Source organism: Vulpes vulpes, chromosome 1 (assembly GCF_048418805.1).
Source record: "Vulpes vulpes isolate BD-2025 chromosome 1, VulVul3, whole genome shotgun sequence".
Lineage (NCBI taxonomy): Eukaryota > Metazoa > Chordata > Mammalia > Carnivora > Canidae > Vulpes > Vulpes vulpes.
Genome location: NC_132780.1, coordinates 98,564,223 through 98,636,311, shown reverse-complemented (window position 1 = coordinate 98,636,311; position 72,089 = coordinate 98,564,223).

The window sequence follows — 72,089 nt, the reverse complement described above, 5'->3', positions numbered from 1 at the left end:
ATGCAATCCCCATGAGCATCATAACAAAGTTTTCTAAAATGAATTCCAAAATTCATATGGAAAGGCACAGGAACTAGAATAGTCAAATAATACTGAAAAGAAAAATAAACCTGGAAGATTCACATTTACCTGATTTCTACACTTAAAGCTATAATATCAAGGCCTTGTCATGTTGGCTACCAGATGAATATACAGATCAATGGTGAAGAAACCTCCCCCCTTGTAAGTAGGGCCAGCCCTAATCCAGAGGCAGCCCATCCAGGCGTCTTCCTGAAATTTTAGCAACTAAAAGCATTCTGTTTACAATAAGAAAACCATTTGAAGAAACCCCCCCTGTAAGTAGGGCCAGCCCTAATCCAGAGGCAGCCCATCCAGGTGCCTTCCTGAAGTTTTAGCAACAAAAAGCATTCTGTTTGTGATAAGAAAACCATTTCCCCCCACACCCTGATTGGAATGTCCCTGAATAGGTTCATGTTGACCTTCTGAGAAATCAACCTGGATGCTATGCGACTCCTGCGGTTCTTTTGTCTTTAAGCGAGTTTTTTTCTTTTGCCTTTAAAAGATACCTGTAATTGCTAATCGGGGCTCTCTTCCTCTTCGGAGGCGGAGAGCCCGTTTGCGCAAACGTCCAATAAACCCTCTTGCTAATTGCATCTGCCTGTCTGGGGTCTGAGTCTCTGGGGCGTCCGCCGGGACACGTTGGCACCCGTGAGCCAGGGTCCAACATTTGGGGGCTCGTCCGGGATCCGAGACGCCCCAGGCTCAATCCTAAGACCGGTAGGAGGTAAGACCGAGCTCGCTAAATGTCATATCTGTCTCGTCTGTTTGTCTGACTGGCCGGGTCTGTATTGTGCCGGGTCTGTATTGTGCCTGCAGGACGCTGTACTCTGTATTCTGTATTTGGACCAGCGGGGGAGGCAGACGTGCCCGAGACCCCTGGTCCCCCTCCAGAGTCGGACTCTGGAGTGGTCTGGAAGAGGAACGGAGCCCCGGCACTCCCTCCTCTTCGGGGAGGGTCGTTGTTCGCGACCGCTCCCATCTGAATCTGCCGCGCCAGTCCTGTCATCTGTGTACGTCTGTCTGTTCTGTGTCTTTCTTCCTGTCCTCCTCCTCCCCGCTCACCTCTTTTCTACACCCGCGGGGCAAACTGTAACCACCCCTTTAAGCCTCACTCTAGATCACTGGAAAGAAGTCGCAAGCCGAGAACACAACCTTTCGGTCGAAGTCAGAAGACGAAAATGGGTCACCTTCTGCTCCTCAGAGTGGCCGACTCTCAACGTCGGGTGGCCCAGGAATGGAACTTTTAATATTGATATTATCTTGCAGGTGAAGGCCCCGGTCTCTCAGCCAGGACCCCATGGGCACCCTGATCAGCTCCTGCAGACTCTCCTCACCACAAAGGAGAGACAGTGCGTCTACAGAAAAACGTCCCCGGGGCGGATGGGAGGCCACCCCAGCTGCCTAATGAAATCGAGGATGTTTTCCCCTTGGTTGGCCCGACCTGGGACTACGACACTGCTGCTGGTAGGGAGCGGCTCCGTCTCTATCGCCAGGTACTCCTAGCGGGTCTCAAAGGGGCAGGGCGATGCCCCACCAATTTGGCAAAGGTACGTGCTATAGTGCAGGGAAAAGATGAGACGCCGGCAGGTTTTCTGGAAAGATTAATGGAGGGCTACCATATGTATACTTAGAGAGAGAGAGAGGAAACGCAGTAAAGAACTGACTGGGATACTGGCCACCGTAGTACAGGGCTCAGGGCAAAGTAAGTCAGGATAGAGTAAGGACCTGGGAGACAAAAGAAAACCACGGGTTGAACGAGACCAGTGTGCCTACTGCAAGGAAAAAGGACATTGGGTTAAAGATTGTCCAAAGAAGGGCCTAACGCAGGGACCTAAGAAGAAGCCCATTCCCGTACTGTCCCTAGAGGATGAAGATTAGGGATGTCAGGGCCAGGAGCCCCCCCCCCCCCCGAGCCTCGGATAACCCTTAAAGTGGGGGGCCAACCAGTGACCTTCCTGGTTGCTACGGGAGCTCAACATTCAGTTTTAACTGAGGCAGAAGGACCCTTGAGCTCTATCTAGAAGATGCATTCTTTTGCCTAAAGTTAAGCTCTCAAAGCCAGCCTATTTTTGCCTTTGAATGGAAAGATCCTGAGACGGGATTCTCAGGACAACTCACTTGGACAAGGCTACCACAGGGATTCAAAAACTCCCCCACCTTGTTCAACGAAGCCTTGCATCAGGACTTGGCAGAATTCGGAGTTGGCCATCCGGACCTCGTTCTCCTGCAGTATGTGGATGATTTTGCTCATAGCGGCTAAGACGGAACAGGATTGTGTAAAAGGTACGGGGGCCCTGCTCGAGAGACTGGGAGGACTGGGGTATAGGGCCTCCGCCAAAAAGGCCCAAATAGGCCAGAGACGAGTGACCTATCTGGGATATCTCCTGGAAGGAGGCCAGAGGTGGCTGACGGAGGGCCGTAAAAAGGCTGTAGCCCTGATCCCAGCACCCACTAATGCCAGAGGGCTACGAGAGTTCCTCGGCAGTGCCGGGTTCTGCCGCCTCTGGGTACCCGGGTTTGCAAAGCTGGCGGCTCCCCTATATCCTCTCACGAAATCCAACACCCCCTACCACTGGGGAAAGGAGCAACAATTGGCTTTTGACAAAATAAAAAGGGCCTTATTGACTGCCCCTGCCCTGAGCCTCCCAGATGTAACCAAGCCATTTGCGCTATATGCTGATGAACACCAAGGAATAGCCAAAGGGGTCCTAACTCAGAAACTGGGACCCTGGAAAAGGCCCGTGGCATACTTTTCAAAAGAAAATTAGACAGAGTGGCTGCAGGATGGCCGATGAAACAGCACGAGCCGCTGCACTAGGCCCACAGGAGGATGGACAGAAGCCTTCCCCACCAAACGAGAAATTGCCCAGGTGGTTGTCAAGAAAATCCTAGAAGAAATTTTCCCCTGGTTTGGACTGCCCAAGGTAATAGGGTTGGACAACGGCCCTGCCTTCGTCTCCCAGGTAAGTCAGTTGGTGGCCAGATTACTGGGGATAAATTAAAAATTACATTGTGCATACAGACCCCAGAGCTCAGGGCAGGTAGAAAGAATAAATAGAACAATTAAAGAGACCCTAACCAAATTGACATTGGAGACTGGCACTAGAGACTGGGTCCAACCCCTCCCTATGGTTCTGTTCCGAGTCCGGAACACTCCCGCGCGCCATGGGCTAACTCCTTACGAGATTCTCTATGGAGGTCCCCCACCAGTAACGGACTTACTAGATTCTGCTATTGACCCTCTTGCTAACACTCCCGGTTTACAGGACAGGCTAAAGGCGCTCCAGATTATCCAGCGCCAGATCTGGAAACCCCTTGCGGCTGTCTACCGCCCCGGAGACACAACCGGCCCACACCCGTTCCAGATCGGTGACTCCGTCTACATCAGGAGACATCAGTCCAGGACGCTTGAGCCCCGCTGGAAGGGCCCATACACTGTACTACTGACCACCCCAACCGCCTTAAAGGTAGACGGCATTGCTGCTTGGGTCCACGCCTCACACGTCAAGCGTGCCCCATCAACAAGCACCGCTGACGCCAGCCAGGACGGACCGGAGGAGCCACCTCAGTGGAAGCTCCACCGCACCCAAAACCCGCTCAAGATAAGACTTTCAAAAATTGTTCAATGACAGTTGTTATATTCCTACCTCTCCTAGCGCTCTTCACCTCCGCCAAAGGTGACCCTCATGCCCTCAAAAGGTTAACCTGGCAGGTACTAACGTCTGGGGGTGACGAGGTCTGGTCTATAACTAAGACCGCCCCCGTGGGAACCTGGTGGCCTAACCTATATCCTGACCTATGCAAGCTAACCATAGGGGCCCCTAGCCCATGGGACCTAGAGGGATACTTGGACACCTCTAGAGCCCCTAACCGAGAAAGCCCTCCAGGGCAACTGGGATTAGACCCATGGGGAGGATGTGGCACGCCTGACAGAAGGGCCATGCTAAGCACTCTTCCCTTTTATGTCTGTCCCGGGTACCACAGAGATCGCAGGCTAAATCCCACCTGTGGAGGAGGGGAATACTTCTATTGTAAAAATTGGGGGTGCGAGACTAGGGAGACACAGGATGAGAGGCCCTCCTCCTCCTGGGATTACATCACTGTCAAGGCTAACTATACTCACCCGGGGTTACCAGGAACTCTGCAATACTACCGCCCCGATTTTAGGGACTGACTCTTACCTGGAGCCCCAGCCGGGAACTTGGTGGGCATGCAACAAAGGCCTCACCCCCTGTGTGTCAGCTAAGGTTCTAAATAGCTCAAACGACTTCTGTGTCATGGTGCAGATCATACCCAGGGTGTTCTATCACCCTGCTGAAACTCTAGAAAATCAGTATGATGAACATCCCACCCGTTTTTGGCGCGAACCTGTCTCCCTAACCCTAGTCGTTATGTTGGGACTAGGGGTCGCTACTGGGGTGGGTACTGGCGCAGCTGCTCTGATCCAGGGCTCACGACGTTATATAGAACTCCAGGCAGCTGTAAATGAGGATCTATGGGCACTAGAGCAGTCCGTTTCTAAGTTAGAACAGTCCCTCACCTCACTTTCAGAAGTAGGACTTCAAAACAGGAGAGGCTTGGATTTACTACTCCTGAAAGAGGGAGGACTGTGTGCGGCCCTGGGAGAGGAATGCTGTTTCTATGCAGACCATTCTGGAGTCATCAGAGACTCCATGGCCAAACTCAGGGATAGGCTAAATAAAAGACAAAGGGACCGGGAGGCCCAGCAGGGCTGGTTTAAAAGCTGGTTTAATCAGCCTCCCTGGTTGACCACCCTAATCTCTACCATTATGGGCCCTCTAGTTATCCTGCTCCTGCTCCTGCTGCTAACTTTCAGCCCCTGCATCCTTAACCGGCTGCTCCAGTTCATCCGAGAAAAATTGTCCATTACCCAAGCTCTGGTATTAACAATGTCGGGCCCTCCAAACTGAAAAAAAATAAATGTTCCCTAAGATTTTAAGGTTAAAATCAGCCCAAACAAAGAGGAGGGAATGAAGAAACCCCCCCTGTAAGTAGGGCCAGCCCTAATCCAGAGGCAGCCCATCCAGGTGCCTTCCTGAAGTTTTAGCAACAAAAAGCATTCTGTTTGTGATAAGAAAACCATTTCCCCCCACACCCTGATTGGAATGTCCCTGAATAGGTTCATGTTGACCTTCTGAGAAATCAACCTGGATGCTATGCGACTCCTGCGGTTCTTTTGTCTTTAAGCGAGTTTTTTTCTTTTGCCTTTAAAAGATACCTGTAATTGCTAATCGGGGCTCTCTTCCTCTTCGGAGGCGGAGAGCCCGTTTGCGCAAACGTCCAATAAACCCTCTTGCTAATTGCATCTGCCTGTCTGGGGTCTGAGTCTCTGGGGCGTCCGCCGGGACACGTTGGCACCCGTGAGCCAGGGTCCAACACATTTCCCCCCACACCCTGATTGGAATGTCCCTGAATAGGTTCATGTTGACCCTCTGTGAAATCAATAACCTGAATGCTATGCAACTCTCGAGGTTCTTTTGTCTTTAAGCGGTTTTTTTTTCCTTTTGCCTTTAAAAGATACCTGTAATTGCTAATCGGGGCTCTCTTCCTCTTCGGAGGCGGAGAGCCCGTTTGCGCAAACGTCCAATAAACCCTCTTGCTAATTGCATCTGCCTGTCTGGGGTCTGAGTGTCTGGGGCGTCCGCCGGGACACGTTGGCACCCGTGAGCCAGGGTCCAACAATGGGAGAGAATAAAGAGTTCAAAAATAGACTCATAGAAATGTAGCCAGTTGATTTCAATTCAATGGATAAAGAATCAATAGTCTTTTTCAATATATGGTGCTGACATTTATATGCAAAAAAAAAATAAAAAGAAGAAGATTCAATCTGTATCTCACACCCTATACAGAAATGAACTCAAAATCAATCATAGATTTAAGTGTAAGACCTAGAACTAAAACAATTTTGGCAGAGAATATAGGAGAAAATCTTTGAGATTTTTGGACTAGCCAAAGATTTCTTAGATACAGTACTGGGAAGTACAATACTGGGAAGTATAATACTGACACAAAATTGACACAGGAGAGTGAGTAAAGGGATAGAAGTTTATTAAGTAAAGATAAGGGGAAAGCTCTCAGAAGTCCCCACAGGGCTGCCACTGGGGCCTTGTAGGGTGGGTCTTTTATTGAAAGCCAACCAAGGAATCTAAAGCTTTTAACATTTCTATTGATAGCACCATTGAGTAAGGAGTAGTGATAACATCTTTAATGGCTTACTTCCTTTTTAGTGTTATAGATAATTCTTTGTTGGTCACAAGCAGCTGTTATAATAAGACCCACCTCTGGCACCTGGGACAGGATGGTCTGATTTGTTTATCTCTGGTTTACTTTCACCTCTACATTTTTGGGATTTTTGTGAGCCTGATTCTGTGGCCCCCTACCTAGCCCTGCCTAACCCTCCTTTGTCCCTGACTTAATGATACCTTTGCCATATCCTCACCCCATTCATGGTTTTGTAGTTGTATTAGGTATCAAAACTCATCAAAGCATACACTTCAAATATTTGTAGTTTATTGTATGTTAGTTATACCTCCAAAAACATTAACTCAGCCGGGTAATAATGTAATGTTTTTTAAGAATTTTTTTCTGTCAGGGAATATATCACGTAAATGTTAAAAAATGAGATTTTCTTTTTCATTCATAGTCAAAACAGACATTTTATGGAAAAGAGACTTTAGGTCTTATCAACATCTGTAAACAAAAGATGTTCTCTCCTCTTTATTAAATCATGCACTTTCCTTCCTTGGGCAGCATCTATGAATCTTATGTTTTTGTCGTTGTTGTTTTCTGTTTGTTTTTAAATCTTCCACAATCAATGTTGACTCAAAATACAACTGATTGTCTAGTTTTCTATCCCTTAAAACAATAGAAGCTGAAAGATCTATTAGAGGCCCACACAGTCATTTAAATGCTAATTGACATGAGACAGCCTGACCATGAAGAATTGGAAAGTTAACAAAATGTTCTAAATATGAACTATAATGAATGTTTATAATATTGGGTCTGAATTAACAATAAATTATTTAAAAGTCTGTCAGTCTGCATTTATCAACAATGGTTACAAATAGATTGCTTGGCCATGTAAAAAAATAAGCATCAAGATATCTGCAAGACTCATTTCCAGCAAAGATTGTCAGATAAATAAGGAATTACTCTAATATCACTGCACAATTTTTGGAAAGTTAAGTGTTGGCTATGGCTTTCAAATATATTTTAAATGATGTTCATTCTAAAGCCAAGCATGTTCTTTCTGTAGTAGAAAAAATAAACACTATTTAAGGAAACGATAGCTAAGATACAATTTACTTTGCATTTGTGCTTATTTAAAGAAAATTTATTAGTTTAGTGAGATGAAAAGTTTTGTTCTTTTTTAAATGATATTATCATCAAAGTATTTAATGATCTTGTGGAGTTTTATTTCCAAAGAACCTGTTGAGTATCAAAGAAAAAATATAAAGGTAACTAAATTAAAAGAACATAAGTCAGAATTAATGAAAATTAATAGAAGAGTAAATAGAATATATACATGGCCACATAATCTATAGAGGTTCCTCAAGATAGGGACAATTCTTATGCATCAACGTATTTGCATAATCATGGGGCCTAGTCCATGGTGAATTCACTAAATACGGTGCTAAATAAGTGAATTATAAAAATAATGTTTTAGAAGCCCTTGGGTGGCTCAGTTGGTTAGGTGACTGACTCTTGATTTTGGCTCAGATCATGATTTTGGGATCATGAGATCTAGTCCTGCATCAGGCTCCCAGCTCTCTCTGTCTCTCTTTCTCTTTTCCTTTCCCTCTGCCCCCACCTCTGCTCATGCTTTCTCTCTCTAAAAATAAATAAATGAATCTTTAAAAAGTACATTGTCTTGATTTTAATTTCAATATTTTTCAGTGATACAGTGTTTTTAGCTGAGCCAATCATAGCTCTTAAGGCATGAAACCATCCAAATAAACTTAAAGAGAAAAAAAAATTCTTTTGGTAGAATTACAGAACAAAAAGTAAATGATTGGGCTAGTGAGCGCAATGTGTGGGTCAGAAGACCTTCAGAGGCAAAAACCTCAGCAGGAATTCAAAAATCCATACTGTATATGATTCTGTTGGCTTTGCTAACCCAAGGTCCAACATTCATCTTCTTAAAGGGATGCAGTAACTTATTCTGAGAACACACGAAATGCATAATTTTACATGATTGGTTAAAAACTGTCTGCACTTTCTCCTTTCCAAATATGTAACTCAAAGAAATGAAAGCTTCATGTCCTATTTTATCTCAAGACTCAAAAGACCTTTCCTTCTTGGAATGAAGCTCCCCTGTAAAGTCTATGTAAGGCAGACAGTGAGGTCATGACTTGAGTCATGTGCAAAATTTCAAGGAAAAGACTTATTGAAACTACCAGAAAAAAAAAAAGCCAAAAAAAGTAACACCTTCAGAAAATCACAAAATGTATGCTTTCTCAAACTCTTCTGAATATAAATCGTCTATTATTTAAAACAAAAAAAGTGGAAACATTAGCTTTTTCTCTTATGTCACACTATTTATTTATTTATTTATTTTAAAGTGATCTTTCCACTAAAACAATCCTTTTCAAAAATAATTCATAACCGGGATGTCTGGGTGGCTCAGTGGTTGAGTGTCTGCCTTCGGGAGACACCAGAGAGTGATCCTAGAGTCCCTGGATCTAGTCCCATATCAGGCTCCCTGCAGCAAGCCTGCTGCTCCCTCTGCCTATGTCTCTGCCTCTCTCTGTGTCTTTCATGAATGAGTAAATAAAATCTTTAAAAAAGTAATAATAATTTACAATCATGCTACTACATCCAGAGGAATTCAAAAAATGTATTATTCAGTAAGAAATATGGGGTGGAAAATTCTATGTCACTGTCAAAATGAGAACTTTGTTTTTCAAAAACTTTGTCTTTTCTAAGGTTTGAATTTTTGTCTTTTAGATAGATAGTAAGTGTATGTTCCTGAAAATTTAAAAAATAAGTTCCCTAAGGTTTTGAATTCACATAGAAATTGAGGTACATTATATGAATGGTATATCATATGCGTGTGTTTTGTCTAGATAAACGTCAAGGTCTAGGCAACCTGGTTGGAGTTTTGTGCATCTGTGCCAATGGCTGACTGAGTCTGCAGGCCAATTTTACCAGAAGATCTTAAACTTATTTTATTTGCCTATATTGCACTTCAACTTAATATTAAAATGAATTATCTGTAGGCTCTGCTTTAGGCAATGGCCTAAAGGCTCATATTTGACTGCCTCTCCCCAGATGACAAGTATATGCGGTTTAGAAATTACAAAAAACAGTGGAGAGCAACCCCTAACCTGACAGCAAGTGAGGTGGATAATTTGGAATAGGGAGCGCAGTCAGTGACATTATTCTGTGTGTGTGTGTGTGTGTTTATTTTACAATTTTTGCTAAGGAGAGGCCTCGTCTGTGCCATCCAAATTCCCTACAACTCTGAGGGGAAACTTTAGCCTTTATGATTTGAAAACTAAAATATTTTAGTTTGAGGCAGTCCCACACACTGGAAAATGAGGCAGGAATCTTAGACACAAGAGAACCAAAATAGAGAATCTCAATTTTCCTGTAAGCTCTGCCCACGTTTCTGGCCTGTTCACTGAATTACATATTCACAGAATAGACTCTGAACAGCTCAGCCACAGCTAAAAGGATTGAGCTGATATTTTAGTGAGTGCCATGAAATTGGCACTGTAGCTGTATTCCAACAAATGTAAATGTCTCATAGCACAAGCAACCCACTAAGGAAGAGTATAACAGGATGGGGGCACCTGGTGGCTCAGTCGGTTAAGCAGTTAACTCTTCATTTTGGCTCAGGTTATGAGATCAGGATGGTGAGACTAAACCCTGAGTTGGGCTCTGCACTCAGCAGGGAGTCTGATTGAGATTCTCACTCTGCCCCTCCATCACTCTCCCTCTTAAAAAAAAAAAAAAAAAAAAAAGCCTTGAGACTGACTCCGTTATTGAGAAAATAACAAAAGGCCTGTCCCATAAGAAGAGGAAAAAGATAATCAGGAATAGAATGTAGATATTTAAAGAAGTGATGGCTGACAGGTTTTTAAATATAGTAAAGTACATGCATTTATACATGTAAGAAGTTCACTGAGACATAAGTGAGATAACAACAATCAAAATAAGGAATGTTGTCAATAAATCTGGCCCATAACTTTGCATTAACGTAACACTTTTATTTTACATTTTTAATTCCTGACTGTTCCTATGCAGATAGATAAATAGATAGATGACAGATAGGTCGGTAGGTAGACCGACAGATAGATGGAGATAGAAACTTTCTTTTTTTTTTTTTCCATTTTATTTTTAAGTTAACTCTACATCCAGTAAGGGGCTCAAACTCACAACCATGAGATCAGGAATTGCATGCTCTACCAACTGAGCCAGCCAGGAGCCCTGAGATAGAAATTTTCAAAGAAAAAAATTTCTGGCATTAGTTCAATAATTATATATGTCTCTACTGTATTTTCATATTAATAGCAATTTCTTTTGAACAGATTTCTCATTTGGGAGTTATTCTAATAATGCTCAATTATCTTCTGTTAAAAAGGAAGTCTTTATGTACTTTTTGAAATAATAATTAATCTTCGTCCATATAATTAACTATAGCTCTCATGTAAAAGGGAGAAATAAATTTACCATTGAAATATTGTTTACTTTTTCTATAAGAAAAGCCATAAATATATTTCATTTTTTCCAAAAAGAGTACAGGTCATTAGAACCACCTACTCATTATGTGATGTAGAACAAAGTGATACAAAACATAAATTTTGCCTTTTTTTTTTTTTTTTTTTTTTGGTTTCTATCCTTTGAGAATTTAAACCGTTTTGAATCATTGTTCCTGATTCTCATCACTTTAGAAAATGCTTTGGACAAATAATTTTGCCACTTTCATTTATCGTTTTTTCCCTCACTTAGTTGCCCATTGTGGCACTCATTATTTTTTAAACTCTTTTTTTTTTTTTTAAATCTTTAAACTTGGAGATAATTAGAGAGGCACATGTAGTTGCAAGAAATGACACAACCAAATCTTGTGCACATTTTACACAATTTCTCAATGATAACATCTTGGGGGCTGAAGTACCATCTCACCTAGAATTTTGAGAGGGATAAAGGCAAAATCCAGAACATCTGTATCCCCAGGAGGTCCCTCATGGGGCCCTTTTACAGCCACACCCAATTTCCTCTTACCCACAACTTCTCCCTCCCTTTAACTCCTGGCCATGGTCTTCCATCTTCCTAATTTTAGCATTTGGAAAATTTTCTATAAATTGAATAATATCATTTTTAACTTTTTGGAATTTGCTATTCCCACTCGGTATAAGTCCAGGTTGTTGTATGCATCAGTGGTTTGTACCTTTCTCTTGCTAAGTCATATTTCATGGTAAACTGTAACACAATTCATGTAATTATTCACTTGTTGAAGGATATCTGGGTTGTTCCCAGTGTTTGGCTCTTTTCACTAAAGTCCACAATAAAGTTCCACTCCATTTCCATTCTTTTTCTGATAGTTTTTATCATGAATGGGACTGAGTTTTGTAAACATCAATCGATCATGTGACTTGTTTTGACATTTTGTATTATATTGATTAAGCTTCAAATAATGAAACAATTTTTCATTCCTGAAATAAATACCACTGGTTGTGGTGTATGATGCTTTCTATTTACTGCTGAGTCCTATTTGCTTGTATTTTGGTAAGAATTTTTGCATCTATATTTGGATGGGTATGGCCTCTAGTATTAATCATTTTAGTTCTGTCTCAAGACAAAATTAATAGGTTTCTCTAATGATTATTCTGATTTCATTTCTAAGATTGATAATTTATGTCTTCTCTCTTTTTTGTCAGTTTCACTAGAGGTTTGTTTACTTTATGGATCTTTTGAAAAACTAGCTTTTTGTTTCACTGATTTTTCTCTATTGTCTTCTGTCTTCACTGCCATTGATTTCTCTCCTTTATTTCCTTTCTTCTCCCAGATTTGGGTTTATTTTATTCTTTCTCTAGTTTTTTGATGTGGAAGCTTCTACTATTGATTTGAGACTTTTACTCATTTCTAATGAATGCATTTAATGGTATAATTTGTCCTCTCAGCACTATTTTATCTGTGTCCTGAAAATTCACTCAGTTCAATGCATTTTAGAAAATTTCTCTTGAGACTTCCTCTTTGAACCACATATTATGTGTAAGTGCCTAGTATCATCTTCCAAATATTTGAATTTATCTTAATTTTTTTAAAAGATTTTATTTATTTATTCATGAGAATACACAGAGAGGAGAGAGAGAGAGAGAGGCAGAGACACAGGCAGAGGGAGAAGCAGGCTCCATGCAGGGAGCCTGACGTGGGACTCGATCCCAGGTCTCCAGGATCACTCCCTGAGCTGCAGGCGATGCTAAACCGCTGAGCCACCGGGGCTGCCCAATTTATCTTAATTTTTGCATAGACTTTTGTTTTCTTTTTTCTTTCTTTCTTTCTGATAGTCACAGAGAGAGAGAGAGAGAGAGAGAGGCAGAGACACAGGCACAGGGAGAAGCAGGCTCCATGCACCGGGAGCCTGATGTGGGATTCGATTCCCGGTCTCCAGGATCGCGCCCTGGTCTAAAGGCAGGCGCTAAACCGCTGTGCCACCCAGGGATCCCTGCATAGACTTTTGTATGATACTATTGCAACAAAAAAAACTGTGTGATTTCAAAATACACTGCGTCACCTCAAGTCTTTTAAAACTTTCAAGGTTTGTTTCATGTTCCAGATAGGGCTTGCCCTAGGATATGTCTCATGGGCACTTGAAAAAGGTGTGTATTCTGGTGTCCTTGGGTGGAGCGTTCTATAAATGTCAATTACATCCTGCTGGTTGGTGGTGTTACTGAGGTTTTCCTATATCTTATGATATTCTGATCCATTTTTTCTATCACTTGTTGAAAGTCATGGTTGAAAGCCTTGAGGGTGTTAAATCAGCATATTCACTGGTCTTACATTTCATCAACATCACTTTGAATAAAGTTTAGAAAGCTTACTTCCTTTTTATGTCCCTACTCCATTTGTGATACAGTTTCCTGAGCTATTACCACTACTGAAATTTAGAACCAAAGGATGGTGCCATAATTTCTGCATCCACCATCCAATATCAATTAGACAACTCAAGACAGAGAGCAAAATTTATTATATTTACCTATATTTTTGATTCTTGTGTTCTTTCTCCCTCCTGGTAGTCAGGATTCCTTCTTATATCACTCCTGTTTTGAGAAATTCATTTAGCCCTTCTTTTAGGTAGTTCTGCTGATGACAAATTCTTTTGGTTTTCTTTCTACCTAACAATGTCTTAGTTTCCCCTTCATTCTTGAAGGATATTCTTACTGGATATAGGATCCTGTATTTACACATATTTTCTTTCAACACTTGAAAAACACTTCCTTTTGGACTCCATGGTTTTGGATAAGAAACTCCCTGTCATTTAAGTTAGATTTCCCCTATACAGTGTTTCTCTCTTCCTGCTATTAAGATACATTCTTTGTCTTTAGTTTTGGAAGTTTGATTCGGTTGTATTTTGGTGTGGGTTTCTAAGCATTTATACTCAATGAGATTTGTTTATTTTCTTGAATCTCCTAGTTGATGTGTTTTGCCAGAGTTGATAGGTTTTCAGCCATTATTTCTTCAAGTGCTTTTTCAGTGTCACCCTTTTACATCTCCTTGTAGAACTCCAATGACAGGGATATTAGATTTCTGTTACACTCACACAGGTCCCTGAAGCTTTATTCATTTTGTTTTCATAGTCTGTTTTCTCTCTGTTGTTAAAACTGGATAATTTCTAATGTTCTTTTTTTTTTTAATTCACTGATTCTTTCCTATGCTCCCCATAATCTACTGCTGAATCTATCCATTGAATTTTTTTATGTCTTATTTTTCAGTTCTGAAAGTCCTCTGATTCTTCTGTATATCTTGTGTTTCTATGCTGAAACTATTTTTTCATTTGTTTCAAGTGTGTTAACAAATGCTCACTGAAGCATTTTATGATGGATGCTTTAAAATATTTGTCATATTTCTAACATCTCTGTCTTTTTGCTGTTGACATCTTTTATTTGTCTTTTTGTTTTTCATTCAGTCTGATCTTCTTGGTTCCTGGTATACTGAATGATTTTTTTATTAAAACTTGGACATTTTGCATATTATGTCATGGAGTTCTGAATTTTATTTAAGCCTTTTTTTTAGCTGGCTATTTCTGACTCTGTTCCAACAAGAATCAGAGTGTGGTCTCATTACTCTCAGGCAGGAGTAGAAGCCCAACTTACTCCATTGATCCTTGGAGAAAGGGGGTGCTCTTCTTTACTGATGGGTGAGGATGGGAACTTTCACTCCCCAGCAAGTATTTACAGATTTGCCACTGGCTGAGAAGAGTAGGTATGATGTGTTACTGTTCCTCATATCGCTTCCACTGATGCCACAGAAGACAATGGTAAAAGTCCTGACTTCATACTATTCTCACTGGATATGGGGACTCCCCCCCCTAAAATACTCCAGTGGGAAAGGGGAAAGTTGCCTTATAACTTCTGGGTGAAAGTGAGAGTGCAGGCACCTGTTCTCTGCCATGGTTTCTGCTGATACTGGCGGTAAATGGGGAGGGGTTTGTTATCATCTAATCAATTGGTGCTCAGTTTCCTACTCAGGGTACATGGTTCCCTACAAGCCTTTTCTGACACCACCCCTTGGTGGTTTGGGTGCCTCATTACAGTCTGGTGAGTGTTGATATCTAGGCTGTTCATACAGCCTTTACTGGTGTGAGTGGGATTGTGGCTACATTTTTTTGTTCCTATAATGTTTGGTGGGAGTACAGCCATTATCCAAAAACTTCTGTCTCCTTATGCTGTTCCTTCCATGGTCTTTTGGCTAGAGAAATTAGTCTTTTGTTCCTTTTTAAAATGCCTACTTCTTTTGAAATTTCCAGTTTGCTAGCTCCTCCAGCTCCAATGCTGATATAAGAGGCACAAAGAAATTCAGGAAACCCACCACTGTGTCTCAAGTTTCCAAGGTTCCTAGCTGATATATATATATTTTTTCCAGCCTTTTTGTTCTATGTAGCGGTATAAATAGAAAAAAAGTGCATCTATTCCTTGTTCCCAGATTTAGAAATCCCTCATAATATTTTAAGATAGACGAGATATATTCCACTCTCAATATTTGCTAACTTAATAAAAAATAAAACTTAAAAAAGTCTGTCTGAGGCAGTCATATGGGTGTGTTTGCTCTCATTTCATATTTAAGCCTATGGACATATCATTAGCAAGTTAATATCAGAGCTAGAAGAAGGTGCTGAGTATCTTCTCTCCTTGGGTTGTGTCTTATAGCAACAGCTTATAAAATGCTAATTCTTTAAAAAAGCATGTATAAAAATATAAGCTCTATTAGGTCAGATACCTAAATTGCCTGTCCGCTTCTAAATATCTACTACCAAAAACAGTTCTGGAAACATGTTAGAAATTCAACAAATAGTTGTTGAATGAGTGAAGAAAGTGTGCTAGGTACTGCATTAAGCATTTTATATGTATTATCTCATTTATTGATTGACTGAGTTTTAAAGATTTTATTTATTTGAGAGAGAGAGCATGAGCGCTTGGGGAAGGAAAGGGGCAGAGGGAAAGGGAGAAGCAGACTCCTGGTTGAGGGGGCCTGACTCAAGGCTTGATTCCAGGACCCTGAGGTCATGACCTGAGCTGAAGGCAGGTGCTTAAGCAACTGAGCCACCCAGGTACCCTATGTAATCTTATTTAACCCCCCCTAAAGTGGTATCAGATGTCTCCATTTTAAAATTCAGGAAACAAAGGTTTAGATAGGTACAAATAACTTGAAACGAGTCACACCCATAAGTGGTGGAACAAGGTTCAAATCTTTGTCTACTACAAAATCTGTGCTCCTTCTATTAGTCCCAAACTGCTTCTCACAGAGAGAAAGAGATGAAAGAAAGGTCCTTGATTTTGTACAATGTTCCCCTTTAAAATTTCCCTGCTCCTCACATCTGGGAGAGATGGGCCCACCACCAAATCACAGGAGCAGGCACCATGGAAAGATCTCCGCTATTTTCAGAAAACAAAGATAACAAACAAAACCCTAATAAACAAACAATATCCCAGAAACAGGTTGAGGCAAAGTAACTGCTGCAGCAGGTACAGTGGAAAGGCTGAAAGAAGACAAGGAGAGATCAAGAAAGGAAGCATAGGGCATGGATAATTTACTATCTGCGTCACAAAGTAAGGGTCAGGGCCCCTGAGCCTGAGGAACTCACATGGTTTTATGACTTACCTAGGGTCTCTATGGAATGGTCATCATTAAGTCACTTATCCTAGAAACAATTTTTCAGGGTTTAACGTTCTCTTAATTGTATTCAACTCTGTCATCCCCTCCCCTCTTTTTATGACAGCTACGTGGATCAGTGAGATGTCACTAATATGGTCTTGCATGGATGTGTGCATGATGAAGGTGGGAACCAGAGAGCTAAGTGAAGTTTATCTAGGTCACCTGTCATTTCTTACATCCAAAACCTCACCAAAGTGTCCAGCCGCCCATGTAGCAGCTGGATCTGACTCCAGAGTCAATCAGTGTTTGGCATCAACTAACGCAATTCTTTAAGTGCAGCTTACGTGAGTTCATATTGTTCCACTAGTGACAGACAAAAACATATTTTCTGCCAATGGTAAAACATTTGAGGTGACCTGGGTCACAGATAAAAGATACTTTCTTGTTCAGTGGTTACATTCTCAAGATAGCATTAATCTCGCAAACAAAATCACAAATTGGATTAATCATTTATTCTGGAAGAGGCAGCAAAATTTAGGGCATCCCCCTAAAACATTAGATCTAAAAGATGAATGTTTGCAATATGTGCTTTAAGAAGTTGTCTTTTATGATTTATTTGCCTTCCAGTGCTTATGAATAACACAGGACAAATTGTTTTCCATGTGATTTAAAAATCATTGGTATGCAAATAGGCTATGATCTGAATTTAGCCAAGCAAAATGAGGTTATGCTCATTAATCAAAGTAGATTGTTTAAATTTGGCAAAGAGATTGAAACTGGAGTTAGTCTTGACACTGTGAGGATTTTTAGTGCCATATTTCGTATTTATCCTTTCCCTTAATTATAGGCAATGCAAACAATTATGCCTTTATATTTCCTTGACCCAATTATACTCAAAGACCTAATTTCCCACCATTCTCACCCTCATTTTTTGGCTTTAGTCACCCCGTCTCCTTATTGTTGGCAAATACACCATGCATACTTTCACCCCCGTGCCTTTGCACTGCTGTTCTTTCTGACGGTATATTTTCTCCCAGATACCCATAGGGTCAGCTCCCTTCAGGTCTCTGCTCAAATGTCCACATATGAGCCAAGACTTTCCTGAGCACCATTTATAAAATAATGAGCCCCACTTTCACTGCCTGATCTCCGTAACCTCTCTTACATTGCTTTATCTTGTTCTGCGGCCTTTGTGACACGCTCTGTATTCATTGGCATATTTATTTATACTCCCTTCCCATATGCTACTTACCTATTGCCTAGCATATTACTCCAAAATGACGTCTTAAGAAAACAATAAGCATCATTGTTTTGTTCCTGAATCTGAAGGTTGACTGGGGTTACTGCTGAGTTTTCTGTCAGAATCTGACACGGGTACATGGTGGCTGGGGCTCAGAATCATGCATGCCCTGCACCTGAAGACTGAAACACCCTGGGGCTGGAGCAAGCCGTGTCCAGCTACCTTCTGTGACCGTGTGTGCTCTCCCCTGCAGGACCGTGTTAGCACGGCCAAGGGGCCTACGTGGAGGCTCAGGACTCCAAAGCAAGTGAGGAGAGAAGTTGCTTTGCCTCTTACAATTTTGTCTTCAATGTCACAGAGTGTGTAAGTCCTGCAGATTTGTAGTTACAAATCCCTGGCCAGTTTCCGATGGAAGGGAAATCCATAAGCTCCTGATGCAGGTGTGGCAAGGATCTGTGAGAGAAGCAGGAATCAGAAATACTGCTATAGTCAATTCTGGAGAAGATAAGCAACCAACCGTGTCCCTTTAGAAAGTAATATTTACATGGTTAGGTCCCTGCTATATCCACAGTCATTATTTTCTGAATGACTAAAGAAATAAAGGAATGAAAGGAAAACCATGGGCAAAAATCCATTGTACGTGACCAGTGTATCCAGTGTTTAATAACAACTAGAGGATGTCGTTATTGTTATGTAAATGTCCATTGTTATGTGCTTAAAAGGTGCTGGAATTTTTTTTTAATTCCTTTTAAGTAGAATTCTCTATTAAACATATTTTTTTACTGTATTATCACAGCATAGATTAATCAAATTCAGGATGAGCCAGACTTTTCTAGTTGGAAGTGGATATTTCCACTTCAACTTGATTTTATGAATGATTTTAGGACCTGAATAGACTGCACAGGGAATATGCTACAACTTTTTGTAGCCGGTTCCTTTAATTTGTTACTCCTTCTTATAGAAGGCCCAAGAACATTTCATAATCACATACTAGGAGATAAGATCCATTATATGAGAATCTCAACTGTTATGCCTCAGAATTATGTATTTAAGTGTTTAGTACAACCCAAAGCACATAAAAAGTGAATAGGTGAAAATTATTACCAAGTTTACAGGTATAAATTGAAGAAATTTTAAAAGTCTTGAATTTCAAAATGAATCATTACATTAATAAATAAATTCATTATATACTATCTCAGTTTGCAGTAGTCTTATTAATCTTTTAAACTGTACTAGATATAACAGTTTTAGTGCTTGTCAATCTTTTGGGTAAGATAAAGTACAGATATAAAAATTTAGTAATAGGACTCATTATTATTATCTATTGGTGAAATGCTAAAAACCAATTAAGCCACAAGAAAGCATAGAATAGAAAGGTCAGTTTAAACATAGATAATCTGCTATTTGAGAAAAAAAAATTCAGGTACAGACTATTCTTTTCAGAATGTATTGCTATAATCCTTTGTGTTTTTTTAAATTTTATTTTGTATTTTGCTCCACAATATTATCTCTATCTTGTAACTGCTTAATTAAATTCTTTTTAAAATGCTTTTTAATATAGAATGCATTTTCTTTTGAAGTACTTACTGTTTCTTATTATTGATATGTTTTAATCAAGTTGGTTTCTTTCAGTCAATAAGTCAGTAAGTGGTATAATCCATCTGAGGTGTAAATGTGATCACTAATCAGGATCTGGATGTGTAATGCTTTCCTCGGTCTGATTGTGTTTAGTGTATGAGAACATCTGGTGAATTAAGAACCTGTCAAATGAGACTTACTGGTACACATACCTGCCTTTTACATAGACAAGAGATTTTGATTTCTCTGACACTCCCTTCAAATACCAAAGACTAAACTTGGAAGAGATGATTATGCAAACAAAGAAGTGTCACCCATGAAGTACTCTAACATAGGTGTTATATCATACTGTACTTTACCTTTTAAGGAAAAGTCCATTAATTGGCCTAGGAAAATTGAGGGGGAAAATTGCCAAAAAGATCAGAAAATGGGAAACATGAGCTTTTGCTTCCAGCACTTTTTTTTTAAGTAAAAAATTGAGTATAATGAGAACAATCTACAGAAAAGCATGGCAACTGACAAATGAAAATAGTAACTTCAGTTTATTGAAAATGAAAGAGATACAGGATATTTTGTGGGAACTTTAGTCCCCTTTTCAAAAATTCTGATTTTTTTCTTATACTTACTTTTAAATTTATTTTTTAAATGTAACATACCTAAATGTGTGTAGCCTGTGAGCACATATATACATGTGTGTCTAACTGTAGCATACAGGGAATATAAAGTCATAAAAAAAAAGGTACATGAAGAATAAAGAATTTACTCTTGGTTATATGAAATTAACTGGCTATGTGGTCGTAGGTGAGTCCTCTGAACTTTTGAGATTGATTTTAGAAGAGAGTATTACCTGTCATGATTTCCTCATAAGGTAAATTAGTTTCAAATAAAAAAAAAAGAAGGAAAGGAATCCTTTCAGAAGCACAAGAAATCAATTAACTATCCATTTCAAAATAGAGTAACAACATCTTAAAAAGGTTTAGGTTACAAATTCTCATAGAGCCAAAATTGCTCTTGAAAATGGCTCTAGTTAATTTTGGCTTGTTCATGGTCAACATTTTAGTTCTGGAAAAATAATTTGAAAAGTTAAAAGCTACAGAATTAAATACAGAGATGTTTCTCTCTTTCCAATCTCTCTTTTTCATCCCTTTCTCTATTTCCCCCTTCTTCTCTCCATCTCTCTGTCCCTGTTTACAATTATTTTTACAGAGCTGTTACTACATCCGTGTGAACTAAATGGATGTGTGCTAAGACTCTATTCCCTCACAAATAAACATAACAGCATCATTACACCGGACAGAACATGATTTCAACTGATGATGATGTAGGTGGTTGGGTCTGCCTGCTGCAGTGCATGAGAGTTCATCACTAGGAGAATCAATTTTCCAGTATTTGGTGCTGTTTAAAGGGGGGGGGGGGAATCCCCATATTTCATGCTTTTCTGTTATATGAATTTTGGCCAAAGAGAGTCTGAACATACTGTACAGACATTACTTATGCCTGATTGATTTTCAACATATCTGTCTTTGTTTTAAAAACTATTTTGTCTAACTTGCTCCCCCTACCCCTTCATCTTGTTATTTCTTTTAACAACTGGCAGCTCAATTTTCTCATGGCCCCTGTTAGTAGTTTCAGCAAACAGTGCAATCAATTAAAATGTCTTTGGCAAGCCAACTAAGGTTAAAATCCTTTTATGGCTAATGGCTTATTTAAGAACCTTTCCTTGACACTTAAGGTATATAATTCAACATAATGTACAAAGTTCAATAATGAGATTAGCTGGTTATCCTGCACAATCGGATAACAACTTGATTGTTGGGTTTAAGTATAATTGGCATGTGATGAACTTGACTACAAGAAAGATATGAGCAACCAAAAGCTTGTCAGGATGTAAATGAGGGTGTCTGTTAGGGGAAATTACACCTAAAATATTTATGGTGATTTATGGATTACAAATATGTTCTATATCATTAATTCCTATTATAGAACTACCTAATAAGGTATTATTTTTGCCATTTATAGATGAGGAAAATGGGATTCAGGAAAGCTAATTATTGAGCCCAAGGTCATACTTTAAAGTGCCAAAACCATCAAGTAATTCTTCTAGTGGGAAGCCTGTATACTGATAATTTCTTAGGAAATATATTGAATATGTATACAATATAGATCAAATAAAATATTGAATATATAGTGCATAAAAAATACTAAGCATATACATACAGAGAGAGAAAATGAGAGGCAGAGAAAAAGCAATATTCTGTACTATGGTGGTAAAATTCAAGTGTGTTAGGTTCATATGGCCAGTGACAAAATCCTAGTTCCATTACTTCCTACTTATATAAACTACCATGAGCCTGAGTTACTCCAGATGTAAACAGGAAGACTAGGAATAATTATTGTGATAATTGAGAGACACTTAGAGAAAAGCATTTAACATTGTGTTTGGCGCATAGTAAACAATAAATAGTAACAGTGACAGAAAGGAGAAGGAGGAGAAAATATCAGAATTTAGCCTCTGTTGAAAAGTTTGAAAATTAGTATTTTGTCAGATCGATACTTCTGATACAGTGTCTAGAAAATAAAAGAATATCTACAAATAACATGTTTTGAAAGATATCAGAAGGTGTTATATCAACAAGACGAGAGGAGTGGAAAATACACAGAGGGAAAGTCCTTCCCGAATGATCTGACAGTCATTGCTATCTCCTAGGATTATGCTACACCACAGAAAATTGGGTTAACCTAGGGACATGGACCCTCCTGAGATTAAAAAAAAAAAAAGAATCTAAGGCAGCTTTTGACGGTTCCAAACACTGGTGTGCTGGAGCAGAATCTAGTAGAACTCAAGCCCATGGCCATCTTTCCTGATATAACATTATTGAGAGTTGTTTCTACGTGGGAGGGTAGGGGTGTTGTGGTGATGATGGTGGTGGTTAGAAGTTTGGTTTGTGAGCTTCTAAAACCCTGAATGAACCCTTCTGCCATCTCTGAACACTTGGGAAACAAATCGCACTAGAGTCGGGGAACTTCCCTCAACTACATGGACAGTCTCCAGGTCAAGGCATTTACCAGATATTGAAGTTACAGGGTCAAGAAGCAAAGGTACTAAAACAAAACAGAACAGAACACCCTCCAATAAGCAACCTATCCATCAGTCAAATGCCTAGGAGGGCTGTGTAGGCAGAAGGGGGAGGCACCAGAATCAATGAGGGCTTACCATGTTGCAGTCCATACTGGCCTGCAGATCATACTTTGATTGGCTTGAGGCGATCAGTTGATCACCTAATCTGCTGAACAGAAGAAAAATTGAATTGTTTCTAGTGGGGGAAGTAGGGGAATAACATCCATAATCTCTAGAATTTTTTTAGACATTATGTGACTTAGGATAAAAAAAAAAATCAAAAGACATGAAAAAAGAAGAAATATGCCAGACAAGGGAAAAAAATGATAAAAAAGAAACTCAAATAATCTGATATTGAAATTAGCTGTTAAAGACTTTAATGTAACTATTAAACATAGATTTTAAAAATACAAGAAAAAAGATAAAACAAATAAATAATGGACAATTTCTATAACATTACAGTGTACATAGTTAAAATGGTATTGTAGAGATTTTTAAAAAAATATATAATATTTGAAATTAGAAATTCATTGGATTTAACAGCAGAATGGACATGGAAAAATAAGATTAATAAACTTGAATATAGAGCAATAGAAAATATTCAAACTCAAGCAAAAATAGAAAAAAAAAAGGAAAATGAACAAAGGTAATTATTAGAGTTCCAGGTACTCTAATCATAAGTCAAATAATAAGGAATATGTGTAATTGGAGCCCCAGTTGGAGAAAGCAGAGAGATAACCAGATAAATGCAATATTGCAAGATACAATATTTGTGATTATAAAAAGTTAATGAAAGATAACCCCAGCAATCAAGAAATTTATTGAACTTCTTTTTTTTTTTTTTTAATTTTTTTTTTTAATTTTTATTTATTTATGATAGTCACAGAGAGATAGAGAGAGGCAGAGACACAGGCAGAGGGAGAAGCAGGCTCCATGCACCGGGAGCCCGACGTGGGATTCGATCCGGGGTCTCCAGGATTGCGCCCTGGGCCAAAGGCAGGCGCCAAACCGCTGCGCCACCCAGGGATCCCTTTATTGAACTTCTGTACAATAAAGTACAGAAAACTGTACATTATAGATGCAGACACACACCATAGATAATTTGCTCAAATCAGAGAGAAAAAAAAAAATAGACAAATTAGATGTTGAAAGTAGCCCGGAAGGAATATATATTATATTCCTCAAAGGAGTAATAAAAACATTGATTATTGTCTTTTAAATGGAAACCACGAAATTCAGAAGGATACAGAATAGCATTTTCAATGTTCTGTGGGGAAAAATCCTGCCAAACTAGAATTCAAAATTGTGAGACACACGGGATGCTGGGGTGGCTCAGTTGTCTGGATGACTGACTCTTGATCTCAGCTCAGGTCTCCATCTCGGGGTCAGACCCTGCTTTGGGCTCCATGCTGGGTATGGAGCTTACTTAAAAAAAAAAAAAAAAAATTGAGAGACATAAAAAATGATACCAAATGGAAGCATAAAACTGTAAAAAGTGAAAACTGCAGGAAATGATAAGCATATACAAAATTTTTTAAATAAATTAACCTGCAATAATAATAATAATGCTGTCTTCTAATATTTATAACATAGTTACAGCTAGAATACATAATACCAATAAAAAAGCAATAAGAAGAAGCTTAAACTTCTTAGTTCAAAAAAGAAATACTTTGACATATGTGGTAAGAAGTGAAGAATGCATAATGTAACCCCAATATTGACACTAAAAAAAATAATAAAAAAAAAGGTTTACCCAAAAAGCTAAAGAGAACATAAAGAAGGTAGGGAAAAAGGAATAAAGGATCAAAGAATAGATGAGACAAATGACAGAAGTGTAAACAAATTTAAATATATTTGTAATTACATTAAATGTACATGAGTTGAACCCTCCATTCAAAAGATGGAGATTGGGATCCCTGGGTGGCACAGCAGTTTAGTGCCTGCCTTTGGCCCAGGGCGCCATCCTGGAGACCCGGGATCGAATCCCACATCGGGCTCCCAGTGCATGGAGCCTGGTTCTCCCTCTGCCTGTGTCTCTGCCTCTCTCCCTCTCACTGTGTGCCAATCATAAATAAATAAAAATTAAAAAAAAAAAAAGATGGAGATTATCCGTCCAGATTAAAAAAAGAGAAGATATGAATATTTTCTGTTCAAATTGGATATACTTTATATAAAAGGAAATAAGTAGAATGAATTAGAGCAGTAATCAAAAGAGAGAAGTTATATCTATATTAATATTAGGCAAATTAGATTTTAAGGCTAGATGTTTTATGAGAGATATAGAGAAATATTTCATAATTACAACAGATCAGTCCAAATGAAGGACACAACAGTTCAAAGTTGTGAGCACCTAAAGAAAAAACTGATTGAACTCAAAAAACATTCACATTTATAAATCTCGTTGAAAGCACTAATACATGTCTTTCAATGTCTGTTTCTTGCACAGATATTGCACAGTCAGAATATTTGAGTTTTTAAAGTCATTGTATACAAATCATGATTCAATATATCCACAAGTTAATTAAACCTGAATGTCCTTCACCTCAGTATCAAAGTATCAAATATTTAGAAATAAAATTAAATAAACAAAAGTGCAAGACTTTTACAATGAAAGTTATGAAACATTAAGAAATGTTAAGACAATTAAATGTGCAAATATACTGTATTTATGAATTAGAAGACTCCATCTTTTAAAGGTGTCAATTTTCTCCGACATGATCTATACATTCAAATATAATGCCTTTCATGATTCCAGTAGCTTCTATTTTGTAAGCTTTGATTTGGTGTGAAACTTGATAAACTGTCTTAAAAGTTTAAATGAACATTAACTGTGAATATCTAATTCAATACCATATAAAACAATATAGGAGAATATCTTCTCCACTTTGAGGTAGGCAGGCGTGTGAAACTAGCCATGAAAATGTGCTCACTGTAGAAACCGGAGAAATGTATTAGACTACATTAAAATTTTTGTTTCTTAGAAAACACCATTAAAATAGTGAATAACCAAGTCAGAGAATGGAAATAACATAATTATATAATTTAGTATTTATATGCATATATAAATATCTAAGGCATATACTTTATGCATTTTTTAGTAGATACAATTTATATAGAGTGAATAAATATTTTAGAGCATATGCTGTATATATTTAATATATACATTTTAGTATTTATAAACATAATATATAATTAAATTATATATAGAATTCTCACTTTATATGAATTGTATATTGATATCATATATGTACATATATAATTTCCAGCAACAAGTGCATATACAATTTAACATTGATGACAAAAATAAAGAATCTGATAGAAAAATAAATTACAGATACTTTAGAAAGAAAAATATTTACATAGGCAAAATATTTGACAAAGCACTCAGCATTATTAATCATCAGAGAAATAAAAATTAAAACTTCAATGAGATTCCACCACAACTCCCATAATGGTTAAATTTAAAAATACAGGTTCTCGGACGCCTGGGTGGCTCAGTGCTTGAGCGTCTGCCTTGGGCTCAGGTCATGATCCTGGGGTCCTGGGATCCTGGCATCAAGTCCTGCATCCTGCTTCTCCCTCTGCCTATGTCTCTGCCTCTCTCTGTGTGTTTCTCATGAGTAAATAAAATCTTAAAAAAAAAAAAAAAGTGCAGATACTAATATTGTCTTTTTTAAGTGAGCCAGTTGGAACTCTTAACACGACCACTTTGTATTTCTCTTGGTTGGATACTAAATGTTACAGCATTCCTGTCCTGTGTCCCAGCAGTTCCACATTTAGGCCTATATCCAGTGGGAACACATGCAGATGCTCATTAAAAACAACGTATAAGAGTGCTCATATCATTATTTTGTTATAGCTCCAAACTGAAAGCAATTGAAATATACATTAAGTAGAGAAAGGGTAGGGGCACCTGAGTGGCTCAGGTGCTGGGCGTCTGCCTGCCACTTGGGTCATGAATCCAAGGTCCTGGCGTTGAGGCCCATATCGGGCTCCTCACTGGACAGGGAACCTACTTCTCCCTCTCCCTTGCCTGCTGGGTGCTCTCTCTTTCTCTGTCAAATAAATAAATAAAATCTTAAAAAAAATAAAAAGGTTAGAAAGGGTAAATAAGTTATGCTATATCCACAGAAAGCAATGCTACCTAGTAATGGGATTGAGCAACTGCACCTGTGATGCCCATGGCTCTCATAAGCCTAAGGTCAAGCCAGACCTGAAAGGGTAGATGCTCTATGATCTCATTTAAAGAAAGTTCAAAAACAAGCCAAACTCATTGTGTTGTGAGTCATAACAGTTTTAGCCCTTTCGTAGGGAAAGTAGTGATGAAACGGATGAGGTGACTCTGCAATGCTGTTCAAGATTCGATTTCTTGAAACTACTACTAGTATTTTTGTGTGTTCAACAAAGATGTGAAAATTTATCAAGTTATATATACTTGTCATTTGTCTGTTTTTCTCTGTAGTTTGCAAATGATGGGATAAATTTTGGAATAAAGTAAAGAAAGGGAGGCATAGGCAGATGTGAAGAATATTTAGGGGCAAATGTCCTAGACTTTATCACTGTCAGCAAGTGGATGAGTTTGAAAGCAGTATTCTCGGTATATCCCATGTGTTCTGACACCCATTGAGCCAGTGAATCTCACTGAGTTATAGGGCATAGGAAAGAAAATAGATTGTGGTGGACTCTGGAAAAATTGGCCATTGCCTTCAAGTCTTCTAGAAGGAAATGTCAGGTTTTACTGGGTATAATGGTATTTGGGTATGCTATTGAAAGAAGTTATTGTAGGTGATCAAAATAAATGAAAGATTATCTACTAGTGGGGGTTTTCTGCATAATATGGGAAGACATCTTATTGGAAGATAGCATAAAAATTATGGTTTCTCTATTTACAAACTAAGTTTGATAAAGCCATATGACATGTCTATTTTAATTTTAGTTTTATTCAACATGTCTATTTTTAGATAAGTAACCTCTCTATGTAGAACGGGTGGGTCTGCTCAGACTGTGTGTATGATCCTTTCTAACTTTGAAGCTTATAATTCTCACACATTTCAGCCTGTCTTACTACTAACAGTCCAGCCATAGCCAATTCCTTCATTAATTCAGCAAGCCATACCTCCCAACAGATTTTCACTTTCCTGTATGATTTGGCATTTTGTCCTCCTCCAAAAATGCTAATTTAAAATAATTTTCCTTCTAACCAACCTTAATTGATATCAATGTTATTTGTTTTCCTCGAATACGTACACGTCTATTTCCATTCCATGAACCAACAAACTGTTGCTTTAAAGGTCTGCTCTATCTACCAGAAAATTCCCATTTATGTAGTTCTGAAAGGGGAAGTGATTGAGAGGAAATTAATTTTTTCTTAGCTGCAGGCATTTTCCAGTAGCATAATGGTTATTAATATTCCTATTGGCAAATATTTCATTATATTCTGATGGTGTTAAAAACCATTTTGCCTGAAGTAAAAAAAGAAAAATCCTTAAATAAAATCTAGAATTTCTATTATGCTTTACATTTCATAATGTGTTGTCATGTATTTTGTTATATCATTCTCATAGGGATGCTATGCCATAGGGAGAGACTATATGAAGAATACTTGTGCCCTAGGCCAGTGACTAACTAATAATTTGATCTTCTTCCTTACTCATATTCTTTATATTTCAAATTAAATTTTAATTATGGAAGTAATGCATGAATATCTCCATCATAAAACATTAAAATATTATTAATAAGACTAAAATTTCTTTTGATAATTAACATTAATTTTGCCCTTTTAATGAGAAATGGGCATATTTATGAGTACAATGTACACTTTTAGGCTTTTCAGAGCAAATAGGTAAACATTTGTATCCATAAAATATATATTTGGGGCTGCATTTCTCTATATATGCATATACACACAGTATCTACAGGTACTTTTTAGCAATTTTTTTTTGCTTTTTGTTAGGCAGTGTTTAGTAATTTGATTTCCTTCCAGAATAGTACTTACTTTCAACTGCATTATTCATTTTTAGTATTGTATAATATTGTATAGTAGGGACATGTAAAAGTTTATCTAGTTATTCTTTAAATGCATGTATATATTTAGGTTGTCCTAATTTCTGCTACTGAAATCAATGAGTATTCTTTATATATTTCCCTTGGTGCAGGTATAAGTGTTTCTCTTGGTAGGTCTTGAGAACTTAATGATTTGTATAAAAATTTAGTTTTTATACACATCTCATATATTTTTTTCCCTTTTTTTGCTTGCAAGGTTGTCTCTGCAAGTAGCATATTGTGATTACTTTTCAGCTTCTTCTTGATTCTGTCTTTTCATAGAGAAATTTGAAGTAAAATTTTATTTACTTTAATTATAGTTACTGACTTGTGTGAACCTATAGTTTCTCTATTATATTTTTTCCTGTTATATCTCAAGTTCCCTATCCTTCTTACTCTTTGTTATTGTGATACATGTTTTTTTGTTTGTTTGTTTCATTTATCTTATCCTATGCCGTAAAGTTATGCCTCTACTTCTATACTAATTGTTCCTCTCATACTTTTATTATGCCTATTTAGAGCTGCTTTTGTAATAAATTATAAAGTTATCACTGTTAACTTTGTGAATTCACAGCATTTTCTATTCCCCAAAATTATTTTCTAGCAAACTTTTATTTTGTGTATAAAAGATGAGCACCAAAGAGACTTCTAATGACAACTTACACTGACTGTATAACTGAAAAAGCACAGAATGAGAAACACATTTTTGGATCTCTCTCACACACATACACACACATACACACACTCTTAATCTTGATTTCTTAGAAAACAGAGCCAGAGGCAAAAATTAACAAGTTAGTATTACACTGGGGATGTAATCTCCAGCAAGCATGAGTAAAAGATAAAGAAAAGTGAAGTGAGGAAGGTAGAAGAACAAACACAAGATGGTGCATTTCACAGCAAGCCATAGCTTTGCCTTAAAATACATTTTGTTGCTCAGTTACATGGGACAAATCCAAGAAGGCCAAATGGAAACCCTTGTGTCTGGAAACAGTCAACCAGGGGAGGAGAGGGAACAATCTATTCGCTGAAACTTTCCTGCTTTCCTTATGTCCTTGGTCAAAATCTTCTCTTTAGGGCATTAGTGCCCCATATGCCTGTTTGATTTAACCTGGCCAATTCTCTAAGAAATCACCAGGGAAATCCAACTTCCTTGGGCCTAATCCAGCCACTGTGCAAGCATAGAGATCACTTCTTGTCAGTTGGCACCAAACAAAGGGTCCTTCAGTCTGTGGTGTTGATAACAGTGGTGGGTCTCAGAGCTTTACAGCTCTGGGAATAGCATGGACCTTCTGCTAGAGCTACTCTGGCCAAGAAGCAAGGCAAATGGCCAATGTCCTGGGGAGACATGGTTGAATATATCTAGAATAGCAGATAAACTAGATTCAACATACATTCACAAAATATTCTGAACCAGAATAAGGGGAAAATACTAACAAGAATAGTGAAAAATGGATTTAACATATATACTCTTTAATATATGAGTCCAGAATGAAGAAACAGAGTTGAAAACTTGGTAGTTATTGCCAGCAATCACTAGAGTTTTGTATTTCACTTTAACAGTGACTATCTTTTAAAATTTATTGAAGCAATACAAAATTTAAGAACCAAAATGGAAAGAATAAAGGAATGGATGAAGGTATTATATATATCCTATGATTGTTAACTACCAACAGAAAATGAAATCACAGGCAACAAAAGTAGATTTCTATAAGTAATCAGTGGGGGAAAGGTGTTTGGAATGTTCTGAAAAAAAAAAAAAAGAAAGAAAGAAAATGAAAAACAAATTGTTTAGATGGTTATCTATCATGGCCAAAAAGAGAGCAAAAGAATCTTGAGTAGATATGCCCTGAATGAATGTCAATTGCCCTCACAAATGCAGTTAATTATTACATAGAACAGTAAATTAATATAAGGTAAAGTTCTGAAAGGGAAAATCTATAATATCCACACAAATAGTGAAAAGAACTAGGGAAGTTTCCTACTCCTTCTGCTTTTTTGCAAATAAAAGACTTAAATAAATGTTTTCCTGTACAACATTGAGAAAGAGAAGGAAGGAAAATCTACTTTAAACTGTTGGAACATAATTGTAAGGGAGTTTCACCCTGAAAACTCATACGAAAGGATATTTCAGACAATACTTTTTAATTAATAAACTATATTTTTAGAGCAGGGTCATGATAATACTGAGTGAAAAACACAGTATCCATACACCCCATGTTCCTTATGTGCCCGATGTGGGGACATGGTTTTCAGTTTACTTGGGTAATTACCAAGAAGTATGATTGTTGAATCCTATAGTAAGGGTAGGTTTAATTTTGAAAGAAATTGCCAAACTATTATCCAAAATGTCTGACCTGTTTTGCATTTCCACATCCTCATCAGCATTTGGTGTTGTCTGTGTTCTTGATTTTGGCCATTCTGATAGGTGTGTCATGATATCTATTGTTTTAATTTACATTTCCCTAGTGGTATATGATATGGAGCATCTTTTCATATGTGTATTTGCTATCTGTGTATCTTAGTTGTGTGTCCATTTGTCATGAACTTATTTTTTTAATTGGGTTGTTTGTTATCTTATTGTTGAGTTTTAGGAGTTCTTTAAATATTTTGGAAAACAGTCCTTCGTCAGAGGTGTCTTTGCAAATATTTAAGTCTGTGGCTTGTCTCCTCACACTTATGACATTGTCTTTTGTAGAGCAAAAGTCTTTAATTTTAATAAAGTCCTGCTAAACAATACTTTTCACAAAACATTTTAGAAGACTTGTCACCAAAATAACAAAAACTTACTGTATTGCAATAAAACAGAAGCAGTGTTTGACTATAAGAAGAAAGAACAGCTTAAAAAATAAATACAAAAGGGGTGCTCAGTCCATTAGGCATCAGACTCTTGATTTCAGCTCAGGTCATGATCTCAGGACCCTGAGATCCAGTCCCATGTCAAGCTTTGCACTCAGCAGGAAGTGGCTTCAGATTCTTTCCCTTTGCTCCTCCTGTGCTCAAACATGCACGCACGTATATGTGCTCTCTCCCAAATAAATGAACACAATCTTTAAAAAAAATTTTTTAAGTCAACCAATAAAATAAAATAAAATAAAATAAAATAAAATAAAATAAAATAAAAATATATAAGTGGTTGAGTACAATGAGTCAATTAATTACCAGTACTCCCGTTCCAGGCGGAAAATACAAAACTAGGTTAGTCTTAGACTTCTATACTTCTCTGAATCATTCAATGTTAGAAAACACGATTTTGAAAGTGAAAAGACATAATATTACCCATTTTAGTTTGACTCCTTGTCACAACTGAATACCTTAATTTATTTCAATTATGGAAGTACATGCAAAAGACCAATTCCCTAAATTGAGACTTCAGTTTTTCTCACGATGGAAATTAGTTTTACCATTTTTATTTAGTATGTTCATTGTCAGATTACAGGTATTTGCTTTTCACATAGAATACACGGCTCATGAAGTGAGAGTGAACTACAAAGGCTCACAGCTCAAACACAAGCATTTTAGGAACTGTTTTGTATTTAAACTTTTGACTAAGAATAATGTGATTCACTTGCTTGTTGTGCTGTTCTGGGAAGTTCACTTTCCATTATAAACCAAAAGACATCAAAACAGTTTTGTCAACAAACTTCTGGATTGCATAACTCCCCCCAACCCCCCAACTCCAACTTCAACTGCACTTTGGCTTAAGGCTACTTTAAAAAGGAACAGTAAACCATTGGAAAGGGAGGAGGAAATCTCCAAACATTGGTTTTAATTTCTTACAAAAAATATGTTGTTGATTAAAGAATTCAATTCACTCTGATGAGAACGTGATCTGTCCAGAACCAACCTCCCCGTCTTTTTTCTACTATGTCAAAAGTCCAAAGTAGGCCATAAGCTAAAGATAGTTAAGTAGAACTTTGGGACTGTTCAAGCACGTGCATTTTATTTGCAAGTTAAGTTAGCACAGGTAAACAAAGCTGATAGGCACCTTCGCATGGCGGCAAGAGAGATAAAGCTCTGTACCAGTGTCAGTTGTGTTTATTACAGCCATTCACTAGAGAATAACTCATAAAATAGCATCTGAATATTTTGAATGAAGCTAACAAGCAAAAATTTAGACTTTGTTGTTATATATTCACCCACTTTGTACGATTATAGAGCAAGCAAAGGAGACATCATTCATGCATACTGTGGAAGCTATGAAAGCTTGTATGTGCATTTCCCTATGAGGAGACACATACATTTTCCATAAACATTCATCAACCTAACATTTTACCAACTTAACTGTAGTAAAGTATGATTCATATTTCTTCTATATCCCATTAGAATGAGATTGTAAGGCCAGTTTTCCTTTTAGTAATATTTTTTTCTCTCAAATGTATTTGTATTGTCTTTGGGGATTTATGGGACAAAGGAAGAATCACATGTTCATCCTGATTTTCTAACTCATTAGATGCCTACTTTATAATATAGTCTTTTATTTGGGGAGTAAACTATAAAACAGCCAGCCAATTAGATTTGCATACTAGGGAGTCAAGGAGAGTGGCAAATATGACAAGTAGCCTAGAAACTCATGGCATAGAATTGTGTGACTAGAATCAAACTGTGTATACATTTGCTTTCCAAGCCAGGAAATTCAACTTTATGCCAGATGAGGATAATTCTTTATATCCCTAAAGTCCTGCGCTGTGAGTATGAGTGTAGAGAAATGGACCTAGTCTCTTGCATTAAGCTATCAGAAAAGATCAATCTGGGAAGGGTTTTAGGGACAGCATGGAATTCTCTGTTAACCCAGATGTTTTTTTTAGCCCAGATTTTTAAAAATCAGGTAAAAACTCCTCAAACTGCAGATTGCACATAGAAACTATTAAGGACAGGTTCCTTTTTATTCTTTAGCATGTTTCTCTGTAAAAGAAGGGAAGAACTGATCTTGTTATTCAATAGAATAGTGATTCTCATGATATATGATGCTTTTCATTATCACCATTCCCCTGAGGCTAAATCTGCATAGGTTCATTAACTAAAAAGTCTTTGCTTAATATTCTTTATTCTACATCTCACAGTACAATTATTATTTCCTGTATCGAAATGTATTTGAAAGTCACAGTTATCCGTGAAATGTTCGACAGTTCTGGTACAAAATTGAAAGTAGAGTATAGGATAGCCCCAGATTGTTAGAATCAATAGTAAAATGGGTTAGATTTTATAGTTGCCTTGAGAGTTTCTCAATTCTTGCACTCTTTTGACAGCTGAAGGGGCTGCAACTAGTTTTATTGTGTTAGTTAGTTTATGAGAGAGGGGCTACATGGTAGCACAGAGAGAGATACGGCCTCCCACCACTTGCCCAGCCTAACCACATAACCATGTTGGCCCAAGGCATTGCAAGCAGAAGAGCTCTCGCAATGATGGGGTCACTGTATGGCCACCCTGTCAAGGCATGTCTTTGTCTTCCCTGCCAAACAGATAAGCAAATCCTAGGATTTTCCTATATAGAAATTCGGGAGCCACTGCTGGAAGGGAGCCTAAGGCTTTTTTATTATAATCATTTAGGAATGGTTAGCACATAGTTTATTAGATTTTCTTTTGAAAACCAATTCTGCACATTGTAGTATGAAACTTGTAAATAGCTTTATTAAAAAATAACTAAATTTTCAAATTTTAATTGTATCACCTATAGTTTTAAAATATTTTTTTCTTTCTGATACCAACTTGTCATTTTGTGATTCTTGTGAAACAGACACCCACCTATAGCAAATATATTCAGAGTTTTATCACAGACTTTTGTGAAAAAAGTTGATTCAAGGTAAAAAAAAAAAAGGAGCAAAGCATATTATACAATACTAATTTACATTGCATATTCCTTTGACCCAAAGTCTGTGTTCTATAAAGTCTACCTTTAATTAAATATTGAGCAATGGGCCATGATAACTTGCAAAACTGTTTTAGACTTAGACATAGAAAGGGATCAGATAGGTTAATTCTGTTAGAATTCTTATAAATGAAGTCAGATCATGAAGTTGATATTCTTTCCATTTTATATAATTTTTTAAAAATTCTCAAGTATTTTATATTTATAATTTTGTGTTTTCAAAGCAAAAATTTACATAATTTTTATTTAAAACTGTTCCCTATATTGATGTGTATAAGCTTTATTTAGAAAGTACTTTACTATTATCATTATTATTATTTATTGAAGACTGATGAACATACAGGGTTATGTTACAGAAAGTACTTTTGATAACAGAATGTGTCAAAGAATTTTATTTGCCTATAGTAAATTTTCAGACTGTGAATCTCGGGAAAAAACCAGTAAACTCTTGATATTTTCAAATTGAACCAGAGATAGCTTGTCAACTATACACTTACCAACATATTCTGTGAGTATAAACACAGTTGATATTTAAACCAGAAGACGGTGGACATTTTTTTTAAGATTCTGTTTATTTATTTGAAAAAGAGAGACAGAGATAGCAACAGAGATAGTAAGAGAGAGCATGAGCATGGAGGAGATGGAGAGAGTACTGAGCCACACGTGGGTCGGGGGAAATGAGGTTGGATTCCAGGACCCTGGAATCATGACCTGAGCTGAAGGCAGTTGCTTAACTGATTGAGCCACTCAGGAGCCCGAGGGTGGTCATTTTTTAATTTAGTTAGAAACAAGTCTCTTCATGATGACTGGAGACACTGGTGAAAGTTCCTCTTCCACCACCCCTCCAAAAAAGGGAAAAAATTGATGATAACCTCTTGCATAATGACCACTGAAAGAAAATGCTTATTGGTTTATGCCATAATAATTTTGATTATAGAACTTACCCAGAGAGAGGTTCTATCTAAGGTTACCAACTTTCTATATTATGATAGTGATAATATCAAGAATAATGATATAAATAACAGTCATTATTTCTTGAGTTCTTACAATGTGCTAAGTATTATATTAAGTGATTAATGTGCATTGTCTCAACCAATACTGAGAATAACCCCATAAAGTAAGTACTGCTAGCATTTCTGCACCAGTGAGGGGAAACAAGACCTTCGAAGTTGAACATTTTATCTTGACCACCCTGATAGAATGTCTTGTGGCCAGAACTTAAATCCAAATGGCTTTGTCTCAAGATGTGCTTGCTCTTTACCACCATCATTTTTTTTTCTTTTCTGCAAAGATAATTTTATATTTCCCAAAGTGAAGATTAGCCAAATCTAAAGATAGTTTTGATAGATTAACATTCTAATATGCATCTTTATCTCTACTAATGTTCTTTCCCACAGAAATTTTATGAGTAACTGTAATTTGGCTGAGTTGAAGATGACATTTAGTTTCCTGGGTTTTAGACACCATCACCCCCTGGAGTCTCTGGTCGCCAGGCACATCAGATTTTATATATTTAGTAAATATTGAAAGAATTTTGTATTTATTGTGGAATGTTGGTCCTAACCCAGAGACATAAAAATGGAAACCTCAACTTGGAATTTTATAAAATCCTGTAAGAATGAACTTGAGTTTATTCACAATTAAGGTTTGGGCATACTCAAACTCTCCTGATGGACTAAAAACCCTTATATGGGGTCAGGGAATAGAAAAGAAAATTGGGGTCTTGAAACAAGCCAAAAACAAACTTGCTGGAGAGAGTGAAACTGAACAGCAAGGTTCATATTTGAAGGGATTCATGCAACCAGGTGAACTAGGAGGCTGTGCATCACACTCCACTGGAATCATCTAAGGAAATTTTTAAAAATATAGGTTATTGGGTTTCACTGCCAGTTACTCTAAGTTAGTAAACAAGAAGAGAAATAGAAAATCTGGGGATCCCTGGGGAACTCAGCGGTTTAGCACCTGCCATTGGCTCAGGGTGTGATCCTGAAGTCCCAGGGTCAAGTCCCGCATTGGGCTCCCTGCATGGAGCCTGCTTCTCCCTCTGCCTGTGTCTCTGCTACTGCCCCCCGTGTCTCTCATGAATAAATAAATAAATATAATTTTAAAATAATAGAAAATCTGTATCTTTTAAACATCTCATGAAGTCATTCTGATTCACAACCAAGGTTAAGAACTGCTGGCATAAAGAAGTAGGTTCATAAAGTGTGCAAGAGCTCTGCTATGATAAATCCCTCTGAAAGAGCTTGTCCCAGGAGGCATAAGAAGTTTCTCTGTTGACCTGAGCAAAGAAAGAGGACCTAGATGAACAGTCTAGAAGAGGTCTGCAGCTCCAGAGAGGCAGTGAATGGGCCCAAAGACTTGGTAGCAGTGAGGGCAGAAAACCAACAGTATCTATGGCTCAGAAAAACAGTGAAAGCAATGCTAGAAAGCTGTCTCTATTGAGGAGGCAAGGGACTCTTACCATCTTGTTTATTAATTATGACTAGTATCTAGAATCATATTTTACTCATAGGAGAAGCTCAATCAGTAATTGTGACATAAAAGAGTAAGAAACACTAGGGCGAAAGACTTAAAATGTTACAAGCATCACAGAATACCAAGTGATAACCAAAGAACCCATATTTTATTTACACATACATGTCTCTCCAGATACCTAGATGATTGATGAAGGAGATACCAAGAACAAAAAAGGATTTTTTTTGTTTGTTAATCATGCAAGTAAAACACAATGCATTCAAAATATCATATATTTATATTCACAGATGTGACAAGGGGACAGTTAGAGTTCAAATAGAACTTTTTGATATGTATTCCTTCCTTTCTTTGAGATCTGGTCTAAACCACCTGGCAGATGGGAACTCTAGGCAATTGTAGCTAATGGCTAGACTGTCTTCACCTACTTGGTTAATTCAGCTTAAACCTGAGATTATTAAAATTCAAATGTTTCTGAAATATGGTCTCAATCGACTGGTTCCTTAGAGAAATAATATACTTGCCAGTGTAATCACAGAGTCCCAAAGTCCTGGTAGGAACTTAATACTACCTATTACAACAAGGATGGAGCAGCTGCTCTGTCTCCATTCATCTTTAGCAACCCAAGCTAAAGGGAAATAAAATATAAGCTCCAATCTAAGTTACACTTTCATATCTTATATATGTATTATGCTCAATACATATATTGAGTATAATCTAAAACTTGAGGCAAAATATCAAGGGCATTCTTACTTCTACCCTGAGGAAAATCACCTCAATTCATTTATTTCAAACCAAGTAAGATCTGGTTATTGTTTCCCCACTAACCTGTAGGCAAAGTTTCTCAAGAGAAGTTTGCAAATTCTTCATTATGGTACTGAACTTTCTGCTTCTTTTAAACATATGCCTTAATTAGTCAAGGACATTAAAAAGTTTCTCTAATCACCAGGGCATATAGAACATAAACTGTTTATTAATTAATGCAAAGATGTAGACCTCATAGTTTTTTTTTATTTATTCCCTTCACTTTTAGTTTGTATTGTTAGATGTGACTGCTTTTACAATATCTTGCTATAATTAGTACCAGATGGTACACTGTCCAAAAGTAACATTTCCAGTCTACAAGGTAATTCTAGGACAGTATTTGCTATTTGTTTGTTTGTTTGAATTTTATTTATTTACTGAAGAGAGCATCAGCAGGGGAGGTGGGTGCAGAGGGAGAAGCAGGCTTCCCCTTGAACAGGAAGCCTGATGAGCAATTCAACTTGATCCCAGAACCCATTTTAAAATTAAAAATGAAACAAAACATTTGACCAAGATGATATATTTGGATCTGTGATTGACAGCTTTTCTGATATGAGCAGAAATTGTTTGGCTTCAAATGTAAAAACAAATACAAATTTCTTCTAATTTAAAAATACTTGGGCATATCATATCATTGTTCTTCTCATCTTTCAGATATTCCTCATACTGTGCAAGATATTTTTACCCAATGAAACTCAGTCATCCCAGGCAGAAACTCTGTGAGGCTAGTCCCATTTTTTCAACATGGTATTTATTACACAGGTACAGAAATTTTTAGCTCTATCTAATAAGGTTTAACTGTCATATTGCAGAAAATGAGATAAATGCTGGACTCAGGTATTCAAAGCATAAAATCATTGTCAAGCATTTAAGCTCACCTAAAAGAAAATTTTATATTTGATTTTAAGTTAATGTAATGATTATTTTGACAAAAATAACTTAGTCCAAAAGATGATGATCTCTTTTTTATTTGGGTGATGTTCTTCATTTGTTTTAATGTCTAGGAGCCATCATTCAGATTTAAAAGTTTTGAGTGCAACACTTGTCTTATAAAGCCAAATGTTAGGAATAATTAACAGGATTTGGCATGAAAATAAACAGTTCTAAATATAAAATCATACTTTCAAAATATTATAAGAATCTAGAGAAAAGAGGTTTTATTTATTTTTTTAATAAATCATGTGAGATTGTCTTCTTCCATGGAAAAAAAGTGAAATTAGATCTCTCGCTCATACTAGTCATAAAACTGCAAAAATAAATTCTGGATTGATTAAAGCCTTCAATGTAAGCCAAAAGTATTAGAATGAAATATTTAATATCTTTATGGATACTTTAAAATGCTACTAAAATACTATTAGTCCAGCAGGTCCATAAGCCTCTCTGTGTGGTATGATATGATTAATTCTGGTTAAATTTAGTAAAATCTTTAACAACATTGCAGTCTTAAAAATTTAATTTAGAGAGACTCATAAAGTCAGGGAGAGGGTTGAGTGCTGAGCAAGATGCAGTCATCTTTTAAATTACCTGTTACTACCAAAGGAGTGCATTATCAGGTGCGAACAAGGAAAATGAGGCAAAAAAAGATACACCTCAAACTGATTCTTTCCACATTGTCAAGTTCCAAACTGACAGAAATCATTACAAACAGCTGTTAACCAGCAAGTCAATAGGATATTCTATTAAGTTATTTTGAGGGTATCTGTTTTGTGATAATGTAAGATATTAAACTGATATAACCTCAACTAGTGAATTTCAAGGTAGAAATCACGGTTTGGCAATCTGGAAGCAAAGTGTTCAAAGGTTAGATGCTGGAAACAAAGCCAGTGTGGACATGGATTCCCATGTGGTGTGACTTGACAGGTCCTACAGAGCTCTCCCGGCTCAATGTCTATTCCCCGTTGACATGTCTGTCAGTTGAGAGAAAATGTTATTGGTATGAAAGTTGGAGCTGTGGGGGAAGAGGCATAGAAATTTAGAGACAATAGCAGTGAGTGGCTGAAAATGTGTTAAAACAGGTGCTGAATCCATAATTTGTTTTTTTTTTTCACACTTTGTGTAAAGTCACCTAGGAAAAGAAGAGAAAACAATATACTGAAAAGAAAGTAAATCAACAATATCGATTATCTAAGTTACGGAGAATTCTAGGAACTTGGTGACCTATGGGAATTTTCCTTTATTTTACTCCCGAATACAATGAGTTTTCCTTTCCAGACAAGTAAGATGAGGATTTTTCTCCCTCCAGGACTGGGCAGCCTGAACAGGAGCTCCACGAGAGCTCCTCCACGGGAAGGCCAGGGATCTCTGCAGAGACCTAAATATGACTGGAGGCAAGGTCACCATCAGAGTTGTGTAAGTGAGCTGGGTTTCTTTTTTCTTTTTTTTAAAGGATTTTATTTATTTATTAATGAGAGAGAGAGAGAGAGAGAGAGAGGCAGAGACACAGGCAGAGGGAGAAGCAGGCTCCATGCAGGGAGCCCGATGTGGGACTCGATCCCGGGTCTCCAGGATCATGCCCTATGCTGAAGGCAGCGCTAAACCTCTGAGCCACCTGGGCTGCCCTGAGCTGGGTTTCTTCAGCCCATAAGTGGCCACACAGGAGCTAAAGGGGGGAAGTAAATTGTCCCTCACCCTAAAACTGGGCAAGTATAAGCAATAAGGTCAAGGCCCTGCATTAGTGGTGTGGTAACCTGCCATATACATCCACCACTTATAACATGGCAGATGCTCATTGGAATGCCAACATCTAGCTTTAGTGACATGACAAGGATAATTGACATCCCCTTTGAAGGATTCAGACCCCAAAGAAAAACACTGAGTCAAAACAAACAATATATATTTAACAAATAGAGATGGGAGTAGGGGTGACAGATAACAATCTGAATAAGAAAAATATATATGAGTTCTTAGGAAATTGAGAAGGTGAAGTCCAAAGACGACTTCAAAGATAAATAAACAAACCACTTTCCTAACAATAACCCAGTAGCTCTATTGAGGGGAAGAATAGTAAATATTCAAAACCAAATTAGTGGTTGGAAAATGAAATGCAAATAATAGCTCAGATCCAAAAGCAAAAGTACAAAATCATGGGGAGATGACCAGAGGCTGGAGAACATAGTCAAGTGGAATTGTAGAAGCTTTATGAAGTGAAATACAAACTGATAATGGAAAGATAAGAATTTAGCAATTAGAAGACAATTTTCCTGAATTGAAGAACTAAATAAAGACATAGCAGAGAAAAAGCTCAGTGAATTCAACGATCACACTGAGGAGAAAAAGCACACAAAACCAAGCATTTCCTGGTAAAACCTCTGAACTCTAAGAATCAAGAAAAAATAAATCTCATAAATTCAAGGCTGAAAGAACAAGATGCCTTCAAAGAAAAAAATTATGTTACCATCAGACTTACCTGCAACCTTGACACTAGAAAAAAGTAAAATGGCATCTATATGGTGCTGAGCTGAAAATACACCTGCACAAAAGCATTGCACTCTGCTAAATTATCATTTGGCAAATTTATTTAATGATAATCAGAAATCCAGAGGGTTTATTACCCATGGTGATCTTGGAAAAGAGTCAAGAAAAGTCTGTGTCATTCAGAGTTCTTATTATCAATAATAGGATATATTCTGAATTCATAAGCAGAAAAATAATTTGTTAAAGGGTTTTAGATAGTTCACAGAATTTCTGGGAAGTCCAGATTGTTAGGATTACTCTAGAAAAGGATAAGAGGATAAGTCCCATTCACCATCCTGTAAATTGTGTCTAGAAATGAATAGAAACACCTGCATGAAAATATAGTAGCTAGTGAGAAAGGCCACCTCTGAGAAGGAAAGAGAATGGGAATAAAATGTAAATGGTTATATTTCACCCTATAAACTTAGAATATTTGAATATTTTATAATCAAAATATCTTCAAATATTGTATTATATCAATGTAGGATAGAGGAGAAAATTCTCCTCTAAATTTTCAAAAAGAGAAAGTAAAAGATAAAAACCACTGGAAAGTTAGACACTCACTTTGCCTTTTGATATTCACAGCTTTTAGTTCAATTAGAGCGTGGAATTCTCAGCAAGGTGTTCAACTTAGCCTAATAAAGCAAGATGCTATCAGTACATTTGATCAGTGAATTAAAACATTGTGTATACTTGAAAGATAAGAAATTAAATGTGATGTGGGCCTAACTTGACTCTTTCTTTACTCACTCAGATCTAAATAAACAACTGACATTGTTGTAATGGAAAGTACATGCACTAGTATGCCAAGGTCATCACAACTTAATTGCCTCAGATTTCCATCAGTGATTTATCAAATATGAATATCCTTCGGGAATAAATATATAAAAGCCATAGCTTTGTGTGTAAACTACATTTTGTGATTTGTATAGAAAATATATCACCAGCCACCTTGTGAAATATGTGTGTACCTGTGAAGGCAAGAACCAAAATGCATTACTTATTATGCAGAACTGATAGAGATAATACAAAGTAGCAGAAATGTGAATGCGTTATATTTTAGAATTAATTCAATGATTTGTCAGTACTTAGTTTTGCTAATCTTTCAATGAAAGTGTTCTTAAAAGTGCAATGTGATTTTTTAGTGAATGTTTAAAAAGCCTTTAAAATTCCACTAAATGATAATATCAGCTTTCTTTATTGGTGGACAGAGTAGATCACCTTAGAGGAGAACTTGCTTATTCAGAAAACAGTGATTGCAATGACCCCACATATTTACATATGTAAATATAAACCAAATAAGAAGCCATTGTATCTGGAAAGTTCTGAAAGAGGGCCTGAAATCTCTCCCAGAGCTGCCGGGAGTGCAGAGCTGATCTGTTGGTAGAAAATGGACATATTTGAATCAGGAAAAAAACATCGTCTGAAAGGAAAGAGATTGGGACCATAACCATTTTTTTTTTGGAGGTTTAATATTATTAACATCTCTGTTAGAATGCCATTGATCTAACCGATGTTGACTAGAAAGAATTTTTTAAAAAATTCACCAGGAGAAAGAGAATCCTTTTGTTGCTAACTCAGGCTCACCATCAGGGCTGACATTTTAAATGAAAGGTCCAGTTCTAGAACATATCTGGCTAGAGCTGGCAGTGTTTTTGGAATTAATGTCAGTGGTATAGGAGTGTGAGTTGTGCCTGTGAGAATGGACTGAAAAAGCTCTTACATGGAAATACAATACCAACACTGGTGGAGGGAACTGGTTCACCAAAGATGGGACCCTTGCTATGAAAAAGTATTTATTATAATAGGCGGGAGTAGCATCCAATCACAACACCATATATGATAAGGCCAAAAGCACAAGTGCCAGTGGCTGGTCAGCTTGGGCTGCCATAACAAACACCATAGGCAGGGTGGCTTAAACCATAGAATTTTATTTTCTCACAGTTCCAGTGGCTGGAAGTCTGAGGTCAAGGTTGTCGACAGTACAACTGGGTTTTGGTGAGAGCCCTTTTCCTGGCTTGTAGTTGGCCACCTTCCTGCAGATGGCCTCTTCCTTTCTGTGTCCTCATGTGGCAGAGAAAGAAGGACTACAAGCTCTCTGGTACTATAAGGGCACTAATTCCATCATGAAGCCCTACCCTCATCTAAACTTAATTATCCCTCAAAGGCTCCCTTTCTAAATACCATCATATTGGGAGTTAGTGCCTCAACTTAAATAAATTTTGGGAGAGATTCAATTCAGTCTGTAACAACTAGGAACTTAGCAAATTTTTGCCTATTTTTCCATTTGTACTTTGCCATAAGAAAGGCCTCAATATTGAATAAATCCCTGGTTTTAATGGAATGATGGAGGTTTTAGTCTTCTGACTGATCGGAAGAATGGGTTTTCTAGAAATTAATTAAAATTAAAAGAAGTGTAAATAACCCTTTGACAATTCCCAGAATGGCTGTATGAGAAGTTCCCTGGACCCATCTCCCAGCAGAACAACAATAAATGGACATGAATTAGAAAACAACAACCAGCTAAAATTTTGGAATTTTTCCCATGAGCAAAAAAAAAAAATGCATAAAGACATTTTATTCAGGATGCCTGGATGGCTCTGGGGTTGAGCGGCTGCCTTTGGCTCAGGTTGTGTTCCCAAGGTCGGAAAAAATGAAACTTCTATTGTGTTTAATCAGTGAGATTTTGTAAATTGTTATTACAACATACCTCCTCCTAACCTGACTGCCACAGGCACTGTTAAATGAATTATAAATATAAGAAAATCAGATTTTAAAATTTAGATGTAGTTTATTAGAATCAGTTTGAGCATGTTTGAGTGATTACATATTTCAAAATGAATAAAGGACATTTTATTTACTTTTTAAGTGTTTTTTATTACATTCTTCATTTTTTCTAATACAAAAATTGACAAAAGAGATGGAAGTCCTCTTTTAAGCAGTGTCATCAGTATCTCTGTGGCTCCCACATCAAAGACAGAGATGGAAGACTTACACTGTTCCATAGATGCTTTAGCCAAGAAGTGACAAACAGAAATTTTGCTAATGGTTGCTTTAAAAATAAATAATTTGCAACACTGTTGATTCAAATTATGATAATGAAGGTAAATTAGTCAGTAAATGTATGAGTAATTTGTGGCACACTTATACTGGGAAAGACTTGAAAAGAGTACAATAAAAAGTTGCAGTTTAGATGTAGGAAAATCACAGGCCTTCATTTGTACCTCTAATAATGAAGGTGCAAAGAGGTGAGACAGTTACCTTAAACTAGGGAGAAAACTGCCCCGAAAGTGTTGCCAAAATGGTGCTGTTAAAATTAATCACCGGATGAAGCCAGGCCGCAGCAACATGACAGGGAAAGAACTGAGGTAATAACCACACCGGAAGCCCTCTCTTCTCTTCTTTAAATGTACCACCATGGTCATCTGTTGACAGAATTTGAATAGAAGTCCAAGGTCAAGGGAGATCTTTGTGGTGGCCTATGTGGGTCATCCTCTCAGGGTGCAGAGTGGGGCACAGAAGGGTGAGCATGGATCTGCAGAAATGCAGGGAAAAACTAAAGCTCTTATGACTAACATTTCACTGTCACAGGGGTTGTAGGACACAGCAAGAACATGTTGACTCTTCTGGTCACGCTCAATCTTTAACTTGAATCAGAATCAGCTAGAGGACTATAACCAGGTGAGTGGGCTTCCGTCCAGGGTTCTTATTTGCAGTGGGGCCCAAGAATGTGCATTTCTATGCAATTGGAGCCACGCTTGGAGAACCACTGAGTTTTTGAATCCTTACTCTGCTTTTCAGTAGCTTGGAACCATGACTAATCCCCCAGTTTCTCTGATGTTCAAAAATTTACCTACTCATATATTAAAACTCATTAAGTATTAAATAATTTATCAATTTGTTGAGGAGAATGTTTGTGTTTGTCCAGAATGACTTTGTACACGTTACTGTGAAATTGCATGAGAAAATCCCTAGTACATTGTTTGGTACTTGATAAATATGAATATACAGTACTTTTTCTTTTTCTTTTAAGATTTTATTTATTTATTCATGAGACACACTGAGAGAGGCAGAGACACAGGCAGAGGGAGAAGTGGGCTCCTTGTGGGGAGCCCGATCACGATTCGGTCCCAGGACCCTGGAATCATGACCTAAGCCAAAGTCAGATGCTCAGCCAAGGAGCCATCCAGGTGCCCCTTCAATACTTGCTTTCATGCTAATATGTTTTAAGTAAACAAACTAATTAAACCAGAAATAATTTAAAGCCAGTGGAAATATATAGAAAGCTATAATATGTAACATTCTAAAGTAATGATAAAGATATCATTTTATTTATTAGTCTTGATTAAATTACTTGTGTATATAACTCTTATCAGAGGCAGCAAATCTATACATGATAGCTATATGATATTTTGTGCCTATTGAGTCTGTATGAATATGCTGCCATCATATTTTCATTATTTCTTAATAAATGACTCGTGCTTTACTTGAAGGCAAATGGTAAATGAAATTAATAGTAGTTTGCTACCACGATACATGCAGGAGCCTTTGAGACCAAATGTATGACATGCCCCTTATTCATCCAGCAACAGAGGAAAATCTGGAATGGGTAATGCTGTTTTAACCCAAAGTAGGCCCAGCTTCTCACTGTCTTCATGTTTGCTATTCTTCTCAAGTCCTGAGGTCACTTTCTGCAGCAGTTAACATGGGCCCATTCACCCATCACTCCCCTCACAGGCTCTAGCGTATGCTCCCCAGCCAGGGAAATACCTGGAAACCAAGGACTTGTTTTATTTTTTAAAATTTTGTTTTAAAGATTTTATTTATTTGACAAACAGAGAGAGAGAGAGTATGTGGCAGACAGGCAGAGGGAGAGGGAGAAGCAGGCTCCCAGCTGATTAGGGAGCCCGATGTGGGGGCTCGATTCCAGGACCTCGGGGTCATGACCTGACCTGAAGGCAGGTGTTTGACCAACAGAGCCACCCAGGTGCCCCCAAGAGCTTGTTTTTTGTTTTGTTTTGTTTTCTTTTTTAAAGATTATTTATTTATTTATTCAGATAGAGAGAGAGAGATTGAGAGAGAGAGGCAGAGACTCAGGCAGAGGGAGAAGCAGGCTCCAGGGAGCCCGACGTGGGACTTGATCCTGGGTCTCCAGGATCACACTGAGGGCCGCAGGTGGCGCCAAACTGCTGCCCCCCAAGAGCTTGTTTTAAAATGAATTAAACATATTCTGTATCACAGATGATTACAAGCCCTAGGGCTCAGAATTTTAAGTTGGAAGAGATGAACTTATGATATATTTACTTACAAACTTAAGATTATTCTCAGATGATAAGGCCTCAAGAAAGGACTGCCACATAAGAGATGTACATTTACATTTTTATTATATGATTTGATTATACTGTTTATAATTATTTCATAATTTTCTATTACTATTATTTGCTTAAATATTAGAACATTTAAATTAGCACAGCAGCTATTTCTGGCTTCCCACCTTTATTTCTTTCTCTGCATACAAGTCCCAAATACTGCGGGACTCTAGCTGTCTTTTTTTTTTTTTTTTTTGCCAAACACACATCCAGTTCCTAAAATGATAGTTCTCAACACTGGATACTGAATGGAATTTGCTGGATGTTACTTGGCTGCTATTTATAATCACTTGCTTTCTAAGCTGATATTTTGATATAATGGGTCCAGGTTGGGGCCTAGTCCTCAGTGGTTGAACATTCTTGGCTGCTTTGAGGTACAGTCATGATTGAGAATGAGTTACCTAGGCTAATGCCCAATACAAAGTAGATGTTCAATAAGTATTTATAAATAAATGAAGAAAATACATAAATACTGAATATGTGTTAAATGTCAGCTCTAGGATAGCTTCAGTGAAACATTAGTATGAAAGTCCCTGCCTTTAAAGCACCCTTGGTGATATAGAGCATTTGCACTGCAAAATCATAATCAGTCTCCCGCGCAATGTGGCATAGACTCGGTAGTAATCATAATCATCCCGTTCACCAACATGCCTTCTCCTCCCCCTGTGCTCTCCGAGCTGAAGATAGCAGCACCACCTGCTCTCTCATCCTCTCCAGAATCTGTTGGATCATCCTAAATATCAAATTGATCCCCAGGTCTTATGTTTTTGGCTTCCCTTGTAATGTTAGAGGGTCTTTATTTTTCTTTCCCTTTCTTCACACCACCATTGCTGTAGGTGTACACTGATTTGAATCAGCATGGGTCTCCCAGCTTCCAGTATGGAACCCCTGTAAACCATTCTCAAATTGCTCTAAAGCACAAAACTGGACATATCAGTCAAAGGACTGGCTTGAAATCCCTCAACACCTCCTCATTTTGTTCAGAATAAAATCTATATCCTTACATTTTATAGGACCCAAGAGTATGGGCTGCCCCTAACTCCACAATCTAAATCTAATTAGTTATGTCTTGTGCCTTGAATCTGTCTATCACTCTCTCTCTCTCCCTCTTCTGGATTAGGTTTTATTATTTCCTCTGCTTTTAAAGCTTATCTTCTCTTCTATCTCAACCTCATTTTGCTAATTGTTCTTCCTCCTTCAGTACTTATCTGAGACTCCACATCTTCTGAGAGTCCTTCACTGATCACCAAAGAATATTTGTTTAAAAACATTTGAATACATAACACAAATGATCCTTATATTTAAATATCTCCTATCTTCCTGGAGCACAATTTTACGTGGGAGCAAGAGTAGGAGAACATCTCTAGTTTGATTATGCACTTGTACTCAAAATGAGAGTTGAGAGGTATTTTTAAATCTTGTTTAAGGGTTCCAGTGAAATAGGGACCTTCTGAGGTTACTTGAGATCTCTGGAGTACATTTCTGAACCTCTGCACTTAAATAATGGCTTCACGGCCTCTGATACACTTGTAAGCCCACATTTCTAGGTCCCATAGTCCCCCTGAATTCTGGCAACACAGGGTACACATGTTACCCTGTCCATTTCCTAGATCTTACAGCAATGGGTTTTCATAAGATCTTAACCACTATCATTTGATTGTGTTCACAAGGTGTATTTTTGCACTTTCTCCACAGTGTTAAAGACATCAGTAGAAAGGACTGCTTTCCTGATAAAGATGTACATCAATGAAACAATAATCACATGTAGTCAGAAAGTGAGGAAATAGAAATCAGTATTTATCAGTATCGACCATGTAACAGCATTATGTTGTCTGCTTTGCAGATTTTATCTTTTCTAGACTTCTTTAAGATATATGAACTTTTCTCCATCTTATACATGATGACATAGTTAAGAGCTGAAGAAACCTTGGGATTCAAACTCAGACATGTCAACTTTAGAGCCTATGCTTTGACCATTAAGCGTTCTGCTTCACAGGACAATTTTAATGCATATGAAATCTTGCTGCCTCTTTCTGTCTATCATATAAGATACATAAGAAGCTTACCGGTTTTAAGCTTTTGAACATTAAGGAGTTGGATTTAAAAAGGACCGCCGGTGGGAAATCTAGTGATACTGAGGCAAATAGAAATTAGATACACATTAATATTTCCGTATTATGAACAAAGCTAAATCTTATAATTTTTAACTTTCCTGTTCTTATGAACAGAGATGAACAGGAAGCTGAAGGCTCAAGCGAACATTTTGGTTACAAGCTTACATCCTTTGAGGTCAATAACACTGTAATTAATGTAACTTGGGCTTCCTCTATAGACCTTCTTTTATCATAAATAAAGATAATTCAACGTTCATAATAAAGATTAATAGTATCAGCTAATCTGCAGGAAAAGAACAAATTTAAATCTAGTTGGTTGCCTGGAAAAATTTTAAATTTTAAGTCATGTCCATAAATGTATTTCAATAGGACAGCATTATGAGTTGAATTGTGCCCCCTACAAGAAGATATGCTGAAGTCCTAGCCCCCAGTACCACAGAATGTGACATTATTTGTAAGTAGGGTTGTGATTGTAATCAGCTATAAGTAGTTAAGATGAGATCATGAACCAGGGTGGGCTCCTAGTCACATATGACTGGTATCCTCATTAGGAGATTGGCATGTGAAGAGAGACACGCAGGAGGAATGCCATGTGAAGATGGAGGCAGAGATTGGATGATGAATCTATAGACCAAGGAATTTCCAGGATTGATGGTTCTCAGTGGAGGACAGAGGCATGGAGCAGTTTGTTTTCAGAGTCTTCAGAAGGAACCAACCATGCTGACACATTGATTTTGGACTTCTAGCCTCCAGAACCATGAGAGAATAAATTTTCACTGTTTCAAGCCATTCAGGTAGTGGTGCCTTGTTAGGGTAGCCCTAGGAAAGTATTACAAGGAGCTTTTCTGCATTGGATTAATGTTTCTTTAAAATTTTACAAATAATAAATACAAATATGCTCCAAGTAGTTGCTAGAATTTGCATAATCCTCAGGTATGCACTCTTGGCCAGGACTGAACCTCTCTAGGGTTATCAAAGTATAATCATTAGCTAATATACATGGCTATTCAGTAGCTGAAATATAATACTCACCAGTAAAGAAAATGTGCTATTTTAGAGTTTTTTTCAAGTACTTTCCCTAATTTAAATCATGAGTATAACACCATTCTACCAAAATTAGTTTAGTTCCATTTTACCAAGGCAAAAACAGAAGCATCAGTGAGCTTTTTAATATTACAAAACCAGTAATTGAAGTGTTTGATTTAAATTCCATCTTCTTTCCACATGTATTTGTTAGCATCACCTTGCTCACTAAACTTGAAACAGAATGTCTCATAATAAGTGTAACTTCATTCATTACTACAGACTGAGGAAATAGCATATTATAAAGTACTTCAATAGAACATCTCTTCTCAACCATGAAAAGAAAAAACAAATTAAAATAATGGACTGTAAGACTTATGAAATTATGTTGAGGTTGGACACTTGTTTGTTTACAATATATACTTTAAAAATATATCTTCATTTGAAATTTTGAACCAGTTGAATAAATAAAAACAAAAAGGCAGCATACAGATTGAGAGAAAATATTTTCAACATATATATAATGAGGTTAATATCCAAAATATATAAGGAACTCATATAATTCCACATCAAAAAACAAAGAACCATACTAAATAGTGGACCAAGGACCTAAATAGACATTTTTCAAAAGAAGACACTCAAGTGGTGAACAAGTATATAAATAGATACTCAATATCCCAAATTATGGAAATACTCATCAAAGCCACAATGAAATATCACATCGTGCCTGCTAGAATGGCAATTATCAAGAAAAAAAAAGTTAGATATGGAGAAAAGAGAACACTTGTATAACGGTTGGTGGGAATGTAAATTGTAACAGTCATTATGGAAATAGTATGGAGGTTACTCAAGAAAACTAAAAATAAAATTACCATATGATTCAGCAATCCCTCTTCTGGTATATACCAAAGGAGGTGAAATCAGTACCTCAGAGAGATAATCTGTGCTCTCAAGTTCATTGCAGCATTATTCGCAATAGTCAAGATATGGAACAACTAAGTATTTGTCAACAAATAAATGGATAAAATGCTATATGTACATCAGTAATATTATAGTATTTAATAATCAACAATATTATACATATATTATGTTATATATATATAATATTATTGAGCCTAAAAAAGGAGATCTTGTCATTTGCAACAACATGAATAGAACCTGGAAGACATTATGATAAGTGAAATAAGCCAGACCAGAAAGAGAAAAAGAAAAATAAGCACACGATCTCACTTACATGTGGAATCTAAAAAAGTTGAATGTGTAGGATCAGCGGGTAGAGCAGTGCTTGCCAGGAATGGGGAAGTGGGAGAAATGGGGATATGGTGGTCAAAGGTACAGAGTTGCAGTTATGGAGGGTAAATAAGTCCAGGGAGCTAATTTACAGCAGGATGGCTATAGTTAATAACACTGTATTGCAATTTCCTGAGAGAGTAGATTTCCGGCGCTCCTATTACACACATAAAAGTGGTAACTGTGCAAGGGGAATATGTGTTAATTAGCTTAACCGTAGTAGTCATTTCACTACATGTATGTCTATACCACACATCATGTTGTGCACCCTAAATGCACTTAATTTGTATTTAGAAAATAAAATGAAAAGGATGCAAATCAACTCCTAAAAGTCCAGAATCAAACTATTACTATAAAAGAATTAAACTGAAGGGGATATCAGTATTTGGGGCTTCTAAAATAAATCTTTAACGTTATATCTGAACATTGAAACCAGGGACATCCTCTCCACGTCTGTGCTCTCCGATGCAGACTGCATGCTCTCACACCCTCCGTGATGCACAAGACACACTTGCTCCCAATCGCCCTTACTTGCCTTCCACATCTAGCTGGATTAGCTCCACCTTCTTGCCAACAACCTCAGTCCACTTGATCTATCATCTTACTGTCCCGTTCCCTTGTGACTGTACCCAAGTTATTTGTCATTGCTGGGGTAAATCATAAAAGTTTACAGTTCTGGGGTATAAAACAATGGCTGATAGGTATGGTAGGGTCAGATTCCAGCTCTGCCACTTAGTAGTTTATAACATTGGCCAATTTACTTAATTTCGTTATTCTCAAATTCTTCATCCATGAAATGAGGACAATAATACTAAAGCTGCAGTGACAATTAGATGAGTTAATATTGTAAAATGCCTCAAACAGTGCCTGGTTCATATGAATGCTTTACGAGCATGATCTATTAGTGTTATTATTGGTGTAATAAGATCGTATGGTTTTCATTAGTCAACTCTATTTTCAATACAAACTGTCAATCCTATTGTGATTCATATGTCAGCCCTCTCTCTCTATTCTTAGAGAGGTTAACAAAATCTTTGACCTCATCATTTTCCTTTTGCCTTACTCTTTAACACATGGTCTTGCCTCCTACTATTATAATTGATCTGAAAGGCTCTCCCTCAAATTATGCCACCAAATTTACAAATGGACCCATGTTTCCATCTATTTTTTATATATTCCTTCTCTTGTAATACCAAAAGTGCCCAGTATATTATTTGAAGTTTATTGTTTAAAATTTTCCACCTGTGCTCTGGATTCTATCCTTGTCTCCTTAGAGGCTTTTCTCTATGAATCAATTTCTGTCTCTGTCTCTTCTTTATATCTTCAATGTCTCCTACACTAGTGACTCTTGCCCATCAGTATTTAAACATATTCAAGATCCCTGTAAGTTACGTGAAAAGTGAAAGCAAAATCAAACAAAAGGAATTAAAAACAATTAACCATCTCCTCATTACCGTCTTCTCCAACAATCACACTTTTTTTTTTCCATCACAGGAAATTTCTTGAAAAAGTCATCTATGCTTCCTCTTATGGTTCCTGACTTCCAAACTGATCTGAGTATCAAATGAAATAACATGTATAAAGTCTCATACAAATTCCTGAGATATATTAGGTTTCTAATAAAAGTTAAGTATTATTGCTATTATGCCCTAAATCGTGATTGGGCTTATTTTAATATATTTGTTTGAGAGAGAGAGAGAGAGAGAGAGAGAGAGAGAGAGAGAGAATGAGTTGGGGGGGGGGGGAGCAGAAGGAGAGGGGGAAGCAGATGCCATCCCAGGACCCTGGGATTAGGACTTGAGCTGAAGGCAGATGCTTAGCTGACTGAGCCACCCCTGAGCCCTGAAGATCTTTCTATTTCACTAAGAAAATACAAGCAACCTGGAAAGAAATTTCACCAGCTCCCATAACCACATCTACCCATGTTATTGTCCATGTCTTCTATTCTAGCAAATGAACTGTGTGTTTTAGGCAAGCACAACCTCTTAATCTGTGCTCTGAATTTTATCTGTCACTTATTTCAAGACATTGCCCCATCATTTCTTCCTTTTCTTTCCTCCACTATTCATTATCTTTTCTTTTTTAAAATTTTTATCCACATACAAAAATGCCAAATTCCTTCATCTTAAAAAAACACTTTCTTTACTACAATTCAACACCATTTCCTACTCCCACCATATTTCCAGCCTCCTTCTACAGCAACACTGTTAAAATGAGCATTCTCCAACTTGATTCTTCTCAGTCAACCTTGAATCCATCCTTATCATATTTACACTCACAATCACTCCTAAATTACAGAGGTCTCCCCCCTTAACTAGATTTCACTTTTGACATTTCAATTACCTGTAGTCAGTGGTGATCCAGAAGCAGATGATCCTCCTTCTGACTTAGTAGTAGAACGTCAGTGGAAGCCTTAACACCATGTCACAATGTGTATGTTGTTCACCTCATTTCACTTCATCACTCAGGCATTTTATCACCTCCTATCATCACAAGAAGGTGAATATAGTTTGATAAGACATTTGAGAGAGAGAAAATAGAGACTACATTTACATAACTTTGGAGCATATTGTTATAACTATTCTATTTTATTACTAGTTATGGTGGTTAATCTCTTACTGTGCCTAATTCATGAATTAAATTTTATGTCAGGTATGCATGTATAGGTAAAAATAGAATATATATGGGGTTCTGTGCTATCTGTGGTTTGAGGCACTTACTGAGGGTCTTGGAACCTATCCCCCATAGATGAGGGAGGACTGCTATCCTTTTGTTGAATCATATTAGTGCTATGTTCTAAAGCTAATGGCCAACCCTCCTTCTTCATCTTGACTTCTCAGAAGCATTTTTTCCCAATTAATCACTTTCTTCCCAAGTGTTTTCTTTTATTGGCTTATGAGATAGTAGTCTCCTGGAGTTTCTGCAGAATTCTCCCTATCCTTCTCAGTGTCATTTGTTGACTTTTCTCATTTCTCTTATCTCTAAACTTAAGAGTACTCTAAGTTCAGTCCTTGTATGGACATCTCGTCTTTTATATCTACAGTCACTTTGCTGATGATCTCATCTGAGGGTGGTACTTTAAGCCCCAACTCTATGGTGACAGTGCCCATGTTTGTACCTTAATTTATATCTTCAGCCCAGACTTCTTCAAATGCTAGATGTTTTTTTCTGGGATACTAATAGGTACTTTGCACTTTGTATGTCCAAGTCTGAGCTCTGTTACTACCCTTCAAACTCAGATACAGTTTTTTAAATTCCAGCTAGGGGCAACTCTATTCTCTAGTTCCTCAGTCAGAAATACAAGAGTCATTTGTGAGTCATCTCTTTTTCATATTATGTTTTCCTGTAAATATGGCTGTTTAAATCTTTAAAACATCAAAATTTGACCATTTTTCAACTGTCTCCAATTGCTACCATCACAACACAAGCCACTGTTACTTCTTGCAAGCATGGAATGCCAAAGCAGAGTTGTTTAATGAATAGTGCTAGAAGGTTTGGTTGAGGGACCAGTCAAAGAGCCTGAGAGTAGGGTCCTTCCCTGTCTGAAGGGACCGTGCTTCCCTAGAAGCCCAGGTCTCACTTCCCCCCTGCCCCCGCCCCCAAAACCAGCTCCTCTGGTGGTGAGGAGCTGGTGTTCTCAGAGAAGCCTTGGCACATATGCTCCTAAACTCAGACTGATGTTTCTACCATGACTATCCACTCTATACAAAATTGTTCTAATGTTTGAAATCTAAATAAATGGGATAGCAGAGGACAGAGCATGGAGAACATGCAGGCAATTGGTGACTTGACAAGAGTAGTTTAAATGGTAAAAATCTGATTGGAGAAGGATTAAAAAGAACAAAGGATTTCGTTTTCCTGTAGGTTTGAAACTTCTTCACTGAAACCTGTTTCTTACACTAGGTATGTCTGTCCTCAATCACCTACCTACCTGCCTGGCTATTCTATATTACCAAAACTATATCCTAATTTCCCTGCCTCCCAAATACCCTCTCCCTCAAACCAGCCTCAACCTATTGCAGAGATTAAAACCTAAAGTTCCTAAAATGATCTACAAGGCTTTTTAGGGTTAAGGTTAGGTTAGGGTTAGGGTTAAGCTCATAGATATGGCCCTTTTCACCTCATTTCCGACTGCTCTCCCCCTGGCTCACTCCACTCCAAATCCATTGGCCTCCCTTTGTTCACAGAGCCAGTCTAATACACTTCTGCTTCAGGGTTTTTGCCCTTGAGGTTTTCTCTACCTGGGATGCTCAGCACCCTGAAATCCCTATGGGCTATTCCTTCATGTCCTTAGTTGCTATGCCGTCTTCTTAGTGAGTGCCCAACCCAGACACCTATCTAAACTGCAATTTTTCTATTGGTGATGTGTTCTACTCAGGGTCCTTCCCGTATTATTTTCTTCTTAGAAAGAATAATTAATAGGCTTTTATATTATCTTTATCAGGTTATTTGCTTCTCCTACTGTAATGTAACTGTGAAATAGGGATTTTGGTTTGTTTTATTCACCAATGTACTTATAGACATAGGTGTCAATAAATATTGGTTGAGTGTATGAACATCCTTATGAAGACTGAAGCCAGATTATAGTGAATTGAAGAATATTAGAAGATTTCAACAGAGCTGAGAAACTTGGACTCTCTCAGTTTCCCCTGAACACCCTGTAGAAGCAAAATCAGATTTTCTCCCAGTCTGAGGAAACCAGATATTAATTTTTAAAAACTCTTAATTATTTATCCTTGGAGGTATCTCCTCCCATCCATTTTGGGGAAGCTTTTCACTGTATTTTTAAAAAGGGGAGGATGGAATACAAAGCTGTTTTAGGTGAAATGTATTGCTATGTGTGGAATTACTTGGAATTTAGGATTTAAAATGTTAGTTCCAGCCCCTAGGATGAACCTCAATGGTTTGATTTGTTGGATAAGGAAATCCTGTACTCACCAATGGCCTAGAGTCAAGTTAAGGTGCCAGAACTTTCCTGACAAACTATATAGAGAAAGCAGTCCAAAGGGTTAAGAAATGGGAATATTGGAGCAAATGTATTATATTTATCTTGATCACTCTTCCCTAACAATATGAACTTTTTACTAACTGTCCTGGTGGAGAGGAGTTAGCAAGCTCCCCCTAATTCTTTAATTAGATAAGTGTATGCCAGAGGACAAGCCGTGAGCCCTGAGAAGTTTCAGAGGCTCCCACATTAGTGATTTCCTCTAGTGTTGGTGGAATGTTGGGGCAATTCTTCTAAAGTGAAAGATAACTTAGTATATTTTATATTGCTGTTGAGGAAGAAAGAAGCCAAATTCAGTGCTTTGTGGTTTTGTTAAATTTTATATTGTCTGCGCTGTCTCATTTACCAGTAAATCCATTATGCTGTCAGTGCTGAGTGGAACCCAGAGCAAGAGAAGACTCTTAGCATACCCAGTCTGAAATGTAAACCGCTCTGCCACCTGTACCTAATGACGTGGCATAATTAATAAAGAACAACAACAACAATAAAAAATCATGGAGGAAATCTGTGTGGCAGATATAGATGCTAAATGGAGCCTCTGGCAAGTCCCAACTTTGGAATAAGCTCAGAACCCATACCTCCTCCTTCAATCATATACTGAGCCTAGCATACCCATAAAACTATGATGATTGGAGATTAACCAAAGCATCTCACTGCGAAATGAATGGAAATGGCACATGAGAGACCAAACTATCAATGGTCTAGATTGAGCAAGTAATTAGCACAAGCAGATGGCTCAAATTCACAAACACCTACTCTTACAGCTTCACCACTTCTTCCTTGATTCACACATAGGAACTCAAGGGAAGTTCCTAAGAACCAGTTAACTGAAAGGGAAAAAAAGAATAGGCCTCCTTTACAGATGAGTGTGCACGGTAGCAGGTACCACTGGGAAGTACACAGTTGCTACATTACAGCCCAAATTGGGGCTATAGAAGACAATAGTAAGGAGAAATCTTTTCTTAATCAATGTCAAGCAGTATATCTAGTTATTAACACATAAATAAATAAATATTTGTTTATTTAAAGAAAAATTGGGTGTGGTATGGATCTATAGTAATTCTTGGATAGTGGCTAGATCTTGTCTTGCTTGTAACAAAAAATAAAATTGGAATACTTATGACGAGGAGGATCAGGAAAGATATGAATGGGCATCACAGAATGAGCAAAGAGGGAAAGAAATCACGTACCATGTAAGTACCTTCTAGAAGCACCTACCTCAGAGACTCCATAATCAGGTAGACAAAATGGGCCATACTGTTGATGTAGATCAGACTCCTTGTCCAAATAGTCCACTGTCTCCTCAATGGGCCACATACAAAGAAGAGGCACGGGCTAGACCTTGGCTTTCCCTCATTAAGACTGGTCTGGCTGCCACCTGCCCAACCTTCCAATAGATGTTACAGTTAGATTAGTTTTTACCCCTTCTCTTGGATGGAAGGCAGTCATTCATCTTCGTGAGAATATAGGTACATATTCCAAGTATGAACCTGCCTTCCTGTCCGGAACACTTGTGCCAGAACATCCATTAGTGGATTTTACATAATGCTTTATTTATGGCCTTGTTATCACACACATCATTGGCTGCAAACAAAGAACTCATTTTAAAGTGAAAGAAACATAACAGTGGGCTCGTGTGGGAGGGATTCATTGGCTTACTATGAATTTATGAGAAAAAAAGAATTTGATAGAATAATGTGATGGCCTATGGAAGATTCAGTTACTCCCCATAGTTATAACGCTGTCCAATGTATGGTTCCAGTTTCTTCAGATAGAACGTACATGTCTGGGAACCAAGCTCAACAGAGGCCCCTTTCACTGATATAGTTAATAATCCATTTCTTGAACATTTGCTGCTCACCTCTGCAGCCTGGCTTTGGTAGGTTTGCAGGTACCAGAGGCCAAAGGAAGTGTGCCTATACCAAGGAACACGATCATGGTTCTGTTAATTAGGTAACTGAGGCTACACCAGGCCTTTTGAGACACCTGTGATGCTGAAACAGATGTAAAGAATAAGATCAGTCCACTGGCCACAGTGCTTATCCCTAATTATGAAGGGAAAATTGGTCTGGTACTCTACCACAGGGGCAAAGGGGACTCGTCCAGAGAAGTTACTGAAGTATCTCTTATTAATCCCTTATCTGGTTACAATCATCAATGAGAAACTGCATCAGCCCAATGGCAGATCCGGCGAGGGCTTGGGTACTATAATAATACATATTGGGATCATTCTGCCAAGTAGTGATGCTGTCAGAAGGCAGGAAGAGATGGTATCAGAGAGTAAAAATATAGAACAATTGGTGTAAGAAGAAAGGTTTAATTATCTGTGTTAAGCTTAATGACCAGGTACACAGTTGGGCACTGATGGCTCTAACTTAACCATCCTCTGCTACCTTTTCTGAAAAGTAAAGGTGATGGTTAATGTTATAATAGTGTTTGAGATTATCTGTGGGAAACAGGCCCGCTGTATCATAAATAGATCTAAGAAAAGAGGCTGTTAATATATGATCCTGACAAACGATCCCATGGGGTGACAAAGGGAAGTTTCTGCATGAAGAACAGTAAGTCCTGAACGCAGGATGGAACCAGCCAGAACACCAGAGTAGACTGTTCATCATACTTGAAACTTCCTCGTACACCCTATATGGGAGGGATGTTTGTTAGAAGTTATTTTCAGCCTGCCTCTTTGTACTACCAGACTTACCTAATGTAGAGGTCTGTCCTTCCAACATGTAGGGTTAAGCAATGCACTTAATAAAAGCAGCAGCCTTTATGAGCTCGGGATCTGCGTTGGTCCCCTGATCCCCATGCCATTTTGTGTCTGTCTCGTCTTTTATTCAGTTCCTGAACCTTCCAAGCTGGACTTAGGAGCAACATTATCCTTTAATGAGAGAATGTCTCTCTGGTCTGAGAATTTTTTCCTTCCAGTAAATACCTGGAATGAATAAAAATTGGCAAGAGGAGTAGAATATACTTTAGAGTCTACATTTTCTCTCCTCCACTTTCAGGTCTACTCTCCACACTTTGCTACCTACATATAGTGTTAGATGCTAGCTCTTATAGGTCAACCATTCCTTGTTAACTTCTGGCTTTTACTTGGATTTGGCCAATGCAACTACCAATAGGCAGGCAATATTGGAAGTTGGTGGAAAAAGAAGTTGGGCTGCATTTCCAATAAATCCAAATGATTGATTCTTTCTACAAGTAGAGCTCCTATTGAGTAACCCTAGGCCTGACTGAGATCTCATTTTTTTTCTTTTTGCTTTTTTATAATGTGGATAATAAAGATTACCACAGTTACAAGTCCAGAGTGCCTCAATATCCTTTTTCCCTCCTTTATATTGGCATATGTTTAAGAAGCTTAATCATCAGATTAACTTCAAAATCCTACACAAGTAGGTCTTCTGTTTCCAGTAGACTGTGACTAACATACCTAGTTTCCTCAGAGAAGGAAGAACAGATTTCTTCTGCTTGCAAAGGATTTCAGGGAAATTTGGGGCTTAATGGTTCTAAGGCTTGCTTGGGTGCCTACACTCAGATATGCCCACCCAGTACTGCAGTCTTACTCCTTTTCCAACAATACACTTACTTCTATGTAACACATATAACAATTAGGTGTTCACCTTAGATTTCAGCCCCGATTAACAGCAATGTCTTCCCTGAAGCTTGAAGTGGACTTTCTTTTTTTTAATTTTTTTAAATTATTTATTTATTTATGATAGTCACAGAGAGAGAGAGAGAGGTAGAGACACAGGCAGAGGGAGAAGCAGGCTCCATGCACCGGGAGCCCGACGTGGGATTCGATCCCCGGTCTCCAGGATCGCGCCCTGGGCCAAAGGCAGGCGCCAAACCGCTGCGCCACCCAGGGATCCTGAAATGGACTTTCTTAAATCTAGATTGGAAGCTCTCTTCTTGCTCCCTGTATTTTGAATGGAGACATCAAAGGTCTGACTTGTTTTGCCTATAAGCTTTCTCATGTCAGCAGAAGTGGTGATTCTACCTTGCATCATTATTTCTATGGTGAATGGTCGAGCGGAGTTACACCTCCTATTTTAAAGTCTTGCTTCTGACTGGCATTCCAAGTAACCACAAGCATAATCATAATACTCCTGCAAATCACTGATTAACAATATCCCATTTAAACAGGTGCATCGGGATCCCTGGGTGGCGCAGTGGTTTGGCGCCTGCCTTTGGCCCAGGGCGCGATTCCTGGAGACCCGGGATCAAATCCCACATCGGGCTCCCGGTGCATGGAGCCTGCTTCTCCCTCCGCCTGTGTCTCTGCCTCTCTCTCTCTCTCTCTGTGACTATCATAAAAAAAAATAAAAATAAATAAATAAATAAATAAATAAATAAATAAATAAATAAACAGGTGCATCATTAATCTCAGAAGTTCAACTTGAGGATTTTTGTCTTGGGTCTACCTCTGGTCCCAAGAACTATATTGGTTAATTCAAACCAGTTATAAAAGTGCTACTGTGAATATTTAAACAAATATAATCAATTCAAGGAATCTGTTACATAGACAATAAAAAAAAAGAACCCAAGATGAGAAACAACAGGAATCTTTTACCATGGCTTGGAGAGACCAGCAAAGGTCGTATTGTTTCCAGAGCCAAAGAATCTAGATCCTCACTAGAACGGGGAACCAATGAGGCCAGTCTAGTAGAAGGAGCTGTGTCAGAGATGCCTCTGGGCTCTGCTAGTCCTTCTCTTTGGCCAAATTAAGCCTATATGAGGCCATTGGTAAGACTAACATCACACAGATGTCAAGAAAATGTAGCCTGGATGGGTCAGTGTTTTTTGATACTCAGCTGAGCAGGGGAAAGAGAGGAATGTATCTGAGGTCCAATGAGCCAAGGGGTAGCAGAATGTTCATAAGCTAGACTGAATTCAGGTGCTCTTGAGACTTAAGGGCTCACTTCCTAAAATTTGTCAGTCTACTATGGAACCAGGTCTTAGCCTGAATATTTGACTTGCTTTTTCTTTCTTGATGTAATTTAACTTTTATTCAGCATGGGTTTGTAGAAAGCAAAGGTAGCAACCCCAACCAACTCATGTAAATATAATATTTATTACTTTTAAAATGAGAGAAAAACCATTAAAACAGGAAAATAGGCATCACACAACCAAAGAAATAATTTCTACCATTTCTAGAGTGTACACTAAGGCCCTCCATAAGGATTTCCACTTCCATGGAAGAGTCTAAATTCCAACCTAAAAATTCCAGTCAAAAAAGAGAGTTCAGAGCTCATTCTCTCTTGGGTAGATGATATGTGGTCATAAATGACTCTATTGGTCATTTTTTAGGTATCTATAAAACCAGACACCTAACACTCAATACAGCCATAACTCAGTCCAAACATGAGATGTTCTTTCAATCAATTTCTAACAAACAATAGATTACTTAAGTAGCCCTTAGATAAAAGTCACAGAGTTGCTGTCATTGTGGTCTTGGTTTGTGGGGTCAAGCAAGCATCATCAGAAACAGAGAATGAGATTACACTTGTCATCAGAAGAGCAGGGCAATTGTGTTTTATCCGTTGTTAAAACAACTTCCCATTATCTTTTTTGACTAATAATCAAGGTCTCCTTTTCTTTTCTTTTCTTTTCTTTTCTTTTCTTCTTTTTTTTCTTTTCTTTCTTTTCTTTCTTTTCTTTTCTTTTCTTTTTAAAAAGATTTTATTTATTTATTCATGAGAGACACAGAGACACAGGCAAAGGGAGAAGCAGGTTCACTGTTGGGAGCATGATGCAGGACTTGATAGGGGATCCCAGGATCATGACCTCTCCTGAAGGCAGACGCTCAACCACTGAGCCACTCAGGTGTCCCAAGGTCTTTTTTCTGGTAAATAAGAGATCCTTATGGCAGAACTCTGAATGTGACCTTGCTACCTACGAATCAAAATGTTAGATGTCAAAGATGGTGTATGTTTTTCTTTAAATTGATAGACTGCTGTATGAGGCAATGTTAAGAGTGAAATTTGAGCAGCCTTGGAGGCATCCTGCTGATGGTTATCTTAAGTTGCAAGATTTAATTTATTTTATATGAATGCAAATGACATATGCCTTCCCTCTTCAAGAAAAAAAAGCCCTTATATTGTAACTGGTGAATACTCACAAATGTAATCCATAACCGGCTTGAGATAGATCCCAGTGCTATGAGGGGACTCTTCATTCTGGAGCCATGGGCTGGATTTCTTCTGTACTGTCTTCAAGGAAAAGAATGTTACTGCTCATTCTTTTCTCATAGTATTCTTTTCTAGCCAGAAGTCAGTTTCTGTTATCGTTTTCTTCTTTTATCTCTGTAACTTCAATTCTACTCTTAGTCAAATATATCTTCTATTGCTTATACATGTTGCTTATAATACACATTTGTGTTACTTATGTATTATTACTTGCAATTACTTAATTACTATGACTATTGCTTATATATTAAGAACTATAACTTTCTTATGTAGACTCTTCATATTTATAGCTTTTGTTTTTTATATGTGTATCTACATTTATCAACTTTTAAACTTAAAATTTAAAGTGTTCCTTCTTTCTGCTTCCTTCTTTTTTTCCACAGCTCCTTGCTCACACCTTTAACTCTAAATAACCTCACATTCTGTTTACATACCTATTTTCCCACCATTCTTAGTGGGTGAAGATAAGAATTTCTTATCAGTGTTTTGGTTGAGAGTGCCTCCCAGAGCCCACACAGAGAAGAACTCAACAATTATTCAATTCGATGGATGAATGACTATAAGAATAAATGTAGTGCTTGTGTGTATGGCAGCATTTTGTTGCTAGACAGAAAATGCCAACTTCTACATCCAATCCATATTAAGATCCATATTAAGTAATTAGTGTGCAGGTGGACTAATTTTCAACTAAAGATAGGATGGCAATTGTCTTATAATAAACTAGAAAACTCCCCTCTAAAGTTTATATAAGTCCACCTTGCATGTATTTTGAGATTCACATAAATAGAGAACAAATGTATTTTGTGACCATTATTTCATCAATGAGTAACTGTGCTCAAAACAGTAGATGCTTTGTAAATATTTGTGGGATTATTTAATATATAAACAAATATCTTTAAGAAATAATAGCCCTTACTTTTTGTACAGATGACAAAAACAGAGTAAATAGAGCAACAGATAATAGTAGGCAAAAAAACCCTAAAATGTATTTAAATTCTTTTTTCTCAAAGATTATAATAATGAGGATAATAGTTAATTCTTTTAAGCATTTTTGTGGGCCAGAGACAATGATAAAAACTTTATATGGATTGTATATTTAGCCCCTCAAAAAGCATTTAGGATAAAGAATCTCCATTTTAGGTTAAGTAATATGAAACACAGAGACTGAATAAATTTCCCAAAATCTTATATCTTATAGCTAGCCTTGTCTTTCAGTATTTAAATCTATGTAATTTAACTCCACTGACCATATACTTTTTTTAATTAAAGATTTATTTATTTATTTATTTATTTATTTATTTATTTATTTAGGGGGGAGGGCAGGGCAGATGCAAGGGAGAGAGAGATTCCCCATGCAGAGCCCAACCTGGAGCTCCATCCCAGGACCCCAAGATCATGACCCAAGCCAAAATCAAGAGCCAGGTGCTCAACCGACTGAGCCACCCAGACCCCCTTCCACTGACCATAATCTTTCACCATGATGCTGTGTTAACTCTCCAACCACAACATGAACTTAATATTTTGAGTGTATGCTAATGTACTACACGCAAAACACAGATCTGTGTACTTGTGTTAACAAGGTGAGCCAAGTTGAAGATGTTCTTTCCTTTTCTTTGCCATACGTCTATCATGCCCTGAAATAAATTCTGCTATTCCACTATTCCGGAATATGTTCTGCATGAAAGCAGCGTGCGCCTCCAGCAGACCTGCTGCCGGAATGTATGTAACACATGTAACAGATTTAGCCAAACCTGGGACACAAAATGGATCCTCTCTTCAAAACTTGTCCATCATTTTAAAGATTTGTTTGTTTTTTTTCCCAAGGAAAACTACTAGATTGTTTTGTGGCTTTTATTTTCCATAAAGAATCACAGTTTCATTTCAGCTCACAGTTATGCTACATAATTTAAAATTATTAAAAATCATTAATACACGTAATAGATACAGATTTTAAGGGGATTTGACTGTGATACACTGGTAAGTTGACAAGTAGCATTTAATATTTCCTCCAAAAATACTATTATTGTAAAAGTTACATTATTTTTTTAAGATTTTATTCATTTATTTGTGAGAGGCACTGAGAGAGAGATAAGAGACACAGGCAGAGGGAGAAGCAGGCTCCATGCAGAGAGCCTGATGTGGGACTCCATCCCAGGACCCCGGGGTCATGCCCTGAGTCAAAGGCAGACACTCAACCACCAAGCCCCCAGATGCCCCAAGTTACATTATTTTTTAAATAATATGTAGCTATATTGTAGCTTCAATCTATAACGGATCATAGTTTGTGCCTCAATGAGAATAATAAATTTGTCAGTTGTCCATATTTTATTTAATGCTACTTATTCTTTCATTTTTGGATGTGAAATTATATATTTGATTCTCTTTTCTTCTATTTTTTTACTGTAGAAGACTATAGGATTTCAGAAATGCATAATGAGCAGATTTTAGCTTGAGCTTGTTTGCCTATTTAGGAAATACACATCTTCTTTTAATTTACAGGAAGAGGGCAGATCCGGTGGCTCAGCGGTTTAGCGCCGCCTTCCGCCCAGGGCTTGATCCTGGAGACCCAGAATCGAGTCCCACGTTGGGCTCCCAGCGTGGGGCCCACTTCTCCCTCTGCTTGTGTCTCTGCCTCTCTCTCTCTCTCTCTCTCTGTGTCTCATGAATAAATAAAATCTTTTTAAAAAATTAATTACAGGAAGAAACCATGCTTCCTGTTAACTCAGGAACATATAACAGAGCCAGATATTCTGGGGAAGGGATAATATTTAAGTATATTTCTTAAAAAGCACTAAAATCATGGCAGAGGAAGGTAGGTGTCCACATTCTTAGCAAATTGCTTGTAAATCCAAAAGTTATATACTGTGTTTTGAAATTCCTGTTACAGACTCACCACATTTATTGCAGCATTTATATAAGGAGCTCCTCCCACGATTCACTTGCTCACGGATGAGGGAAGTTGTGTGTGTCTCAACTGGGACTATAATTGGCACTTACTCTTTTCTCAGCCTTTCAGAATATTAGCATTTCTTTTCAGGAATTTCTTAAACTCAGGGGAACTAAATGAGGGCAGGAGGATCTTTCAAGTCAGTGAGATCACCCATCAAGTACCAACTCATTCACATTCTCAACATTTATTTGAATAGAAACAAGAAACTCCTGCACTACAGAATTGTAGAAATTTTAATAATTTCTTTGCATATTTGTTTCTTGTTTCACATATAGTTATGAGTCAATTTGCAACATTTTTCTAAGAAATTCTTTCTGCCTAGAAATCCATCTGACTGTAAGAATGAATAATAGTTTTCTTACCCATACATAAACTATATTTATAAATCATTTTAATGATATAATAACAAAAATTGCATTTTAACGAATTTCTTAGATATTCTTTCTTTCTTTCTTTCTTTCTTTCTTTCTTTCTTTCTTTCTTTCTTCTTTCCTTTCTTCTTTCTTTTTTAAGAAATCTTTTTTAAAGATTTCTTATTTTATTTATTTGAGGTAAAGTGAGAGAGACAGAACATGAGTGGGGGCAGAGGAAGAGGGAGAACAGATTCCCTGCCAAGCAGGGAGCCTGACATGGGGCTCAATCCCAGGACCCTGGAACCATGATCTGAGGAGAAGGCAGATGCTCCATTTACTGAGCCACCCAAGTGCCCCAATTTGTGATTTTTTTATTGATAATTTTTTCTCAAAATAAACTCTAACAATGGATAATAATAACAAAACTGTTTATTGAACATTTAGGTGCCAGACACTACGCTAAGCACTTTATACATATTACCTCTCAGTTCTGATATTTATTTCATATGGTAGTATAATTATTCTCATTATACTAATAAAGAAATTGAAACTCAAAAAGCTGAACAATATTTTCAATAACTTATTTCCAAAAAGGTATTGGGTTGGGTTTAAATCTAGGTCACTTTGGCTCAAATATCTAATGTTCCAGCCTGCATCTTGTTTTATAAATGAGAATGTATTTCCCCAAGGTTAGTGTTGGTCAAATGAAATGAAATATATTCTGAAAAGTAATTTTTGAATTTTTAAAAATATATCTGGTACAGAGGATTTTTAGAGTGGTGAAAATATTCTGTATGTTATATAATGATGGTTATATGTCATCGGGCATCCATCCAAACCCATAGAGTGTATAACACCAAGAGTAAACCCCAAGGATAAACTATGTATTTGGGGTGATTATGATGTGTCAGTGTAGGTTCACATGTGCTAAAAATGTATCATTCTGGTGAGTGATGTTGATAATGGGGATGCTATGTATGTGTAAGGGCAGGGAGCATATGGGACACCTCTGTACTTTCTCCATTTTAAAAGTTGTGAATCTACAACTACCCTTAAAAAACAAAAACAAAAACAAAGTTCTCTCTCACTCTCCCTTCCTCAGCTCAGTGTGTGTACGTGTGTGTGTACTTAACTAAATACCCATATAGTTGTTTTGAGTATTCCATTTTAATCCACTGATTACATAAGGTCAGCATTACATCCCATCTTTCACTCTTGATTTTACTGATATAAGTCTTCTCTCTTTTTTATTTTTCATCAATTAAGTTTTAACAAGAAGCAACTTTTGGCTCATTGATTTCTTTTTTTTCCCCCTGTTTTTTATTTAATTTCTACTCTAAAATTTATTATTTTCTCCCTTCTTGTTTGGTGTTTAGTTTGGTCTTCATTTTCTAGTTTCTTAAGGTAGAAGTTTACATTACTTATTTAAAATCTTTTGTTGTTGTTTTTTTTTCTTTTTTTGTTGTTGATCCTTAATTTAACTCTGTTGTGATCAGAAAACAAACTTTGTATGCTTTTAATTCTTTTAACTTTGAGAATTGTTCTATAGCCTAGCATATGTTTTATCCCAAAGAATATCCATGTAAACTTGAAAAGAATGAATACTTTCTGAAAGCATTGAAGATTAGACTAAGGAAGTTGGAGGTAAATTACAGAAAGTCTTTGCTGTTTATTTAATTTTTTGAGAAGGTGCATTGTGGAGTGATATTTTTGAATTGTATTTTAGGATAATAATTAGTGGAATAAAGTGATGAAGGAGGTTAAGGGTCATATATGTAATTGTTGGAAGAAACCATCATTGTCAGAGTTTATCTATTTTCAATCCAACATAAGTGCCATCTCTTGAAGAATACATTGCATGGAGAAGCTAGAACATGCATATACCATAATCTTCTTTTATATACAGTTCCCGATTTTGGTAATGAGAGGACCCTGCACATGACTTGAACAGCAGAAGAAAGGGGAAAGCTATTTTCCTCAAGATAGAATTGCAGCCAGAAGAATGTGAAGACGTGAAGTTCATAGCAGGCCACTAAGATGCTCATAGTAACCACTCACTTCTCTGCTGCAGAATGAGACGGTACAAACTATTTTAGAGATTTGTGAGAATGCGGCAGCTCTCTTCCAAGCTTTTGAGAATCATTTTTGTGCTTCAGGCTAGGAAAGTCAATGTTTTCTTCCCTAACCTTCAGTGGCAGCAACCTTACTTTTGGCTTTGGCTCCTTGCATCTTCATTCCACAAACATTTCCCAATAATCATGTAAGCCCCTAGTAATGCATTAAACCTTATACCTTTATATTGGGTTGCTTCTCTTTTTCCCGACTTAACGCTGACTGATGCAGTTTCCGTGCTGTAAGTCTAAAGTAATAGAATCTATAAGATGGGACTCTGAAACTAGTTTTGTAATCCTATTGGATTTTAATTTAGTAATAGCTTCATTGTCAATGAAAAATGGAAATTGAAACACTAATAGTCCTTAGAACACAGTTGTGAAACAAAGAATTAAATCATCACAGATAATCAAATACCTAAATAAGACAGACATTAGGAGACTAAATAACTATAGCAATACAGTATAATAGAGGGGGAAAAAATACAAGATCTGTGAAATGGCCTGGCATCTTTTAAATGTACTGGAAAACTTGAAGATAGAAAATAGACTCATTGCTTTTAATTTCCAATTCAAGGCCAAGGCTCTGAAATGATTTATTTATTATAGTCTCAGGGCCAACATTTGTGAATACAAAACTCAAAGTCTGACCTTCTTGTGGATAGCTAAATTATTTTAAGAGCAAATCAACTTATAGTCTTGTCAGTTCTTTACTGGTAAAAATTAGGGCATTGATTTGGAATAAGTAGAATCTTGAGACTAGGAAAGGAATGTTTGGATATATGTTGATACATCTGAATACCTTCCATGCTGTAACGGGTTAGTGTATCTGGCTCAAATTTATGCAGTACCTAAGAATGTGATTCTCTTTGGCAATAGGTTTATTGAAAGTATAATTCATTAAGATAAGTTCACTACAATGGCCCATATTCAATATGACTGGTGTGTACATTAAAAACAGGACATTTACACATAAACACGACTTGGACATACAGAGAATGACATGTGAGCATAAGTGGAAATCAGAATGAGACATCTACAGTCCAATAAATGTCAAAGATGTTCAAGAAACCCCCAGAAATTAAGACAGGCATGGGACAGATTTACCCTTATAGCCTTTGGAAGGAACCAACCCCGCTGACACCTTGATGTGGAATTTCTAGCCTCCAAAACTGTAAGGCAATAAACTTATGTTTTTTACTCACTCAGTTTATAGTAATTTGTTATGGTAACCCTCACAAACTAATACCAATGCTATCCCCCAGTAAGCCTACTTTCGTTGAACTAGTAGCCTTGCTCTCCGATTGAGGATTTTAGCTTTCTCTTTATAGAACTGAAGGAAGTACCTTCATCATTAAAAAAAAAAATCGTTTTTAGGCCAAGAATTACAATGAAAGATACCACCATTGAAATTAGTATCCTGAATCCAATGGGGATAGTAGAGGCTCAGAGAAAGAAAGGACAGTTCAGTAGTTCCCCATCAGACACAGGATGGGCATTGTTACTATAATGAGTAGCAAGAATAAAATAATAATGAAAATGGTTTTCCTCATAGAAACATTTGTGGTACTTTATTGATTATTATGACCAGGACTGATGTATGTGCATCTATTACATTTTTGCCTTACTTCTTCAACAGTGATCCTAACAGTCAATTGTAAAGGTAACCCTCTCAACAGCACTTCAAATGTTACATTTGGATGTTCAACATTTTCGTGTTTTCTTTGTCTAGAAGGAGAAACGGCCAGAGATGCAGATCTATGTTATTTCATGGAAACAGGCTAACAGTTTGGCTGAGTGGTTAAGAGATTTGAAAGAAAAAAACACTGCTTGATAAGAAGTTCCAGGAAAGAAGTGTTTGGATGGAACTTTCATAAAAGCATAAATTGGATATTCACCAACTAGCTGCACATGAGTCTGACTAATCAGGTGGATAAGACCATCTATATTATGTATGTGAGTCTGCCAGTTTCCCAGCCACCCCGGGCTTTGCTCAGATGGGAATGTTTTCATCAGTGGAAATAACGGAGGTACAATAGAGTAGGAAGATCAGATGGTCATCCATCTTTAGTCACATTCATCATTCTCACCATGGACAAAAATCAATAGTCAAAGAAAAGGCTTACTCTCCTGGCTAGGATAACTGACCACACAGGGGTGCAAATATATAATGAGGGTCTATATAGAGGTTCTCATGTCCCGTAGTAGAAGTTAAAGCAAAGTATGGCAACTGAATCCAGGTTGGACCATTAATAACACAGATCCTTCATGAACAAAGGCTCGGATCACCCCGCCAGGTGAAAGCACCCTGATACACTAAGATGCTAGCTGAGAGCAAAGTGAACATGAATTGTTAGTGGAAGAAAGAAATTAAATATCATCTGTGACCATGTATCTAGTTACATACATGTGCTTGTTTAGTTGTTTAGTACATATGCTATGTAATGTTATGCACATAAACTATTTTGGAGTTTATCTTCATCTCCGTCAATCCTTATGCTTAATATAAATGCATGAGTATTATTTAGCCCTATTTAGCCCTCTATTTCAATGTTTTATTTATGGATAACTAGATCTTCACAGAGCCATATCTGGATAGTTTTGTGACTGATCAGAAGACAAATGAACCCCATGCTGAGATCTATGAGGTGGGTGTATCAGACTTTCTGTCTCTCCTTTCAAGGAGAGAGCAAGCATCTCTTCAGTCATTTGGGAAAGCCTGAAGCTTATTCAAAAGTAAAAGGTGGAAAAAACAATGTTCACTGAAGACAAATTGTCAGATTACCAACTTTCAACTTGACGTCATCATTGTTCCCTTCCAGGCCTCCACTGTATCGTTGGGAAAATCATTGCCCAGACGTTTTCCTTGTTGGATTCAAGGCTAATTCGCTAATGAGAGGGACCTAATCCAAGATATGAAAGACAGAAAGCAGGAGAAATCAAAGGTATCCAAATGCATGGGGGATGTGAAATCATCACTGGCTTCCCACTGCCCACTGAGCACCCTGAGTTTGGCTGCTGTCGACCATGATGAAAGGTGCACACCTCATGGAGTTTCTTGAAAATCAGAGAAGCTTTCTGGCAAGCCTTTGAGACCAGCATACTTTGATGCTCTAAACTGAACTTTCCAACATACACTTTCTGAACATTCAGTAGCAGCTTATCTGATCTTTAATGTGCATTTCACTGACTTCCACTCTACCAGTTTTTACAGCTATGATCTAAATCCATATTGAACAACTTATATTTCAATTGCATAGAGTGGCTTTTCTTTTCCTGGCCGTGTTCTGAATGATACAGTGATTATGGTCTGACTCCGAGAAATAGGTATGAAAAAATATGGATTTTCATTTTATGTAAACTATATGATCTGTTTTATTATTGGCTTAGGAGATCGATAGTATCTGATGAATTACAAATTCATCATACTTCCTTATGTTGTCCATTTGAGAAGCATACTTACAATGTTTGAGCAACATTAATAGGATTTATGAAAAAAATCCCTGAGGTTTCCTAAGAAGAGAATGCTGTGACCCACATAATTGTTGTTGGAGAACCTACTTCTATGTATAAATCTCAAGTCTTTCATTCTGTGCAGCAGATTAGCAAGATCAATGTCAGATCTTCTTTTTCTTTTTAAAATTGGCACTATAACATTTTCCCAAAAATGTTATTAACGTTGTATTTTATTGTAATAACCTAACTTTTTTTGCACAGCCTCTCATCAACTATTGTAGACCTAAACTTAGGAAATTTGGGCTGAAAAATGGGTTTGATTTTTAGCACATTCAGGACATGAGCAATGTGAAGTAGGAAAATATCTACATTTTCTCAATTGCCATCACTGTTGCTTGCTATTAAATATTTTATTAAATGTATTATTATATAATTGTTAATATTACTGTAAGCTAATAATTTTAAGTTTGTTTAGAGCCAATATGTATTTTGAAATCAGATTCCAGCTTTCAAAGTTAATCATAACTTAAGGTGCTGAGGTACAACAAAAAAAATTATTCAGAATAAATATAAAAGAAGGGAATAAAGACCTCAGGATGAAATAAGTATTTACACCAATATACTTCAAGTAGATTGCTTGGAGGACTGCATGAGCAAACTCATTTACAATATGATTTAGAAAATTGAATCATAAAATGAGATAGGACAACAAAAATTGCAAAATATGGGAGAATGTAGACAGCAGGGAAAAAAGCTTAAATTTGAAATTTTCTCAGTATTGGTTTTAAGTCTATTTTGTTCCCAAAAATATTTTATCTTAATGTTAATATGTTTTTTGTTGGTTTTTGTCAGCATGTTATAGGTTATAGACAGAATCTAGTCCAGGGGATGTGGCCATTAGTTTAAATATCATAAGTCATAAGAAAGAAATTTAATGTACTAAACCTGATTATATAAATTGGTAGGTCAGTAACAAATTGTGGAGGAAAATGGTAGATTATAGTAACAATAATTTCAACAGTTTATTAGAAAGCCTCCAAAGAACAATAAATATCAAGAGACATGGTCTTATTAATGACTATGACACAATAATCTAATTTAAAATAATTGAATTATTAGGGTCAATTGAAGCCTGCGTGATAAACTACATTCCATACATCAAAGTCCATTAGTAACTAAGTCAGTCATAACGCCTTCAAACAAATGACTATATTGATTCACATCAAAAGAATTTGACTGGAAATCAAAGATAT